The sequence below is a fragment of the Amborella trichopoda genome, chromosome 4 (assembly GCF_054954075.1).
Source record: "Amborella trichopoda isolate Santa Cruz 75 chromosome 4, AtrichopodaSantaCruz75HAP2 v2.0, whole genome shotgun sequence".
In the NCBI taxonomy this organism is placed as follows: domain Eukaryota; kingdom Viridiplantae; phylum Streptophyta; class Magnoliopsida; order Amborellales; family Amborellaceae; genus Amborella; species Amborella trichopoda.
In genome coordinates, this window is record NC_142339.1 from 2,328,242 (window position 1) to 2,400,330 (window position 72,089).

At 35.8% G+C, this 72,089-nt stretch overlaps 3 protein-coding genes across 13 annotated transcripts; 2 read left to right on the forward strand and 1 right to left on the reverse strand.

The window, feature by feature from the left end:
* Nucleotides 1-7,399: 7,399 nt before the first annotated feature.
* On the reverse strand, nt 7,400-22,135 carry LOC18439404 (E3 ubiquitin ligase PQT3-like). 10 transcript variants are annotated; one of them, XR_016053775.1, is made up of 17 exons: nt 21,630-22,135; nt 21,001-21,173; nt 20,752-20,839; nt 19,923-20,001; nt 15,607-15,743; nt 13,490-13,557; nt 13,097-13,196; nt 12,864-13,009; nt 12,601-12,771; nt 12,122-12,508; nt 11,407-11,454; nt 11,206-11,246; nt 11,022-11,112; nt 10,244-10,445; nt 9,990-10,121; nt 8,330-9,072; nt 7,400-7,902 (listed from the first exon to the last, which is right to left on the reverse strand). XR_016053775.1 is itself a non-coding variant. In XM_020670412.2 (16 exons), exons 2-16 carry the CDS (start codon nt 21,164-21,166, stop codon nt 9,036-9,038), a joined length of 1,893 nt encoding a protein of 630 aa, XP_020526071.2. In that variant the 5' UTR covers nt 21,167-21,173; nt 21,630-22,135; the 3' UTR covers nt 8,079-9,035. The 10 variants fall into 10 exon arrangements, 3 of the variants coding, with proteins under 3 accessions (XP_020526071.2, XP_011625302.2, XP_020526070.2); XR_016053774.1 differs by having other exon boundaries at nt 7,400-8,011; XR_966849.3 differs by having other exon boundaries at nt 8,330-9,148.
* Nucleotides 22,136-32,363: 10,228 nt separating this feature from the next.
* LOC18439403 (small ribosomal subunit protein uS3x) lies at nt 32,364-42,759 on the forward strand. Its single transcript, XM_006849568.4, has 6 exons — nt 32,364-32,491; nt 32,946-33,093; nt 34,939-35,110; nt 41,471-41,525; nt 41,634-41,765; nt 42,373-42,759. Exons 1-6 carry the CDS (start codon nt 32,462-32,464, stop codon nt 42,535-42,537), a joined length of 702 nt encoding a protein of 233 aa, XP_006849631.1. The 5' UTR covers nt 32,364-32,461; the 3' UTR covers nt 42,538-42,759.
* A 20,628-nt stretch (nt 42,760-63,387) lies between these two features.
* ACL5 (S-adenosyl-L-methionine-dependent methyltransferases superfamily protein) lies at nt 63,388-68,872 on the forward strand. Of its 2 annotated transcripts, XM_006849567.4 has the most exons (10): nt 63,388-63,642; nt 64,186-64,252; nt 64,787-64,881; nt 65,074-65,176; nt 65,374-65,462; nt 66,364-66,520; nt 67,365-67,440; nt 67,652-67,710; nt 68,298-68,434; nt 68,661-68,872. In XM_006849567.4, the coding sequence occupies exons 1-10, from the start codon at nt 63,491-63,493 to the stop codon at nt 68,737-68,739; spliced, it is 1,014 nt and encodes a 337-aa protein (XP_006849630.2). In that variant the 5' UTR covers nt 63,388-63,490; the 3' UTR covers nt 68,740-68,872. The 2 variants fall into 2 exon arrangements, with proteins under 2 accessions (XP_006849630.2, XP_088720429.1); XM_088864303.1 differs by lacking the exons at nt 63,388-63,642; nt 64,186-64,252; nt 64,787-64,881; nt 65,074-65,176 and adding an exon at nt 65,212-65,294.
* Nucleotides 68,873-72,089: the final 3,217 nt, after the last annotated feature.

Genomic DNA, 72,089 nt, shown 5'->3' on the forward strand with positions numbered 1-72,089 from the left:
CACAAATGGACATGTACTATTTCAAAGGTGGCTAATAATTTTATGTGATTATTGGGAATGAACTACTACTCTTTTATGCACTTCATTTGAGCGATGAGGAAGTCTTACCTTCTTATATACAAAGTGCCAACTCTAAACTCTGTAGAAGTATGGCGCACTTAAAAAATCCGCTAAAAAAGTTGTTTTGACTTGGAAAACCCTTCAATTAATTAATACCCACCCATAGACAAAAAAAAAAAAAGATTTTTTTAGTCTTAAAAGTGTAGTGACATCATTGGGACTATCTATTTTCAAAAATTTAAGCATTTTGATTGTTATCATTTTTTTAATATTTAAACTTTATTTTCCATTAATCATAATGCTTCTGGCACTAGAAATCTTCAGGCAAATCACGAGATTTCTTTGCTAGATCTTGATGTTTGTCGGATTCCATGGGGAACTATATTTTTATTTTACATTGCAATTTTCTAAAGCGTAATTCCCACACATAGTGAAAGGCTCCAAAGAATTATGTTGTAGCAAATATAATGATCTTAGGAGGCTTTTGGGTAAATTGGGCAGGATATTGTCGGTTATACTAAAGGAAAATGGTTCCCTTGGAACTTTATTGTATATTTAGTTTCTCAAGGGCAAATATCAAATAAGAACCAAGTGGTATTATTCGAATTTTGGTGTCATAACCTCTTAAATCTAGTGCCTTGTGAAAAAGATAAAATTTAAAGGGTGTGGTTTGTGTTAGGTTGAAGCATTAAACAATCAAATTAAGGTCCACTTTCAAATGATGTAAATAGATGTTTTCGTACTGAGCACTTTCAAATGATGTAAATAGATGTTTTCGTACTGAAAACCTTTATGATAGCTTTAAAACTTATTTTCATCTCTAATTATAAACTTTATAACTTAAAAATAGTGTAGATCAAATAGATTAATGAACGCTTGAAAATCTTGAAAATTGACGGTCCAAATAATGTGTTACAAGATGCATTATTTCCAAATCTTGAATTCCAATTTTTTTGCATCCATGTATCTCAAGGTTGACATGATCGGATTTAAGATTTTTTTGGCACTGAAACTTCTTGCATAAAAGAAGAAAAAAAGTCTAGATAATGTATTACAAGATGCACTATTTCCAAATCTTGAATTCTAGTTTTTCTAGATCCATGTATCTCAAGGTTGATATGATTGGATTTAAGATTTTTTTGGCATCGAAACTACTTGCATAAAAAAGAAAAAAAATATCTCAAATTTAAATTAGGATTGTCCAAGTTTTGAACGGTACGATTTAAATAAACTCAAAATCAAAACTGTTTATTTCAAAATGATCAATGTAAATCGTAGATAGATTCCACATTGAAAATAATCAATGATTCTTAGATGAGTAATGATCTTATGAGACCCTCCCACAATCATGTGCATAAAAACCCAAAAGATCACCATTAAATTTGACACATCTCTAAAAAAAAATTATTACATGGATATGAGACTTAGTTTTTCTATAAATTTGTGTCAAATTTAATAGTGATTTTTTTAAATCATGTATATATAAGTGTGCATCTAATAGGATCATTACTTTTCTTAGATCGATCCCATAATTCATAAAAAATTTGAAAGAAATCCACTTGATCTACACTTTTTCACGAGGGAGTATGTTTACCGTATTGCTCCTAAGAGGAGCCACTCGCCCGATAATGAATTAGGGTGCTTTTTGTCATGCATGGGGTTGACACTACACGGAGGAATGGACTTCAAAGGGCATAAAAGGTTCCAACATGGGGCATGTAAAAAGTTCAAGGATGTTTGATAGTGAGGATGACAATAATATATTAAAAACTTCTACAAACCTACATTAGTATAATGTTTATGTACTTGAGGGCAACGTTCTATGCTTCCCATACTGTATAAAACTAATATAATTCTCCTTATCCAATTGTCCATTCTGAATGGAGGTTAAGATTGCCCCAATCACAATGTCACGTCTCTACATAATTTTTTTTTTATTTTTTTTTATAAACTATTTTGACACCAAATTTTAAATGTCCAATCTTTCTATTAAACTCACTAGTGAAAAAAATTTTCAATAAAATAAAATGACCACAATACCCTGAAAAGTCTTAAAGGGGTATTTTGATCATTGTATTTTATAAAAAAAATATTTTTAATATTTTTTATAAGTGCGCCCCAATGAGATGGCACGTACCAAATTTCATATTCATACAATTTTATAAAAAACAATAAAAATATAATACTTCAAGGCATCAGATCTAATATCAAACAGTGAGTAGCTCTCTTGATCAAAATTAAACGGCTAGATGGTAAGAGAATGATATGAAATTTAGAACGTGTATATCTTAATGAAATGCACCTAATAAAAATATGAAAAAAATAATTCGTAATATATAAATTAACTAAAATGGCTTCATAAAGTTTTTAGAGCATTTTAATTAATTTATATTTTGTGAATTATGTTTTTTTATATTTTTATTAAATACACTTCACTAAGAAATACACATGCTCCAAATTTCAAGTAATTTTGATTTATAGAAAAAATAATAATTTGAAATACTATTGAACTACTATGATCGTGTGATGAAGAGAATGTGTGCAAAATTTGAGACCACATGAATGCCAAAAACATAACTTTCTAAAGGTGCAATTACATTATACTACTATACAACCGTTGAAAAAAATCATTCCCCATTATATATATATATATATCAAGGTTTTAAAAAATAGATTGTTAACCTAAATCGGCTACTTTGAAAATCGTATCGACTCAGTGGACTTTTATTATGGTTAAAAAGAAGTTTAAAACAGAGCAAACACGCTTGAGGTTGAGGCTTGAGGAAGGTGGCAAGCTCCCGTTGTCAATAAAGGGTTAAAGAGAGTTCTTTTTAACTAAACACATACAAGGCACATGCGAATGTTTGTTTCCACTTTAGTTAAATTTTTGGCTGATAAACATTGGGTAGGTAAATTTTGTGTCCAACCCAAGCATTAAAGAGAAGTTAGAATCCCCAATGTTATGGGGATCGATTGTCACATACAAGGAAAAAAAATAAAAGAACAAAAAATTTAAGAGCTTGAAAATACATGAGGGAACTAAGATGCAGCTTCAATAGGCAATAAGGTGAGTACGATTTAGTTCAAGGGAAATGCTCTAAAAAAAGCCAAAAGAAAGTTCAAAATAACATGTATAGAAATAATAAGAAATGATGATGATGAACCTTACATTCTCTCCGTGCTCAAAGAAAACATCCCAAGTGTGAACTCTATATGCTCAAAGAAAACATCCCAAGCGTGTAACGGAGTGTTCTTTTTTCAAATTTTGAAGGGCAAAATCATGTGTTAGGAAACTCAACATCGAATGTTTTTCTAAATCAATCATTCAACTTGTGCTGCTTTGTGGCCCAAGGGTGCTTCAGCAAGAATATGCTCTACATACTCAATAAAAATTATTATAATAAAGGTGCAGTTTGTATAGAGCCAAAGCTCTAAACAATCAAAGTATAGTGCACATTCAAATAGTGTTGAGAAATAGGGTTTCAATATTGGAAATCTTTTTTATAGTCTTAAAATATATTTTTATCTTTAATTATAAAATCTAAAACTTCAAAAAAAGTGTAGATTGAACAGATCTATGAAACTTTGATAAATTCTTGAAAAATGATAATCCAAAAATACACTATTTTCAAAACTTGAAATCCTTCTTTTTTCTTATGTCCATGCATCTTAAATTTTTTTGAGGTGGGCTCCAATTTGATTGCTTAGAGCCTCTGAATCTATATAAACTTCTCCCTTCTAATAATGACATTCTATTTACCATATACACTATTGTTTATAAAATATAGGAGAAAGACAAGTAAGGTGCAGAGAAATCCAAGATCCAATACATATAATAAATTAGAAAAATAAATCAAGAGTTTAAAACTTGCACTCAAAAATGCCAAATTTGAGAAAGAAAAGGAATGAAAACCGCCAATTCTTCCCAAAAAAAGAAAAAAAGGAAGTAGCATAAAAGAGAAACGTATTAGAGAGGGTGAGAGAGGAGCCAGCCATTAACGTAAAACTCTTCTAAACAAATGATAAATAATAAGCAAAATGTATTTTAGGAAATCACCAATATAATCGGAATAAGGAAGAAACATTTCAATTTCCTGGCTAGAATATCAGGAGAAAACTAATCAAGAACCATTATTTATGGGGAAATTTATCAATTTTTTTTTACCAATTTAACCCTATTGAAAGCATTCGAACTATTGGCCATGTGCTTTTTAATGGATATTTTGCAATTCAATAAAAAGTTGGTAACTTGTTTAGCATGTGTACCATAAACTTCCGTCACTTCTGTATAAGGACCACAACTGCCTCTTATTTGCAATTCAATGAGGCGAAAATTGCAGTCAAAATTTTTTTTGCTCGTGGTAAAACGTGAACTTCTCCAACTAAAAGCAATGCTTATATACCTTGGAAGGCCAATACACCTTTTTTGTAATTATGTTGAATTCCAGCTGCCAACACTAAGGGAGCTGGAAGCTATGGTATCATCTCTCTCTCTCTCTCTCTCATGTTGAATTTGAACCGCCGACATTAAGGGAGATGGAAGCTATCATGCTTCTCTCTCTCTCTCTCTCTCTCTCTCTACCCCCAATGTTGAATTTGAGCTGCCGACATTAAGGGAGATGGAAGCTATCATACTCCTCTCTCTCTCTCTCTCTCTCTCTCTGCCCCCCATGTTGAATTTGAGCTGCCAACATTAAGGGACATGGAAGCTATCATACTCCTCTCTCTCTCTCTCTCTCACTCTCTCTCTCTCTCTCTCTCTCTCTCTCTCTCTCTCAACAAGCATCCAAAAGCTGGGAGCTCCCCCTTTCTTTCATCCGGAAACACTCAGATCAAAATCAATCTCTCTCAGAAATAATTCCAAAGCAGGGAGCTCCCCCTTTCCTTTTATCTGAAAACAGTCAGGCTAATCTCTCTCTCTCTAAAATAATCCCAAAGTAGGGGAGTCCCCCCCTTTCATTTCATCTCAAAATGTAAGACCAAACTCTCTGTCACATGAATCGTAGGACTTAAGGCCCCGCCACCTTTCATAACTTCTCTAATTCTAAAACTGCTCCACCAATCCAAAAAATGCCTAAAAATGCCCCTCACCAAATGCAAGAAGTTCAATCTCACAGGGCAAGGGCAAAAAAAATGCAAGACGCTCAACCATGCCCATCACCCTCTCTCCCGCTCTGACTCTAAACATCATCCCAAACCAGTCCAATGTTGGCATGACTTCCACTCCGCCTCGAGAATCATCACAAACCAGTCAGGCCACCTCTCTCTCTCTCTCTCTCTCTCTCTCTCTCTCTCAATCATCACAAACTAGTCAGGGCCACCTCTCTCTCTCTCTCAATCATCACAAACCAGTCAGGCAACCTCTCTCTCCCTCCAATCATTGCGAACTGTCAGGCCTCTCTCTCTCTCTCTCTCTCTCCCATGGCCAATGACTTGTATACCTGCCCCTTTATTTCCAAAAAGAGTTCTCCAATCAGTAAATGACAACTGACTCCTCACCAAATGTAACCACCTCACAAATATTTGCAGTCTTGCGAAAACATCATCTCATACCCCAGGGACATAATTTTGTACCAAAAATGCCATTCCGTAATTCAGGGTGCAAGTCAGGTCACCTGGACCAGGCCAACTAGGAAATCCACTAGGTCCAACAGACCTTTACTCGACTGGGTCTGGGTCTGATCAGCTTGGACCCATCCAAGTCAGGTCCGACTCTAGCTTGACCGAACCCTAACCAGACACAATTGTATATAAATGTATATAGTGAAGCTGGAGGGCCTTCCCCATCTGTATCTGTGTCGGACGGGTCCAGGTCGACCCAACTTACAGATTGTTAGAGATGAAATTTTATACCAGCTTACCCTCGTTCATTAGTAATAATAAGCACATGCGAAGTTCGCAATGCCTATATGCACCATTTCACATCTAATATTATCCAAAAGATATTAAGGTTGACTAAAAATTCCCAAGTGCTAGTGTCAAGCAAAATTTTAAATCCAAACTGCTCGTGCCAAGCTAGTATCGAGCAGAACTTTATTTTATTTTTTGGGTGGGGGGTGGGGGGGTTAATTGAGTGCATTTATTTTACTGGTCAAAGGCCCCAACAGATGCTTATGTGACCAAAATTGACACTTGACGAATCTGACTACGTATACCATAATCTGGTAGATTGTGGCACATGGTGATCCATGCCTACACCACCATTCACGATGATAAATGGCTGGGAATTAACAGTATCTATGCAAATTCCCATGTGGGCCACACTCCAGTTTATCTCCAACCATCAATCAGTGGCAAGGGATGGTGGATGCAGCCTAGGAGTACCATATCTCATAGTCCATTACACTATGGTAATACTTTTCAATCTGACAATAGGTTATGAGCAGTTACTAGAAAGAAAAACTAGTTAAAGCATATAAGCCCCAACTCTTGGAGAGGGGGAGGAAAAATCTCCCAGAGTGGTAGGTCAGGGTGGTGGGTGCCACAACATAACATCATGGGTTCCATTCTCACCAGGTCCAAAGTTAAAATGGATATGTAACCAAGAAACATTTTAAAATCAATGAAAACTTCATATAAAAAAGTGTGATATGACCATGAGCATGTGAATGCTAACTTTCAGAATTGAATATGAACACGTACTCAGAAAATAAGTTACCAATGCTAAGTTAAAAGAACTGAACATAACAAATAATGAGAAAATAAGTTACCAATGCTAAGTTAAAAGAATTGAACATAACAAATACTCAGAAATAAGTTATCGCACAAACATGTTTCCAAAAACCAATAAATAATTTGTGGGTTGCTGTGCACCTATACACATGCTTGCCCATGTGGACGCGTGCATGAGAGAGAGAGGTAAGTATTCTCTATGGAGGGTGAACTAAGTTGACAGGAGAAAGCAGCAGACCCTCTCAAAGGGTGAAGTAAGTTCTCCCAAAGGAAAATAACCTTCGGACACAAATAGCTCCGACCTCGTATTGAAATCTACATCTGGCACGGGGCTACTTCACAATATTTACCAAGGGCAATAACAAAAATGGAACCACTATTAGGGCAAATTACAGAAATAAAGCTTCTAGGGCAGACATTCAACTGAGAAACAGGTAACATCTATTTATGCACCTCGTGCTATCTTATGAATGATATGTCAACCCTGGATGCTCTACTTCTGTCATTGTCCAATGCTCTATTTCCATCATTTACCTGGGCAAATGACAAAAACATCCAATGCTCTATTTCCATCATTTACCTGGGCAAATGACAAAAACACCCCTATCCAGGAAGGGATTTGCAATAAAGGGCAGGCACATTTCAGGTTAAAATGTATTCAGTAGTATGGAAACTGAGCAGCAATTCATGATCAGATTAATACCACATGGTACAAAAAAAATATGGGAGGTGTGTGTTTGTACTGAGTATATACAAAAAGTAGGATGTTTCTATCTTTTCCTAACAAATAAAAAAGAAAAAGAAGAAAAAAAAACTAGCTGGCTGAAGCATAGAGCCATATGCAGACAATTTCTTTAGAAAATGAGGAAATAAGGTTTCCAAAAAGTCTCGTAGGATTTTGCAATGTGGCCGTGTGTGTATAGGTAGCTATACATACTGTGGATATAGAAACAAGTATGAGATAAAAGTACAAACCATACCTTTGCCAGCTTTAATAAATGCTCTGCTAATGATTGAAGTTGGCCAGAGAAAGGAAAATCAAAAACCCTAATTTTTGCTTTGATTTTTGACTCCTTCACTTCTTAATTAAATCACGTTGTTGTTGATTAGAACCAGCATAGAGTAACCAAAATAACTGTGGATATCAAACTGCATGGACGACCTTCTCACCTGTATATGACTCTGTATCAGAAAAACCACAACTAAATCACATTAGCGCCAAGCCCCAACATATATGGGACCAATCTCATTCCCAGGTCTCTTGCTAGCCTTCTTCAAACTGCCACCAAATCTTACAGCCATCAATATTTAGAGTCACCAATCTTTCAACTTCTTGGGACAATTAATAACAAACAAAGAAGGCAAATTCTCATCAATTTCTCTAGCAGTTACCATTATGATAACACAAATAGATTACCCTTATTCTAAACCAATTCCACTAGAAATTATCACTAGGCTACTCAAGTTCTCTACAAACTATCTATACACTCTAATCAGATTCCTTTACAAATTACCACAAATTATCACTATAATAAGAGAAAACAATACCAGCAAGAAAGAATCGCTCAGTAGCATCAGTTCAATCCTGTACAATTACCTCAGTGATAATCTTCGTAGCAGCAAAATATTCAGTGTCCTGTGGCCCCCACCCACTTTGCCCAGCTGCAACCCTCTAGAAATGATAATGAGAACCAACCAATTAAGAATTATTAACTTGTCTTAGTGGCCCCGCTTCCTCTTATGGTAATAATAGCCCTGTCTCTCATCATCTGACCCATCAACCATCTCCCACCTGTCAAATCCAGAGGGGTTCTCTTCGTCTTTTACCTTGTGCTTGGAGTGCCTTGAACTTTGAAATGCTACTTCCTCGTTCAGAACTTCATATTCCACTCTCCGACGCCTTTTCCGGTCACCCAAAAAGCTGGGTTCAGCCTCTACCTTTGAAGAATGCCCCCCACTTTTGCGGTAATGCCTCTCAGAATCTGACACATCCCTTCTCCTATCATCTGATGTATCCCTTCGGTGATTGCTGCTCTTTAAGTAATCCTCTTTCTCTCTATGCTTCTTGGAAGAACCCTTCTTGTGGTGCTTATGTTTCTCTCTACTGCGCCTAGAGAGAGATTTTTCAGAGTTTGATTTCTCTGAATGGCTGCCACGATATGACCGGTGCTCTTTCCCATTGCCACGGGATTTTTCTGGCCTTTTGTATGGTGAGAAGATGCCATCATCATCTGATGAAAAATATTTCTCTCGATGGTTTTTACTTATTGGCCTTTGGATGTCACTTTCTTCGGAGTAGTTCCTCACTGAGTCCCTATCCACATCATGAGGCTTTCGGTCCTGAGATTTCCTTGGGGCATCAGAATAGCGCCTTTCAGACGATTCAACAGCATCATCTTGTGCATGTAATTCTCTACTGTAGTGATGGAAAATAAAAAAATATATATAAATTACCACTATTCCACTATGCAAAAATTATGACTCTTAGTAGAAGTCTTGAGCTTTTTCAGTTAAATGATTCCAGCTAAGAAAACCGATTACAAAGTATAGAGATGCTTCACTTAGGTAAACTGATGTCCAAGCATCCATAATTAAAATTCCTGAATAGATGGAAGAGGAAACTAATTTCAAATCTCCATGGAGCCTAGTGCTTGTTACAGTAATAAAGACAGACATCATGAATAAATCATTTAGTCATTATGCAATGAGCAAGAAAAAGGATTCCAATACCCCTATTGATAACCACATTAGGTATATTATCTTTCAGGCTAGTATCGCCAGCTTCTGAAAATCACAATGTACAATTGCGGGCAAATTCCCAAACTTAGATTTTGAGAAAGGGGAAGTACCAAACTCAACAAAAAATGTGAGTCAAAACACATTCACAGAAACTGACTTGCAAAACAACATACTTTACGGCACTTGTCTCCTAATATCTGAAGAGTGAATATATTAAAACAGATTTCATCCATTTACCAACAAATTTGAAGGCTTAATGATCCATAAACGCATTCTCAGCCATTATAATCGCAGTACGTTAAATTGTCATTATGAAAAATTGTCAAACATAATAGAATGAATCATTTAAAATATGAATTTGGAGGGATCTTGTGTAGTTCAATTTAGATTTACAAAATAAATTTGGATTTTCAAAAAACTCTACCAGCAAAAAAAAGAACTTATCAAAACACGTGTATGTGAACCCCAGCTTAACAGAAGCTGAGAAAATATATTGTAAACCTCAAATTAGAGAATACCTCTGCGGTTGCTCATTCCAAAGTTTACGCCTTCGTTCGCTTCCCTGAAGCTCCATAAATTCAACACGACTAAGGGGCCGATCTGCTCCAGCCACCATAGGTGGCATCAAACTGCCCATCCTCATGAATCCACTGGCATTGCTTTGGAGTCAGAAACCAGAGAGACACATCTATAGTAATTGATGACTCAAAAAACGATTGTGAATTTCTGGAAAGCTGACCAAATTAAATAGAGACAAGGGAAAAAGGCTCACCAAGGAACTGGCATGCCTGTATAAATTGAAGGCATGTAAGGAGGAATAGCATATGGTGAAACTGGAACCATGCTGGGATCAAAAGGCATTGCACCAGGTGCACCATAGAGGCTTGTGAAGGGCCTAACATGAGGTATTGCAGCACCAGGCCAGTAAGTTGAATGTCCATAGGCACTAAAACCATTTGGAAACATAGCATCTCCTGAATATATAAAAAAAATTGAGTTAATAAAGATTGTCTGAGTACATGTACAGAACAAAAGTTGCAAATAAGTATCTGAATAAATGTCAAATCAACAAAATCCTATTCTCCTTCAGACATTGAGTTCATAATAAGCAAAACAAAGGAGAGCAGTTCAGGAAAAATATAAAAGAAGAGAGAAGAACTAAAGAAAACAGAATTAGAGACATGCCCCAAAAAGGTCGAATGATGAGGTCGACATTTAAACCACAGACTTGAGAGCCAATGAGTGTACCCCCACAAGTTCTTTTTATTTCCCATATATGCATATCCATATACAAATGCATGTCTAAATGTGTATGTGTAGTCAACTCCCTGGCCAGTTTGAAGTTTTGATATTTGCATACAGATATGCCACATAAATACATCCATACACACATGGCAAGTGTGTGACATGCTTTCAAATTGGTTGAATGATGCATCCCCAAAACGTTAAGATCATCCCTGTGGATGATTGTCTATACAAGCACCTTTATTGAAAAGAAACAAAACTGATAAGCATAAAGGACAGGTACACCAGTAGAACTTCCTTCTTACCAGTTTGAAGCATAGGATATGGGGCAGAAGCAGCTGGGCAGTCTCTTACCAGATGATCTGGTGAACCGCACATGTAACAGTTACGGTCTCCCTATTTTGCAAGATTGGATTCATGTCATGCATAGAAGTTCGGAGAGCTTCTTCTCATATGTATTAAGCCAGAGGATGTATGTTCAGAACATACCTTTTTGCTTTTAGTTGAAGCCAAGAAACTTTTACCACCATCTGATGCAAAAATAAGCACCGTCACAGAAAATGAATTTCAAACATGATGCAGGTATGAGAAGCATCTTGAAACTCCAGAAACTTCATGCTGACTATGGTTAACAAGTTCAAGAGCAATTAAGATTATGTTCCATCTGAAAACAAATATGCTGGATCATACCTATAGCACCCAGCCATCCTTTCTTCTTTCTCTTGCCCGTAGAGGAGGCTACACCCCAGTTTAAACCCAAAATTAGGACTTATAATATAAGCACAGGGAAATCACAACAAAAAGATAAATGGGGATAGATGAAATAAGATATTTGGCAACATGAGGATGAGGTAAAAGAGAAAGGAGAAGCTGACTTAGCAAATCAAAGTTCAAAGTTACAAACTTCCTCAAGGGTTTTAATCTCTAGTGTGCGTCTGAATCTGTGCATGCATACATGGTTAATGCATTCACTTATAACCCGCAAGGCCCAATATGCCAAAAAAGGGACACAAACAGAAAAGAGACACAAAATAATTCCAAAACTCAAAAGTGGGCTCAAACCATAACTGAACTGGAAGTTGCTAGTTGTTGCAGCCATAAGGCTGAGTTCGAGCCCATCTTACAAACCAGAATCCATGGGGTGTGCCAAAAAAGGGACATAAACTGAATTTAAACTTTTCGTGATCTAGTTCAATGTGTGTGTCAAGTTTGACACATTTTTCTACAAAAGAACTTTATTTATGAAAAAGCTAAGTATAACTATTCCTTGACTAACTTTGCTAGCCGTAAGTTCTGACTTACGACTACATATAACATCGTGCATGTGTAAGGCGGCAAAAAAGGAGATTTCAGATTTACAAATATATGAAGACAACCCAAGTTATTAGCATAATACAAGCTATACCTTCTTCTTTATGTGAGGGTGATTGAGGCAACTTGGAGGGCTTACTAGAATCTTCATAATCAACAGCAGAATTCCGGCCTTCTGATGTACTTTTGACATGTGGAGGACAAGCAGCACCATTTCTATCTTCATTTTCCTTCAGTTTTGTCACCAGTTTTGTCACCATTTGCGAAGAAGATGGGGCGGAATGGCCAACATCCACATGCACATGGGGAGCGAAACCAGCACCAACTCCAGTGTTTCTAACTTTGATAGCGCTTGCAAACTCTGTAGTAATTTGATTGGATCCTTTCCCTGTTGCCGAAGAAGAATGAGGTACATGTTGCTCCCTTCGAAGTGTGGAGACAACATGTGACACCTCCTTAGCTTGAATTCCAGATTCTCCATCTAAAAAAGAAATGCAAGTAAATCAACTAATCAGTGACATACCTAAGTTTGCTAATCTACTATTAAAAGAATAAATTGATATATATTATAACCTGGTGCATATTTAGGAAGAGCAGTGTCAGAACCACTGATCAGTCCTTGAGACTCAAGAAAATGTTCAATTGCTTGTCTGAGAGAAAGATTTGGAAGCAAATCATCAACCTTGCATTTGGTAGCAGAACACTGGGGACACTTAGCCTTCTCAATGAGTACAGAACGAATACCTATAAGCAAATACCACAATAGAAGAATTATATACAAAATATAATATATTGTTGGAAAAACCAAGTTTCCAGACTTGCATGAAGCAGCTTACATTTGTCACAAAAGCTATGTTGACAACACGGTATCATCACAGCGCCTTTAAAAATTGCATTGCAAAGTGTGCATCTAAGTTCTGATGGCAACTCTGCATTTGGCATTGTAGGCAAACTAGACCCTGCATCCTTCAAGACTTCCACCCTGATATAATACCGATTTTGAACACAATAAGCATGTGCATTTTCAGAGAACAAGAGGAAACAATGGTGACAGGAAAAAAAAAACAACTTGTCAGTTTTCAAGGGTTCTTTCGAATGAGCTTTCTGACTGCTAGCCGGTGCCTCCCCTCCAAACCCACAAGCTGGTTCACCGTGCCTTTCAAGGAGCCCTGGTATCAAAGACATAACCAATAGTCATGATGGTCTCAAAGACCCATGGAGCGATTTTTTTCCCACAGTTCCTTAGGGAGGCCAATGAAGTGGCTGCATCCCTTGCACAAGAGAGAGTTGGCAGAAATGCCCTCACTAAAAAAAATAATTCCCCATTGCACTTATACCGGTATCCATTCTACTATGGTCAAAGTCCAAGGCAACTTAATTTACAACCCCTTTAAGTAATAAGCTAAAACAGAAAAATCTTTCAAGGACTAGAGTCACTAGACTAAAGCATATAAATAATTACCTTTTGAAACAGTTTCAGCAGGATCATTTGATTCAATGTTCTCATGTTTTGAAACAGATCCCGATAATCTGAAGGTAAAATGCACAGTCATTAATCATGTAGTACAACGTTATATAAAGTGATATGGGAACTGAATAAGCAGGGAATAGGAGGCCAGACATATCTACAAGCATTACTCAGGTTTTACAAAACTAAAGTTTCTACATAATGCCTTCAAGTGATTCTAAAAGATAGATACAGCAAGTTGCATGAAGATAAATTAAATTTTATAACCCAGCAATGTAGAAAAACTGTGAAGCATCATAGCAAGCTGTTATTATAATGATTTTAAAAGGCAACTAAAATTGGGCACCTAGGCAGGACCCCAAGGCAGCCCATGGCTCGAGGGCAGAAAATGCCCCCAGGCCATGGGCAAAATGCTCGTACCCTACCATTTAAAAAGAAAAGGAGGAGAGGAGAAAAGAAGAGGGGGTGGGAGATGTTTGAGGGAAAGAAAGAGAAAAATAGGAGGTTACTCTACCAACCACCCCCCCTCCCCTGCCAAAAAGAAAAAAAAGCTCCCTAAGCATTGGTCATGCGAGAGAAAATGCAAAAAGTGATTTTTTGAAAAATTTTAATATTCAAAAAAATAAAAGTTTGAGAAATCATTTGCATTCCAATTTTTTTAGATTTGATTCCTTGTGAACTATCAAGAGGGGTTACAAGAGGAACATTCATCCAGAACACAAAGGATCGGAGATCGGACAACAAGAGTCAGTCATCCTTAGTTGCTTGTTTCCGTATTTGAGATCTTTCACTAGGTCTTCTTCGGGTTCTTGTAAAAGTGGGGGGATCTGGGTCCGTAAAATGGGTATTGCGCTGATGAACATGATCAAAACAAACTTAGGTGCAATTGTTGTGAACGACATAGATGATGGCAGTGAGGAGGAAATCAAATCTGAAGAGAATGGGGAGGAGGGCCATTATATTGACGGTGGTGGAGACTCTGCTGACAATGGCTTGCAATTTGATGGAAGTGCTGGGGTCGAAGCCGATGAAGAAGATGAAGGAAGGCTTAACATGATGCACTAGACTTCATTTTGTTTACAGTTCTGTTGTGCCATTTTCTCTATCTGGTGTACTTGTGATTCAGCATTTGAACATTTTGGTGGACCCATGAAATTCAGCAATATGGCACTAGAATTAAAAATCCTATTATATTTGACTCATTGTGGCTCTTACATCTTACATTACCCATATGGAATGCAATTCAACATTAACCTAGTTAATTTTAAGACTTTGGAAATTGCCTTTTCAAATTTTCTCTGTTTAATTGATTATAGGGATTGTATACAATGAGGCCATCTATTTTTTGTACATAGAGGTCACAATCACTTTTAGCCATTGGATGTGAAATCTAATAGATGAAAGCGTGTCACAACATTCGAGAAATTTTATTTTGGACTATGTACTCAAACAATGACACATCCGCAACCAACAGATTTGAAATCTAAGGGTCAATATGATTGTGACCTTCTTGTATCAAAAGTAAATTATCTCATTGTATATTGTTCAAACAAAAAAAAAAATTATCTCATTGTATACATTTCCTTGATTATAAATATACTCAATATGAAATATATAATTTGATTTTTTATTATACTTTATGTGTGCACGCTGGTATAATATATGCCTATATGTATGCATGTATGCAGTTATGTATGCTTGGGACTCATACATATGCATATATGAGTCTTTGAGGCACCTCAAAACTGAGGCACCAACCTAGGCAGCTGCATCACGTAGCACACTTAGGTAGGTGGCTAGCCCCCCTGTGGATGCCCAGGCACCACCCTAGTACCTTTCAAAACATTGGTTATTATTACTTTTTCTAAAATAGTGCATGACTAAAACCAACGATGCTAATAACGTGATGTGGGAAATTCATTCTAGGAAATAAATAAAGTGAAATGCAGGAAAAGCAAACTACAATAAAAAATGAATTAGCTAGTTTGATGAATGACAAAAAATGTTTGTAGAGTGCTTTCAATTGATTCTAGAAGATATAACAGTAAGAAGCTAGAAGTCAAAACAAACTTCCAAATGACAAAGAACCCAGTTTCACTGAAAATAGCCACCTTTGAACTTCATTGGCTGCATTCCTCTTGGTTGTACTGTTCCGCTCAACTTCATCTGAGTCAGTTTCCAACAGGGATGGTACTGGAGCAGAATACAAATCCACACCAAAGTCGTCAAAGTTATCCGCATCCATGTTCTGGAATTTATAAACATTTGTCAAACAATAAAGCAAATAGTCATACCAAAAAAGACCAATAGCTTTGAACTCGATGTACTCATTTATCTAATTGCCATTGACACTATCGAAGAAAAAATGTTTATAGTGTTTAGCCCATGTATATCTTACACAAAGAAAAACTTAACAAGGACATAACATGTAGCAAAGATTCTCCATTTCTTTTGGTATGGCGTTTGCATTCATTTGATGTGCTACCCCATGTAAGCATGTTACTTAGCATATTGGAAGAGTGTCTCATAAGTTCTAAAATCTTTTGCCATGCCAACACATTAAGAGTTTAAGACACATAATTAAGTTATTAACAATACACATACAGAGAGATATAGACACGTTATTGGGACAGTTTTAGATGGTAAAAAAAAAAAAAGGAAATTCTATAACAGACATTATCCTGCAATTGCAAGTGTCAAACGTGCCAGTAAGAAGTGCCAAAGACATAGAGATGACCATACATCTACTCTAGAGTCCAGAGACATGTATCTTATTGTACTTTTGGAGCCTTTTTGTGTTATCTTCACTCGTTCTCATGTAAGGTATTGAGATCCATATATATGTTCCAGTCATCCCTTACCACAACCTCACACCACATTGGCTTTCTTACAATCCACAATCTCCATTTCAAAAATGTAATGACCCCAAAAAAAATGGTTTTATTCAGTCAGAAAGTATTGAAGTTGAGAAACAGGATATTGCAACTGGTCACGCCTCATAGGAGATGAAGGACGATATCATTCAATTGGGACCTAAGTGTTTAATGTTCCCATCATGTTTCCTCACCACTGCCATTTGAATATTCAATAATTCAGCATTTCAAGTACCCTGGCGAAAGGGACAGCATGCCTTAGATCCTAATACGACTAATGAAAAGATATCCTCGAAGGAAGAAAAGCACGAGTTCGAGTTAATGGGCTCAGCTCTAGGTCTAGGACTTCCCACACTATAGAGAGCATTCTTGACAACTTTGTAGAGGCCATCAGGGTTGCCAGCAGGCAAGGCTTGGCTTGGGGCTTCGGCTAAATTTTTTTCAACCCATGCTCGGCCCGAATGCCCCTATTGAGGCCTGAGCCCAACCCAGCCCGGCCCAAATTGGCACTTCTAGTTTCCTACAAATAACAGATGAAAACCTTTGAATTTAAGCAAACACTTAAGATTTGAGGGAAGTTGCTTTTTCTACGGCACTTATATTTTGAAGACAACTGTGAGACCAGCTTTACTTTATGGGGTAGAATGTTGGGCGGTCAAGAAACATCCCCATAGGATGAGTGTAGCTAAGATGAGGATGTTGAGATGGATGATTGGTAAGACAAGAAGTAATAGAATTTGAAATTAATACATTTGGGAGAACTTAGTATGCCTCCAATAGGTTATAAAAGGAGAGAATGTAGACTTAGATGGGCTGGGTATGAGCAACACAGACCCAGTACAATACCTGTTAGGAGGTGCGAGTTGGTCAAGTAGAAGGCTAAAAAAGGACAAAGGGTAAGCCATAGGCCCAAAATGACATGGTGACATGGTTGGAAATAGTGAGAAAAGATAAGACAACCATGGCCTCAACGTGGGTATGGCCCTTGATAGAGCAAAATGGCAAACCATGATTCGTGTAGCCAACCCCAAATTGTTGGGAAAAGGCTCTGATGATGATGATAATGCTTTTTCTACTACATGTAGTGCCCTATCTTTATCTCTCTATCCTTATCAAACTATACGACCTCATTAATTGGTCATACCATCTCTCTTATATTTTCCAGGGTCATTTAATGGCACACTCTTCAAAATTTGGTTTCTTCTATCAAAAATAATTTTCAATGGCCACAAATCTTCAAAAGATCGGTTTTCACACCCATCAGTTTAACACAAAAGGTGTCATTACTGTACACATAGAGAGAGAGAGAGAGAGTAGAAAAAGGAGAGGTGTTATTATTATAGAGAGAAAGATTACAAAAAGGAGGTAAGGTAAATGGAAGTGGGAAAAAGAAGAAAGAGTGTGACTTCTCCTAAGTTCTTATTAAATGCTAGAGAGAGAAAAGAAGAGAGAAAGGATCTTTCTAAACCATTATTGCATGTTCAATGCAGTACTTACAATTATCCTCACCGCTTGTCTCGAAATCCTCCATTAACCTCACCGCTTCCCCATATGTGATTAAATAATTTTGGGCCAAGCTAGGACAGGAACAAAGATAGCCCAGGCCCAGCTGATGAAGTACCATATTTGACTCTTGAAGCGGAACTATAGAGACTCCATTACGGTTGGTCCAGGCTAGAAGCAGACCTACATCAAGGTAACCTTTTGAAACACTTTGGTATTGCTCCCAGATCAGAAGAAAAATAAGAAACTGGAGCATATGGAACCATATCGCTATCTTTCAGTAAAAAAAATGATGGTGGACTAACAGATCTTTCCACCAGTTTTTTTTTTTAAGAGGTTAACAGCTAATCTTGCCACTAGAAGATGAAATAGCCCAATGCAAAAGCAAAAAAATTGCATGTTGGGAAACTATAATGGGCCTATATTGTCCAGCTTGCGAGCCTCAGATTCTAGCCCGAATACAGGTCCTCATTTGGCAGCCCAACCATACTACCTCTAACAAGAAAGAGAGCAAGCACATCACTAGAATCTGTGGAAGCAGAACCAGGATTCTCTTGATCTAATGATGGTGTGGCATCCAGTAACAGATTGCCATCAGGAGAAAGCTATAAAGTGAAGAGGCTCTAGAGCAAAGTACAAGCACTAGATAGCCTCACTTGAAAGAAACAATTAAAAGATACCAAGATCAAGAGGCACAGCAGAGCAGCACATGAAGGTGGCAAGAGGATGGTTAGAGAGGAAAACAATGGGGAGCCGAAAGAGGGAAAATGGGCAGTACAGACTATAGAGGACATAAAAAGATGTAGACACATGTGAAATTATCTTTGGAAGTTCAAGTGTAGAAGCAAAGGACAAAACAAAGGAGTAACAGCATCAGAGGGTTTGTAGATAGAAAAAACCAATATCAGAGGTTCCGTTGTTGCATCTCATTGGGATGAGGGGCATTGGCCCTTTACAAGGACATGTGCTTTACTAAAAGATTCGACAAGAACGGCTTTAGAGGATGAATATTGCCAGGGAGGTCATGGTAGAGATGGTTGACAATCATGAAGCAAGGGTGTTGTAAGGGATAGATCAGTGAAAGCGGAGGTGATGTGGCAAGGGAAACGCTGGAGAATTAAAGTAACTTGAGGCATATCCATTATAACAATGAAAGAAGATGGAGGAGGTGACACATGGACAAGTTGACAAGTTCAATGCTTGATGAACCCTTTGTGGGTATTTGTAAGATGGAACACCAGTTGATACGAGCTTCAACCCATTACAGGTAACTTTACGAATAAATGCGGGACAGACTAAGTCAATGCTCGATGCCAAATCATGAATTTTGATTATCACTTGTATTGATCAGAAGAATGTTGCTTCCATTGAACCTTGACAATAAGAATTATAAGATAGACCATGGTTGCTCTCTTTCCTCGTTAACATGTTGCACCAGCAGGACTATAATAATTTCTCATTTAAAGATAGTCTTGTGTACTTTTTTTCTTTTTAAACATTTTGTAAGCCTAAACGGCTTCCCAAATTCTTGAAAACGGGAAAACTCCTACGGCTGTAGCCTAATTCCCAAAGAAACCGATGAATGCCATCTTAAAATCCTAAAACAAAAAACGTGTAGTATCACCACTACCCTGAAATTCTTAAATCAAGCGTATCCTGAGGATTAAGATTAGTTTTTTCGCATAAGCAGATTACAACCAAAGCTATTTCATGTCAGGCTAGCACAAATCCACCAATGAAACCACCAGTCTACTTCCGGGTTTATCTTCCTCTTTCATTACAGGTTTTAGGGTTTACATGACTTGCTCAGAAATTTTGTAAGACCTACCAGTTATCAGCATAAGGCTATCAACATGATTCCAAAACAAAAACAATAAAGTATAGTTCCCTCTAGTGAAATCAACATATTCATTGAACTAAATCTAACTTCTTGTTCTACAAAACACAGCGCATGAGAAACATAAGCATGAGCTCATCATTAATGTGGCACCAATTCAGTTATCACATAATATGTCAAATAACACCTCAAACAAGTAAGAACAATCACTTACAGCAAAAGATGGAGATCCAGGACTAGCATCAAAATTAAAACGTTCAATCACTTGATTCTCGACAGTGTCAATACAGGGCCTGCACCAAGTATAACTTTGTGTAAATAAGTTGCAACAAGATTCAAACATCCAGAATTACAGACAAAATTGGTATTCCTATATCAGTGGACATAAAATAAGACTGAAAGAGTGAATATAATACCATCTGACTTTTCAGAGACGGGCAAGCATGAGACATAAAACAGAATACTCCTACAGAAGAACTCAAGTTATTTCATCCAAAAGTAAATGAAAAGTTTCGGACAATTGCACATTTAAATGACAGTTCAAACACCTGATAGCAAAGCATAATCAGATCATCTGAGAAAAGCATTTTCCCTTTGCCCTACCTCCCTCTCTCATAATCACATAAATGTAATCCAATAGGAACTCATGTATGCATGTGTGTATGCCCGTTCAAAACACAATCAGGCCACTGAACGAATTATAACAAGACAAGAATAAAAACATTGTGCATGTTCCAGAAATTCACAATAATCTGGAGATATTTATCTTCTTTTGCTATTGGTATCCATTAACGACCATCATTTGATTGCAACTATGGCCCTAATGCAATATGCCCCTTTGTGGAGATATCCATCATGAACCATCATATCAGTGAGGAGCGTTGGCCCCATTGCCTTCCACGGTGCATTAGATTATAGCATATTTCCTCTAAAACTACTGAATTACGAGTATTTGAAGTTTTAAATCATCTCTCATAAACCAATCAAGTACTAAGAATACATTAAAAAAAAAACGAAGGAATAAAATGCAAAAAGAAACTCACAGAACGACAGGATTTGATTTTCCAGTAGGCACTCTCTTTATTATCACACTTGAACCCTCCAGAACCGGAGTATCATCATCCTCATAAGCTGCATCGAAACCAGAATGAAATAAACTATTAAACATGGAATTACCTACAAACTGAGACATTACATGAATAAACAAAATCACATATATAAAACAAAAAGAAAAATAGAAACCCAAGGAACTGGTACAATAAAGTAATTGTAAAACCTAGGAAGCAATGTACCTTTGCCCGTTATTGCATCAGAAATTTCCAGTTCAAAATCCTGGCAAAGTTTAAGGTTCTTCTGTTCAATGATATTGACCCTAAGATCACGAACAGTGATACAGGGACCATCAATTTGAACAGAGTCGTAACTGAGAGAGCTCCTGAATTTGAATCGAACAGCCATCACTGCTCTGAAAGGGACCAAACAACAGATGAGAAAATTATGGGGTAAAAATACGAGAAAAAATATAAATCAGTGAAAACAGTGTAAGATGAGCAAGATAACCAGAGAGAAGCAATTAAAACTAACCCAAATAATAATGATTACAGAAAACTTCTCAGATATATGAATACATCATTAATTCCTTAGAAGCGAATTCAGCCGGGAAAAGTAAAATTGCATTAAATGCATCGATAGAGAGAGAGAAAGATGGATGTTTCTTTTATAAGGAGAAAGGGGATCAATTATGGATCCTTGAGAAGAAGACAAAAAATAGCCTGAAAGATATGCAATAAAATACCTAGGGAGAGAGTCTGATTAGCACATAACCATGAATCCTTTAAATTAGCTATTTGAACGTAATAACGTTATTGAATAAGAAATAGTGAGGGGAAGTGCATGATCTATTGATGGCGATGGTGCATACCAGTTACAGTGTAAAAAGAAACTGGCTTCTCCTAGGTTCCTCCAAACCCTAATTTGCAGAAAGCTTCCTCCAAACCCTAAATGCTACAAAACCCTAAATTTTAGGATAATTCTCCAAATCTTTGCTTTGAGATCATTCCCTCTCGCGCGTATCGTTCTGAAACTGTGCTTCAAGATCAACCCTTCAAGTGAGGTGCTCTGGTTTGCTTACGAGTTACAAACCGCCCTTGCAAAGTGACTTAGGCGCCTTTCGTGCTCGATGATGCATACTGGCTATTGCTTGTTCGCGCCAGTTCGGTAAATGTTATGGACTCTCGATTAATATTTATTATGGTTTCAGAATGTCCTGCCCTAGCTCTCGCAAGACCGGCAGTGGGGACGAAAACAAGTTGGTCCGCCGTACTCGGCAAAGGCGAGGACGGGCTGGGTCCATCTCGACCCAGGTCTAGAAATTAAAATTAAAAATATATAAAATATGGGTGCCGTTTGTATAGAGCTGAGGCTCTAAACAAACAAATTAGGGCCAACCTTCAAATATTGTCCGGAAATATGGTTTCGATACTAAAAAATTTTGTGATAGCCTTAAAATATATTTTCATCTTTAATTACAAACTTTCTAGCTTCAAAAATAATGTAGAGCGAGCATATTTATAAAAACTTGTAAATCTTGAAAATTGACTGTCAAAAAATGCATTACAAGACTCACTATTTCCAAAACTTAAAATCCATTTTTTTTCTTATGTCCATGCATCTTGATGTCAATATGATCAATTTGATGATATTTGAGTATCAAAACAACCTCTTCTAGAAAAAAAAAATAGGTGAGCTCTAATTTGATTGTTTAGAGCATATGCTTTATATAAACTTTCCCCATAAAGTGTCCAGACTCAACCCTGGAGCCGACTTGCCAAGTCCAAAACATGGACGCAGTCCTGGTCCCTAAATTAGTTCGGGTCCCAATAAGTCGACCGACTCAATTGCCACCCCTGCTGCACGGTCTTAGCATGCGCATCTAAGAGTCGTAAATTGGGCTTTTGGGCAAGCCGTGACTGGTTAGAGTCGTAAATTGGGCTCCTTATACAAATAGAGCATATGAGGACCATAACCTGCTGTTGATTCTACCTAAGTAGGGTCCCGGGAGCGGTGAGTTGGATACGGTCTTAACTTTTGGCTTTTTATGTACAAAGTGGACGCTTTCAAGACTCAAACTCGTGCTTTTATGCTGGCTACCCAAGCCTTTTACAGTCACACCACGTGATGCCCTTATCTATTTGCATATGTATTGCAAATATACTGGGGGAGAGAGAGAATGAGTGGATAAATATAGGGAAGAGAGAGACAGATGGATAATTAATATATTTGTATATATATGGGGAGAAGAGAGAGGGGAACAATTAATGTATTTGTATGCATAAGTTGGGGAGAGTGAGGGAAAAAATGTATGAAAGATAGAGAAAGGAATAGTAAATTAATAAAGAGAGAGAGAGTTGAGGTGCTGTTGTTTGGCATCTCATAGCTTGCATTTCAAATGCAAGAGATAAGAGATTTTCACTACAAGAAAGTTATGCGGGGTGTGAGAATAGAGAGAGAGAGACAAAAGGAATCAAATGTTAAAGGATTATGTTGAATAGAGAAGCCAATAGTGACAGTGGAAGAGGAGTTAACGACTTAATCTACAGTCACAACAAATATGTGAATGATATGGCAACTACAACAGATATGGCAACTTGATATTGAGATCTGTCAATGTCTAATTGTATGTTGTCTCTATACATAAATTGTATCCTACAGTTTTAGTAAGGATTGGTTGTACACTCTTTATAAATACACAATTGTATTGTAATCCTATGATTATTATTAAATACAGAGAAAAAATTTATCTCGCATATTGTCAAAGCCTGCAATATTGTTTGGGCCTTCTCTAGTCAATGCTTGTATTTTATGCAATCTTGTTTGGGTCTTCTCGCTTATCTGATCTGTATTACGATGCTTCTCTCGGTTTCTGCTCTCTCTCTCTGATCTGTTACGGTACTTCTATCATGTTTCTATCTATCTCTCTCATGTTATTATCTCTCATATCTCTGATCTCTGTTGTAGCTGCTATTCTCTCTCAAATCTCCTCTCTCTCTACTGATCTCTCCCTCATCTCTCGATCTCTATTTTTTCATCTCCCTCGTCTCTACTTTTCTCTCCCTCATCCCTCAGATCTTTCGGATTTTCATATCCCTCAAACCACTCTCTTTCTAATAAGAGCAAAGTCTCTATCTACTAAGAAATCTATTTATCTTTCTCTCTCTTTTTTTCTCTCTCTCTCATCTATGTCTAATAATCTCTATATTTATGGCTGAGTAAGGATCTCTTTCCCTTTCTCTGCAATTTGTCTCTCTCTAAGCAATTGACTTATATGATCAGTGTCCTTTTTATGTTATCTAAGATCCCACATTTTCTTGTCTTCTTCTCTCTGTAACTGAAATCACCACCATGATCTCTCATCACATAAATCTCTTTCTCTCTCCGTCTCGTGTATTGGGTTTTGTTAACAAAAATTGCAAAACCTCAATAATACTCTCTCTCTTTCACTTATTACCCTTCCAATGGAAAAATCAAAGTTTTTTCAGCTTGTACTCATTAAATTCAATGGCACAAACTACACCTTTTGGGCCTCATTTATGCAAAATGTCATTCATGGAAAAAGCCTCCTCGAATACATAGATGAGACCCAGAAGAAACCTATTGAGCCAGGAAAAATAGAATAATAGAGCATAAATAATGCTCAAATTGTAACATAGTTGATGAACTCATCTAAAAGTAATATTGGGATAAATCTAAGCACTTTAAAAACTGCTCGAGAAGTAAGGAAATTTCTTGAAGAATTTTATAATCAGACTAATTGGGCACGAAAGTACCAGTTAGTATAGGAATTTTGCTCCCTCAAGGAGAGTAGTCAATTCAAGATTTTTACTTTTTCATGAAAACACATTTGGATGCTCTGCTACGTATGGAACCTGCACTCGAAGATGGTCATAGTGCATAAATAATTGCAAAATCTCGAGAGAAATTTCAAGTTATTGAATTCTTAATGGCACTCCGTCAAGAGTTTGAGAGTGTTAGAAATAGTCTGGTCCACAAAAGCTCTCTCCCCACTCTGAATCAAACTCTTTACGAGCTAATTGTAAAATAAACCAATGTCAAATCTCTTAATTCAAGTTCTAAACGAGAAACGGGTTTTACGGTATCCTGACCTCATATATCAAATGTGCTTAAACATAATCAACGCAATTTGTACTATGCCCCTCCCAAGAACGTGGCATCTACTAGATGTAACTATTGTAATAAACTGGGATACATCAAGTATACCTGCTCAAACAAGAAAAACAAATCTTTGTTGTTGTTGTTGATACAAGTCAAATACCCACCAACTCAAATTGGAGATCCCAATCCTATTCCTGCTTCACCACCTGAAACTTTATATACTGGTATAAGTGCAGTCAATGCGTTTTTAGGCACACCTGGCCTTTGAACCCACTCCCTCTTTTCCAGGTAACTCTATTTCTACTGTTGACTGGTCGACTCATAAGTTTCTCACCATATGACATCAAACGAGTCAATTCTAGTTGATTGTAAGCATTTTCAGATACTATCTATATTGCTGGTGGAGCCCCTGTGAAAATGTCACAAATGAGCTTCATATCTCTTACCTCTGACCCTTATGGTAAATTAAGGGTTTATAATGTTTGTTTACCGTGTTCATTCCCTTGCCATGAATCTATTGTCTGTCTGACAGATTACTCATTCAAATTGTAATGTTGTTTTTGCTTCATCTTCTTACTACATACAGGTTCGACAGTCAGGGCAAGTGATTGAGACTGGGTGTAAAGTTGGAAATTTGTACTACTTGGACTATTTGCATATGCCAACCTCTTCTGTATCTGTTGGTTCTACTGTTGACGACACATGATCGCATATCTGCTTATCGTTTACAGTCTTTATATTCCCGCAATGTGCTTGGTATTGTTAGAAGTAAAATTTTTTACTGATGCCAAATGTTATGCAACTTACAAATTCGCTAAATCTCATGCTTTATCTTTTTCTCAAAGTACTTATGTTTCACCTTTTATGTTCGTTCTCATTCATATTGAAGTGTGGGTCTTGCACCTATTCCATCTAAAGGAGGGTCACGCTATTTTGTAACATTTATTGATGATCATACTCGTTATGCATGGGTTTTTTTATGCATAATTGTATTTTATTTTTTTAAATATTCACTCAGTTTTATTCATATGTAGAAACCCAATTTTCCACTGAAATCAAAGCCTTACAATCTGATTTTGGAGGAAAATACATCAATGGGTTGCTTCAACAATTTTTAGCTAATCACAACATTCACCACCACAAAACATGTCCTTATACACCATAGCAAAATGTTGTTGTTGAACGAAAAAATCGCCGTATCTTAGAAACTACAAGATTCGTTATTTTTTCTACATCTGTCCCAAATGACTTTTGGGCAGAAGCTGCTCGTACATCAGTCTTTTTCATCAACATCATACCATCCTCCATTTTATATGGTGAAACACATTTCAAAAAATTGTTTATATAATCACCTGATTATTCCCTCCTACGTGTTTTTTGTTGCACTTGCTTTGTGTTGTTACCCTCAACTGAGAGAGATAAGTTATCTTCAAAAGCGATCAAATATTGCTTTATCGGTTTCCCTGATCATAAAAAATAATACAGGTGTTATGACCATTTGACCAAAAGACTTTATGTATCCCCACATGTGGTGTTTTTTGAGCACATTCCATTATTTGATAATACAAAAAATCCTTCATCCTCTCACCTTTCTTTCTTAGTCCACTTTTATGATTATGTTCCTAATTCATCTGGTCATTCCGCATGTGTCCCTCCTTTTGAAGTTCAGGACAAAACTTCACTGCATGCTGACAGTCATAATTAAAATATTGTACCTGCTGATTCTATACAGCTCCCTGCTCTTAAACGAAGCACCCGGGTATAGGTTTCACCTCCCCGACTTGTTGACTATGAAACATTTTTACCTCGTCACCAAGCATTCCTTGCGTCTGTTTTTTTTTATTTGAACCTCAAACTTACAAATAACCTGCAAGTCAACCTGAGTGGCAACAACCAATGGCTTACGAGTTGAATGCTTTCGAGTTTATGCATGCTTGGGACCTAACACCTCTCCCAAAAGGAAAAAACTGTCGTAGGTTGTCTGATGAGTATGTTAAATTAAAACAAATTTAGATAGTAGTCTAGAACGATATAAAGCCCACCTAGTGGCAAAAGGTTACAATCAACAATATGGAATTGACTTTGTAGAAACTTTTGCTCCGGTTGCTCATATGACTACAGTTCGTACACTAATCTCTGTAACTTCTGTTCATCAATGGCCTCTCTATCAATTAAATGTCAAAAATGATTTTCTCAATGGTGATCTTGATATTGAAGTATATATGAAGTTACCTCTTGGTATTGGGAATTATAATAAACGCGCGTGTAAACTTCGACGAGCCTTATATTAACTCAAATAAGCACTTTGTGCTTGGTTTGAGAAATTTTGTAATGAAATTCTTTCGGTTGGATTTCGCTAAAGTTATCATGAACTACCACTCTTTTTGTCTGAAACTTCTGAATGATGGGTTATCTTGTTACTATTCGTGGACGACATGACTATCTCTGGTAATGATATGGGTACAATTCATAAAATCAAACAGAAACTCAATAGCACATTTGAAATGAAAGATCTGGGTTTCTTGTGATATTTACTTAGACTAAAAGTTGCATATTCTCCTCGTGGTTATATGTTATCACAACTGAAATATATTTCAAAAATTGTTTCTCAAGCTCGACTCTAGAATGATACAAAAAAAGTTTACATCCCTCTTGAGGTCAATGTCAAATTTCGGGCTACCGATGAAGAAGCTCTTATTGACCCAGCTTTTTATGGGCAACTGGTTGGGAAACTGATATATCTAATAATTTCACGCCCCGATATTGCTTATGCCGTACATATCGTTAGTCAGTTTTGTAGTGCCCTGCGTTCTGTACATCTCGCTGCCGTTTTGCGCATCATTTGTTATATTAAAGATATCCATCACCATGCCATATTCTTCTCATCTTCTACCTCACTCAAACTCTAGGCATATACAGACTCTGATTTTGCAGGAAATTCGAGTGATTGCAGATCTACCACACGATTCTGTATTTTTCTCGGTGATTCTCTCATCTATTGGAAAAGCAATAAACATAAACGAATTGCTCAATTAACCGTGGAAGCTGAATACCGGGCTATGACACAAACCACCAACGAAATTGTCTGGCTACGTTGGCTGCTCGCATACATGGGTGTCACTATCTTTGCTCCTACTACACTTTATTATGACAACAAGAGTGTCATTTGTATTTCTAAAACTCCGAAATTCCATGAGCGCACAAAACATATTGAAGTTGATTGCCACTATGTTCGATAATAATATATCGTATGCACAATCTCCTTACCATATGTACTCACCGTAGCACAACTCACTAATTTATTCACTAAGTCTCATCCGCTGCGTCCTTTCTCACAGTTTTTTTTAAAACTCACAATGATTCTTCTCAAGTCATCTCAAGTTTGAGGGGTAGTGTGAACAGACATGACAACTAAAACAGATATGGCAACTGGATATTGAGATCTGTCAGTGTCCAATTGTATGCGATTTCTATATAGAAACTGTATCCTATAGTTTTAGTAAGTATTAGTTGTACACTCTTTATAAATACACAATTATATTGTAGTCCTATGATTATTATTGAATACAGAGAAATATTTTCTCTCACAAATTCAACAAAAGAAGTCTACTATAAGGCAATAAAATATTTATTTCTCTCGACCCAGGCTGTGTGATTTTTTATAATACATTTTGCTTCTATAATACACACGCAATGCATGTGCATTTTGCTACTATGTGACTTGAGTGACTCCCTATTGGATCAATGAATTTTTAAACGCTGTATCAAATGAGACAACTTAAAGTTGTTTTCTCTCTTATAACATATATCTTTATAATTTTTTATTCTTTGGCTAATCAATAGTGAAAGAGTCATCTCCCCGTGGTAGAAATGAAACTCAATATGACATTACTTAGCTTTTAATCCATTATTTTCACTATTTTTTATTTGAATCCAATCATTTTGTCATTATACTTTGTCAAGTAAAAAGCTAATAGCAAACCAATATTTCCCCTCTAGTCTTTTAACATGTTGGAGAGGTTGACATTTGTTGGTTCTCCACACAACCTTGTTTTTCATATATTTTATACCTTATCCCCTTAAAAAATAAAGAGGATTGTATGAGAATTTTTTGTTGGTTGAAATCCATCTTGATAGTTTGGCAATACAAAAAGGATAGCATGGTAGTAGAATTGTATTTGGGCATGAGTGGTAAGTGGTACACGATTATAACATATACATCGTAAGTTAATTTCCTTGAGCTACTAAAAAACAAAAACAATGTCATAATAGATGTTGGTTTATCAACCTTCAAAACATCCTAATTGTGTGAGGTTTTCTTTGTGTTTTTTGAGCAATGATTTCTATAAATAAAAGTATACAATGAGACCATTTAATTTTGGTACAAGGTGGTCACAATAAAAGTATACAATGAGACTATTATATATGAAATTTGATGGTTGCATTTATTCTATTGATCATGCACAAAGTTCACATGAGTTTTTTTTTAACTTTGTGATACACCCAAGCTATTACATTTCACATCTGATGGAAATAATAGTGACGTCCTTGTATCGAAAATAAATGGTCCCACTGTATTTTATCTTTTAGAAATAGAGAAATGTATCAGAAAGTTGTTACACATTAGCACAATGAGGTCACAATCACCATCTACTACTGAATGTAAAATAGGGCAGCAATGATTTTAAGAAATATGTATATAAGAAAGTTATTCAGCTTTGACACAAAGAAGTCACAATCACCCTCTATTATTGAATGTAAAATATGGTATCTGAAAGCACACATTGATCCGTTTGAATTTCAAATATATATATAGCCCAAGCAACTAGACTTCACATATGAGGATGAATGATTGTAACCTCCTCATACTAAAAATAAGTGGGCTTAGGGCTTTTCAAGATGTACCCGTGCCACATTGTGCACCCAAAACAATTAGACTTCATATATGAGGAGGAATGACAATGACCTCCTCATATTAAAGATAAATGGTCTTTGGGCTTTTCTGGATGTACTCGGGCCATTGATATTTCATTGCTTCAATAAAATTAATGTTATTAATGGATTATTTGTTGTTTGGCAGTGTCCATCATGGAACTATACGTGAAATATTTGCTACTCCAATTTGAGTGTATTGTCCATTTACTCCCTTAGGGTAAAACTCATATCAATGTATATTTTTTTACCCCATGGTTTGGGGATGTATCTCCTAAAACCTAATAGCAAACTTCAAAAAAAAGAGAAAAAAAGGGAAAATATAAAGGAGGACTATCCATGTGTTTAAAAAAAACTAATGCCCAATATTGAAAAAGAACCATCCAAATTTTGAAGGGCAAGATCTGAGTGTTTATGAACTTTAAATATGTTTCTTTTTATGAAAATAGTTATTTGATGATACTTATATGGAATATAAATTTGGATAAAAGAAATTCTCCCAAGTTACACTTTTGTATGAATGAGTTGTGTTGTATGTTCCTATACACTCTTTACATATAAGTTTGTTTTGTTAAAGGATAAGTAGTTTGGGCGGGACACTCTTTTACAATAGGGTCCTATATGCATGTAACATCTATTATGGACATGGATATTAGAAATGGTAGCCCCAAAAACTTTAAAATCGACGTTGTTAAAAATCTATCAAACTTTGTTAGTTTTTTATTTTTAAAATTTACTTGTTTCCAAGTTCCTACTTATCGTCTTTGAGTTTTTCCTTCTCTAAGATTTTGAATAAAAAAAACATCTCTAAAATAGATTTGGGAGAGAGGAATAATTTAAATAGGCGAGTTGGCCGACTCTAGAAACATTGTCCTTTCTTAAAAGCTATTTTTTATTTATTCAAAGTAATTTACTAAAAATAACATATCCTTTGCCTAAAATAACTAAAAATACTTGAGAATTGTCAAAAAGTTGAATAATTAAAACAATATTATATACAATACAATATTTCTACCAAACAATTAACAAGATAATATTATTTCAAGGACAAGGTTTCTCTGAGTCTATGTAGAAATGAGTCAACTCTCAAAAATCTATTTTTGAGATGCACCAATTTTTAAGGACATGTAATCTCTAACATGGAGATCATGAATATAAAAATAAAAATAAAAATTTAAGAAATAAAATAATGATTTCATGAAGAAAACATTTGGACTGTTAGTTTCAATTGTTTTTAGATGCACCACCTATTTGTATATATAGTTAAGATGAATGCTTTATACCTTGGGACTGCATATTGTAGAAATGTGATCTAGCACACATGAAACAATTTTCCTCATTCAAAACATATTCATTTTGGATTAAATAGTAAAATTAATTGTCATCCAAATAACCTTGGCATAAAACATTTTTTCTTTGTTCTAAATGAAAAGTCAAATTAGATTTATGAAAAGGAAACATTAGTGATAATTTAAGTAAATTTCCAAGTCCTCGGTCTTCCTTAGAAGGAAAAAGTGAGGGTTATTGGGCATTTAGCAAATAAAAAGTCTAACAGTAAGCTTTATACTATGGAAATAAGGCGCATCTCCACTTGAGAAGGTTATTCAATGTCCAAAGACCTTACATTTAATCATCTCGGCTTCATCATGTAAAGATGCAAGAAAAAAAAAAAAAAAAGATTTCAGGTCCTAAAGTAATATATATTATACACATTGTCTAAACTCTCCATTTTCAAATTTTCGAAGCATTTATACTTTATAAATTGGTATGATCTACATCACTTTTGAAGTTCCAATACTCAATTAGAGGTTTGAATACATTTTTAAGTTATCACAAGGGCTTTCAATGATGAAATTGCATATCTTAAAAAGATCTAGCGGTGCCCTTTACTTAATTATTTAAGGTGGACACCTTATACAAACCACATATATTAGTAAAAGGATATGGTTTCTATGCAGCCAGCCCGCATATTGTAAAAATGCGGGTTTGGCCATAAATATAATTTCACCATAATTTTTAGAGAATGCATAATCTTTAACAAAGAGATCATGATTATGAAAAAATGAAAATTAAAAATAATAATTATATTAAATCCACATTAGGACCGTTAGTTACACTTGATTTTAGGTGGACCACAATACCTCCGGTAAAAACGCGGTTCATCCCGCATAAACAAATTTTCTTCATAAAAAGTAAGTTAATTGCACGGATATCCCTTACTTTATCATCTCTATGCCACACAGATCCCAACAATACTATCTTGAGTGGGCGATCAACGCCCATCATTGAATCAAACGGTTAGTAATGGTGTGAGAAGAAAAACTGATTTTTTATTTTGTTTTTTGGGCTTAATGGGAACGTAACTTCCATCCATCACCATTCAAAAGTAGCAATACGTACCGTCCATCCATCACCGTTCAAAAGAAGTAAGGTTAACGGTGATTTTACATGTGACCAAACTATTAACAAAGTCACATGGATCATAGTCTTCTAGCTCTTCATGTAGTCGCCAGACTCGCCTATAAAGGGCTTGTTTTATGCTCGCCTTCTTGCTAGGGTTTTTCAAAGAGTTGTGAACGCTGCGATTTATTTTACCTCTGGAGCTAAGAGCAGGAGCCGCTTAACCCTCGCTCGGTTCTTCAAGTAATCATGGTGACTCAAATCAGTAAGAAGAGGAAGGTGAGTGTTTTTCAATTTAAATGATTCGTTTTCCTTAGGTGATTCAAGGTCTGATTTATCATTTTCGACATCTATTTAGTCTTTCATCATGGATTAGTTCTAGGATTTCCCCTCTCGCTGTTTCCCGGCATGGATTAGGCTTTTTCATTCATTTCATGAGTTGGCATCTTATACTGATCCGTTTTCTGGATAAGATTAGGGTTAGACTTTTTGCACCAGTCTGTTGCTTTCAACAAGCGAGGTTTACAGTTTAGGGTTAGTTTTATTATTATTACTGGTTAATAAGAAACCAATCAGGGTTAATTTATTGTTCTATGTTCTTATTATGGGGAAAATTTGGGTCAGGGTTATTGATCTGTTTTGTGACTGAACTAATCCGGATGGGTTGCCTGTCCCCATTTTTCCAAGGAATAATCCATGAATGAAGTTCTGATTCATTTTTTCTGGTTTCCAGTTCGTAGCAGATGGTGTTTTTTTCGCTGAACTCAATGAAGTGTTGACAAGAGAACTAGCAGAGGATGGATACTCTGGCGTGGAAGTTAGGGTAACACCAATGCGAACTGAAATTATTATCAGGGCAACCAGAACCCAGAATGTGCTTGGTAAAATTTATATCTTCTCTATATTTTTATGGTTTTTCTATGTGCGTCATTTTTTTTTGCCTCAATTTTTTTGGTTTCTTATATTATTTTTTGAGAGTAAATATGAGTTCCTGGTGTTATTGGCACAATAAAAGGTTTTGGAGTATAGTCACTTATTTTTTTCTCTTGATTTATCATTCAGACTAAAATGTGGAGATGGAATTGAGGTTAAGGGCATGTTTAAGGAAACAAGATTTGAAAATTTTCAAAATTTTTATAATTTGTATAAGGGATTTATTGGGTTTCCATACCTTTAGATTACATATTATATCAGTATCTGTTTTCTTGTGTGTCTGTCTACTTACATTTCATAATTCTTAGGGATTTGACTGTTTGACTAAGAATAAGAATTTATATGAAATGAAGTTTTTCTTTGAGGATGTCGAGCATTTTGTGAGCTATAACAATCTTAGGAGAGCATGGATACTAACAATCATGGCAGTCCTTGAAATCTGTATTGTCATAGGCATTCTATTGAATACCTTGCAAGCTGCCCTACATATTGTTCAAAATATATAAAATTAATTCACAAATATATTTCCTATTATTAATTTTCTTCTAAAATAAGCAGGATGAAAAGTAGAGGTTAGGATTTATTGGAAGGAAAAAAAAAACCAAGTACCAAATATCAAAACCAAGCCTATTTTTTGTGACCAATTATTTGCATAAGTTTTTTTTGTCTATACCTAACGATTTCTCTCTTTAATATAACTAAGAGGTAAACTCCTTGCTCTTTTTCTCCTTCTCCTTTTGATGCTTTGGATTAGATGTGAGGGTGACTGGTGAGAAAGGTTTTGGTTACTTGACCCCAAAACAATGCAAGCACAGGGATGAAACTTATCCATGTTTATCAACCACATACTGCCTAACCAATTCAAATTATCACAAGAAAAATGATGCCAAGTGAGGGTTTTTGATGGGTTTAATGCAGGGGAAATAAAAGTAATGACATAATCTTTAGAGAGAGATTAATGTATGAATCAAGGAATTGTGTCTTTGGGGAGAAACCCACAAGAAATTGATTGGCGTACATATTTGAAGATAATTGGAAAGAATTGTTTTTATGTTTCTTCTATATCTAGACGATCGATATATACCAAGAATATCAAACACCATTGAAGCAATTTAGCATCTTAGAAATAGAAACACATAGTTCATGGATTTTGATTCTCCTCAGATTATATTGATTGCAAGTCAAATGGGTTATGAAGTGTTTTCTTCCTGCATCATTCTTGCAAACGGTTTATGAAGTATTGGCTTCCTACATCATTGATAGTGGTAATCGTGATCTGTCATTTTTTAACATGTGATTTTTGCTGCTCCCTGTCTGCAATTGGGAACCAGATGTGAATTTGTGTGCAAAAAAGGAATTTTGAAGGGGTGAATGTTAGGATGGAGAATGGTGAAAATTTTTATATTCTAAAAACCAAAATGCAATTATAGTTTCTTGAAAACATTGTTTCATGAGGAAATTTCTCTAAATAATGAAACAAACTATTGAAATTGTCACGAATGCATTCCAAAAGCACTGGATCAATTGGAGGATGTGATAACAGATATGATCTATTTATTTGCATAGATGCTTTTCTTTTTTTTTTGTTGATTTATTTTCTGTGCAGCCAAAAAGGATTTTTTGTTGGTGATTGGAACAATTGTCTTTTAGAAATGTGTAAATTTGGGGGTCTATGTAATTAATTAGAATATTGTAAATTTGAAGATTTCAGACTAAGATATGGAATTTCTTATTGTTGTTTTAGGAACTTTATGCACAAATGCTTTCTAAGCATGTGATTTTTGGCTTTGCAGGGGAAAAGGGCCGGAGAATCAGAGAATTAACATCTGTGGTCCAGAAAAGGTTCAATTTTCCTGAGAACAGCGTTGAGTTGTATGCTGAGAAGGTGAACAACAGGGGTCTTTGTGCCATTGCCCAAGCGGAGTCCCTCCGATACAAACTGCTTGGAGGACTTGCTGTCAGGAGGTATCATGGAGAGATTTTTTTCATTCTCCTTGAAATTATGATGAAATTCATGTTGAAGTATTATTATAAAAAGATGTCAAAGAATCATGTTCGCATATCTATAGCTTTTTTTTGCTTGGGAAGTTACATTGAATAGTAGCATTGAATAGCGCGTGTTTGTTATCATGCAATCGCTCACACAATCTCTCTCTCTCTCTCTCTCTTTATATGTATATGTATATACATACATAGATATTTGGAGGAAATACATACAATATACATATAAATGTGTGTTCCTTTGAACAATGTATTTATTTCCATGGAATGCAGCCACTAAAATTCTTTTAGAATATGCATAGTGTAGAATTTGACATCTGAACATAGACATTCCATGGAAATTAGCCTTAGTCAGTGCAAGACTAGTCAGGCAGTAAATGGGACACCCCTTCCTTCGAGCCTTATTAAGTTTCTAATATTCTTGTAGTCGTTTTCTACATGAGGAGTTGGACTCACCAGTCACCAGTCATCATTATCGTAAATGGTGTTTCATCCAGTGTTTCTTACTCAATTATCTTCTAGGTGCATGGTGTACTTGCTTGAAAGTACTGCCCTCTGTCTCAAGGTGACCTTTTCAATTGCCTTTCCATGTTGATTTGATGTTTGTGGATGACTAAATTCAATAGTCAGTATTGCTCTTTCAAGCTATTTTTTAATTCCGTTTTTCAAGAAATGCTTGATTTTTCTCTCATTGCACAAGCTTGGAGGGCAAGATATTGTCACAATTCTTTGGTCATCTGTCACAAGGAAATGTAGGAACCCTTAAAATAAAAAAATGTGTCATATATAAAACATATACATTGGGAGTTGTTTCATCTATGGTTTTATAGTCATATAATGAAACAATCCTCAAAAACCTTGCTAGGACCATTTGTTTGACTCCAAATTTTCCACATGCTTTTTTCATTTTGATGGGCAATCATAAAAAAATAAAATTTGAAAATGCACCCGGAAAAGTGTTTTTCGACCTACTTCGCATAGGCCGTCTGTTTAGTGAGATACTTAGATCTAGGCCTTTGAGGGATTTTTTATCCTTTTCGAAATTTTTTAAATGGTTTTGTTATCATTAGATGAACAATTTAAAAAAAAAGAAAAAATGATTTTGAGTTTCTTAAGGCCTAGATCTATTGAAGAGGGTTCATTTTGAAGGGGGGTTCATTTTGACCATATCTATGGTGCAAAGTATTATTATTATTATTTTGAAATAGATATTTGGGATGAAGAGAGTGCCCATGCAAAATGTGGGTCATACAAAGGCCACAAATATGATTATCTAGAAGTCTGGTTTCATTATATTACAATGACAGTGGCATGAAATTATTTCCCTATATATATGCTATTGATGTTTTTCCCAATGTTTCGCAATGACTTTTATGGCTTAATCATCCTCTTGCGTTTGATTTCTGCTAAATATCACAATTTTTGCTGGTGTCCAGTGATTTCATATATTCTCATAGGATATTCTTGTAATGTTTATCAAGCTTCTGTTACATGCAAATCCTTCAAACTGTGTTATTGTGGTTCTTAACCTGTCCGCCAGGCTGCGCCTCTGGCAGTGAACTTACCCCCTGCCCGAGGACTCGACTGTGTCCAGCACAGGGCCTAAAAAAATTAAAAAATTAGAAACTTTATAAAATAAAAAAAATATTAGAAGTAAATTCAAATCTAGAACAACTTTAAAAAGTTAAAACAATGTTAAAAGCAGCGTTTTAAAAAACGCCGAGTCGAACCGGACTCGCCCGGTTCGACTCGGAAATAGTGAAAAAGGAACCGGATCGCCCGAAAATCGGAAATCGTCCGGTTTTAGAGAGAACCGGACGATTCTGTATAGTGAATCGCCGATTCACTGTACGGAATCGGCGAGTCCGAACAGTGAATCGGCGATTCCGTACGGATTTTTTTTATTTTTTTTAATTTTTTTTTTATTTTTTTTTTATTTTTTATTTTTTTTTTTGGTAATCCATGATAGATTTTTTTTGTAATCCATGATCGAATTTTTTGGTTTTTTGTAACCCATAATAGAATTTTTTGTAATCCATGATCGAAATGTTTGTTTTCTTTTCTTGTAATCCATGATCGATTTTTTTGTTTTTTTTTTTTTTTTTTGTAACCCATGATAGAATTTTTTGTAATCCATGATCGAATGTTTTGTAATATATGATCGAAATGTTTGTTTTTTTTTTGTAATCCATGATTGAAATGTTTGTTTGTTTTTTTTAAATCCATGATTGAATTTTTTGTTTTTTGCTTTTTTTGTAACCCATGATAGAGTTTTTTGTAATCCATGATTGAATTTTTTGTATTCCATGATCGAACTATTTTTTTCTTTTTTTGTAATCCACGATTGAATTTTTTGTTTTTTTTGTTTGTTTTTTTTTGTAATCCATGATCGAATTTTATGTAATCCATGATTGAATTTTTTGAAAATTTGTGATTTTTTTTGTTTAATCCATGATCGAATTTTTTTTTGTAATCCATGATAGAATTTTTGGAAAATTTGTGATTTTTTTTTTAATCCATGATAGATTTTTTTGAAAATTTGTTTTTTTTTTTTTTAATCCATATTATTCAAAGAGAAAACGAGAGAGATGATGATTCTGAGGCCACCCTATCCCAGCCATATTATTCACATATCGAGTCCCAACAGCAACAGTGTAGGGATGAGCACGAAATACTGTAAATTAAATGCTGAATGGCGGTTCATGCAGGGAAAGAACATATCAATATTCGCATATTCATTCAAAAACATGAAAATTCTTAATGTAGTACCCTCATTTTTTATTGAATTCCTAAAAACCAATATTTATAATGAATTTTAATAATTTTTTCGGATTTTTTTGAAGCTTTATTCTGACCGATTCACCCGATTCCGATCCGGATCGCCGATTCGCCGATCCGGATCGCCGATTCGCCGATCCGGATCGGTTTTTTAAAAGCCCGATCCGGGTCACCGATCCGGTTTTTAAACCATTGGTTAAAAGGGTAGAGAACAATGGATTTAAAAAAAACCCAATTTACAAATTGGGATTTTTAAAAAAATCCAAAAAAGGAAATATAAATATTTGATTATGGCAAAAAAACACTCATCAATCTTTGCCAAATACATGTAAATATATAAGAAAAATTTGTATAAGATATTTTATTTTTTTTACAATTTCTTGTCTTTTTTTTGTTTTTTTAAAATGCCCCGAGTTGTAAACACAACTCAGGGGTGCTTGGCCACGCCCATGGGGCGCAGGTGGGGCCGAGTCCCACTACACTGTTCCTTACTTCAAGGCACCCAACTAGTAGTATGTTACATAGTTTATTTTATTTGGTGCCTTGCTCGTGATGGACATGTATTGACCACACATTCTGACTTAGATTCTTTCCCGTTTTTTTTTTCTTTCTTCACTAACCATTGACTACACCATTATAGGGACTTGAGTTTCTTTTTAGACCTGTATGAATTTGATAAATATGTATTAGTTGTGCCCATTATGACATTGTTGATTTTTTGGCTACTCAGAATGAGAATGAATATATGTATATATTGTGGAATATTTTTGTCCCGTTACAATATATCATTTTTTTGCTTTTATTCATTGCATGAAGAATTCAACACCTGATAGCCGTGTCTGGCTTAGGCACAGTTACCTGTGTCCATGCAATATGGGATTGGTTTTTCCTGGATGTAGGATGCATGATTGTGTTCTTTTATTTACTCCATTTGCATTTGTTTCATTTTTTCCTTGTTTTATTTCTGGTCATCTATAAAGCAAATCGGTCATTATTTCTACCGATGTTGTGTCGGAAGATGACGAAATTGAATATTGCTGCTTTGAGCTGGGTCTCCATGAACTTGCATAAATTTATTTTGGTGGAAGCTCGGAGTGGCTAAAAGATTGACTCTCCATGTCTCTTATTAAATTAAAATTGAAGTATCCTTGTTTCTCTCTTTTTGGAAGCCTCCCATCTTTCAAAATCTTGAGAAAATGATCAGTTATCTTAAGTCTTTTATCTGGGCAACCAAAAATATGCGGAAGAATGAAATCCTGGGTCCTCGTTGCAATCTTTGACGATTTAATTTCACCTCTTCAGAACCTCAAAGATTCTGCCTCCCAACCCATCCTTCACTCCTAAACAGGCACACAAAGTAATGCTGAAGGTATTTATGGATAAGCTTCTTTTTTCTTAGCTTGTATTTCCCTTGTTGGCGGATTATGAACCGCCCGCCTCATTCAACATTAATATGTTTGTTCATGCCTTTTGTCATTGTTCACAAGGCAAATCGAGTTTCCCTATAATTTGTGTGAACAAATACTCGTCATGTATTTCTGTTGCTTACATGTCTTTGTGTACTTGCTTTAGGGTTCCACCCTTATCTTATGGTCATCTTTACAGCAAATCGGAGTTTTATTTGCCGACTTTGTGTCTGAGGATGACTAAATTCAATACTGCTCTTCCAAGCTAGAGTTCCAAGGATGGCTTGATTTTGCCATCTTGTCATGAGCTTGGAGTGCAACATGGTTTTATTTTAATGGGACTCTGATCTGATGTGGCTAAATTCAATATTACTCCTTCAGGCTAGAATTTCCATTGGCATGAGATTGGAGTGCAAAATGGCTTATTTTCAAGGGACTCTGGTTGTCTGTTTTATAGAAGTTGGTTTTGTAAAAATTGGAGTGCACACACAATATTAAGAACACAACTAATTTTTCATTTTTTTGCTTTCATTTCCTTCCATTGATTTCTCTTCCACCTACTATCATGTCCATGAAACATCACATAGATGTAAGGACTAGTTGCTCCATATTTCCTTATTGTGAGTAAATCATAGTGTCTATCAGCATTCTGCATTTCTTGCAACTCTTTGAGGCTGCATTGTTCCATTTGCATATCTAGGGCATGTGACTGGGGTCACTCAAAGTTACCCAGCTGATTTTCCTTTTTCATGCTTTTGATCTGTTTTTTTGTGCTTATTTTAGTCATCTATAAAGCAAATCAGTCATTATCATTCTGCTATTGTGTCGGAAGATGACGAGATCTAGTTTTGCCGCTCTGAGCTGGAATGCCCATAATAATTTCTTTGGTGAAGCTTGGAGCGGTTAAATGATTTAGTACCCTATATCAATGGTTACAATTGATTTGAATAAGATTTGGTTAACTTGGAAAAAAAAAGGAAAAAATCTATTTGAGATTTTCTTCATTCCCTAGCTTCATTCTTTGGTACATATTTACTTTGGCAGTTAGATTATTTCCTATATCATGTGCGCATGTCGTTCTGTGATAAAGATTCTGATGTCTGGATTTGAATTTGGCATTTTGGCTTTCTTTATGCATGTGTGTTAGTTTGATACTTTGGGTTATACTTCTTATAAGCCATTGTAATAAATATGGTGAGAATAAATATTTCCCTCCTAATTTCGTATCTTTTGATTTAGGTGCAGTCATATTTACAATATCATTGAACTCTTCCTCTTGACACACTAATCCACAAGATGTTTATCTCTTTCTATTGGGTTCATTATTTCTTTCTTGCTTTCTTGTTTTGCTAGGTTGTGAAGGGAGGCCTTCTTCTCACCCAAAATTTGAATTTACCTTTCTAACCTTTCTCCTTTCTTTAAGCCATTTGAGTTTCTTTTGTCCTGTTGATTGTGCTCCCCTCCTACGGCTGAACCCTAGGAAAAGTAAAAGGAAATAAGAAAAGAACATGCACTTAAGTCTCCTCCCCTAGACCTGGGTGACGATAAAAGCAATCTTAGATTATTAGATGATGCTAAATCCCTATCTTATGCATGCTCACGTTCATACTATCTCCTTTTGTCCCCTTGGTTGTTCTCTTCCAATTGCTGGATCAGTTATTTTTTCTCTTGGTATCTTTCTAAGAATAGTTCTAGAACCCTCCCCAATCTCTTCCTGCTCCTTGTGATCATTTATTCCACCACCCCCCCCACCCCCCACCCCCCCCCAACACACACACACAAAGATGCCTCTAGGATTTCCTCTTCATTTGGAAAATCTGACTACTATTGCTACCTTTAGCTTGTAAATAAGTCCCCTTATCTGTTCCATTGCCCTGTATAGATTGCTCAACTGATTCCTGAAAGAATAATTGTTTTTTTCGGTTAGAACCTTTGTTCAGCATCTTTTATTGCCCAGATTGTCTATGGTGGTATTCATTTTACATTTTTTTTGTTTTGCATTTGATTTAAAAAAATTGAAGGAATCTTTGCGTAAAAAAAAAACAAAAAACTACGTGGGTCTTTTGCCTCCTCGTCTATATGTAGTGTTCAGAGGCATCTGAGAAGGGTATATGATGCATTTGATCTTTTGTTGCTTCAGGGCTTGTTATGGTGTGTTACGGTTCATCATGGAAAGTGGGGCCAAGGGATGTGAGGTATGTTGTTCATCGTGGAACATACTCCTGTATGAAATTCCATGGTGCCAAAAGGAAATGAGAATTTAGATTTTTCATTGTATCTATATTTTTATTTATCACTTATAGGTGATTGTGAGTGGGAAACTGCGTGCCCAACGTGCAAAGTCCATGAAGTTTAAGGATGGGTACATGATCTCTTCCGGCCAGCCTGTGAATGAATACATCGATTCAGCTGTGAGGCATGTCTTGCTCAGACAGGTGATACTGAAATTCTAATTCACCTTTGATGCTTGCAAAAGAATTTCTCTCTTTTTGTTGGGGAGAAGGGGGGGGGGGGGGGGGGGGGGGGGGGGGGGGGGGGGGGGGGGGGGGGGTTTGCGGGGGGGGTGCGGGTTTGCAGTGGATTCCATCAGCCCCTCTTTCTCTGTGTATATAAGGGGGTTGCAGTGGATGGTCTGCTTCTCCCCTCCCCATCTCTATCTCTCTCTCTCTGGTAGAAAGGATGAACTTGGGATGTCCAATATCTACAAATAGTGCAAATTACTTATCCTTAAGCTTTCCATCCTCCATAAAACTCTTGTAAAAAGATGTCATTTACCTTTTCCCTTTTCTCCCCTCATACCAGTATTGTAGTATCTTATTTTTATTATCCTTCTGGTAAAACCCTTCTAAAGGCTTTTTCTTATTACAGGTCATCCTTGTAAAAACTTGCAACTGCCTTTCTCTATACTCTGAAGCCACATTCTCTTTACTGTTCATCCCTTTAAAAAATTTTAACTGCTGCCATTCTTTCTACTCTAAACCACGTTCTCTTTGTCTTTGTTTTCTGCATTCTTGTGAAGTTCTTAATTCTTCTGAATATCAGGGCGTCCTTGGCATCAAAGTCAAAATCATGCTCGATTGGGATCCAAAGGGAAAGCAGGGTCCGACCACGCCTCTCCCTGATCTTGTCACAATTCACACCCCAAAGGAGGAGGATGAATATGCCAGGCCGCCCCCTGTTGTCACCGAAATCGAGGCTTTGACCTGAAGCTCTTGTATGGCCATATCCTCATCTTTTTGTTCTAATTTTTGAAGTCTAGTAGGGACTGAGACTAGTATATGTGGGAGTGCTGGCTTTTTTTATTATAGAGATTCCTGATCTTGGCTATAAGTGGATAGTTAAATGACTGATTAAACCGAGTTCAAGCGAAACTGAATTATTTTTTGTATTTGTTAATTTTTTGGTTATGTATGCCCCACTTGGTTGCCAGGATTGGGTTCCATGCAGCATCACTTGGCTAATTGGTTGTTTTGGCTTAAAATGCAAGATTGAGAGAGCTTAGAAAGAGGGTTAAAAAATTGGTGTTGACTTGTGATCGCCCAAGTTGAGCCGGATCCAGCAGTCGTCGTTTGATTTTTGTTTTTTCCCTTACGCCAACTTGGAACATGTTCTAGCTCGCGTGTAAATCATATTAAAAAAGGATTTTCATGGGAATTATATACTGTTGAGACAATTTATCCTTGTTGTAAGGAGGTCATTATCAAGTTAGTTTGGGATGTTACGAAGTTTGAAATGAAATCTGGCATAGGGTTTGTGACGTCCTTGTATCCAAAGAAAATGGTCTGTTTATATAGAGGATGAGACATTTAAAGTCTGTATGAGGTTGTAACCTAACTTGTATCAGGTTGTGATGTTTTGCACTTTTTATTTTATTTGGATGTAAATTTGACGTATTTTGAACTCTCATAGAATGGCACTAGACAGTGTTAAATTTATACTAACCAAAATAAAATGGATGTAAAATGGATGGTGTGGATTAGTGACATGATTTGTTTTTTTCCTCTTGAACTTTTTGTAATTGGGAAAAGTTTATATAGAGCTGAGGCTCTAAACAATCAAATTTGATCTTACCTCAAAAGTTTCATTAGTAGAGGCTGTTTTGATGTCCAAAGATCCTCAAATTGATCATCTCGAAATTGAGATGCATTGAGAAAAAAAATAGATTTTAAGTGTTGAAAATAGTGTATTTTGTAACGTATTGTTTGACCAGTCAATTTTCAAGTTTTCATAAATCTCTGGATTTACATTATTTTTGAAGTTCTAAATTTCATAAATAGAGATGAAAATATATTTTAAGGCTATGAAAAAGATTTTCGCTATTGAAACTTTATAAATAAGGATGAAAATATATTTTAAGGCTATCAAAGAGATTTTTGGTATTGAATTCATATTTATCGATATTATTTGAAGGTCGACTCTTTTTTTGGGGTCTAGGCTCTATACAAATAGTACAGGTTGTATTGATCTACACTGTCTATTTTATTTGACGAGGATGGTGTGTTTGCATTATCTTAAAAGTTTGTGTCAATTGTTTACAGAATCTTAAGATACATGTAAATTACATTTAAATTTATACTGTCCAATTAGTATGGGCGGTGTAGAATATCATAATAGCCTTTGACAAGTAAGGTTACCGGCTTATATAAATTGCACATTTTAGAATGTCTATGCTTTTTTGAAATTTTGCTTAGTTGGCTGAGTTGAGTCACCTACTCAATCGGTTTGATTAGGAATGGTTGGCTGGTTCGAACCATCAGTCTGATTTTTTGAACATTTCTCACAAGAATTTTTTGAACATTTCTCACCAGTGTGTGGGTGTGGTGGTCAGGCTGTTTGCGTCCATGTGGTAGAACCATCTCTCTTTCTCTCTCTCGAGACAGACACAAGCCGACTGTCACCTCGCACACTTGGTCGTTAGTTTTAACACGTGTTCATATGCCGGAAGGCTGTAGAAGTTAGAGTTGGGTACTCGGGCCCAAAGTCCCATTTTCCATACCTATGGATGTATGGGGGAGATGAGTTGCTCTTCTTGAAGCCTATCCTCTTTTGAAAAATTTGAATCATAGGGCAGGACCTTTTAATACCATGGTTTATTTGTTAAATGATTTTTGTGCTTTTTAAGAAAAAAACGTACTGTATTATTTCTAGAAGTTTATAAAAGGTGTCAACCTTGTAGTAAGGTGCGCCTAAAAAACTACTAAAGAAGGTTGTTTTTATGATGAAAAGCTCTTAAATCGGTCATCTTGACCTTGAGATAGACATGGAAAAAAGGAGATTTCTAATATTAAAAATAATTCATCTTTTAACATATTATCTAGATCTCTATTTTCAAGATTTTTTTAAATGTTTATAGATAATCTTGTTCGTAATCGTTTCTAAAACTTCAAATTTCATAATTGAGGGAAATAATAGATTTTTTATATCATTGTAAGGTGAGATTTTCATGTCATTGCAAGGTGAGATTTTCATATCGTTGCAAGGCTCTGCGGCACCGAAATTGCATTTTTGGCATGGTTTTAAGGTACAGATTTTCATATCCTTACAAAGCTTTGTGATAAGGAAACCGCATTTTTGACATAGTTTTGAGGTACACCTTACTTTTATAGTATAAGGTGTCAACCTTATACGATCCTCACCCTTTCTTTAATACTTTGGCCCAGTGCAAGTTTTAATTTTAGGAAATTAGCCTTCCCTCTACAAAGCATATTGAGAGGCCGAATAGACCATTTTACCCCTTTTTGAACAAAGAATCAAAGCCCCGTTTCCTATCCCTTGCTCTTTTATCGGTAAAGTCAAGAGTACTCATTAGACCCTACATTCACAACCCCACAGAAAACATCCTCTTCCCCGCCACCATTCCCCACCATTGCCACTGCCCCCACCATTCCCCCTACCTCCCAACAATTGCCTCAAAAGATTCTGCACCATCTGGTCTGCCATACCCCCCATACACGCCTGCACAATAGTCTCCATCAACCATTGAAGGTAGGGCGTTCTAACCGTTAACTGTTCGGTTAGATTGGAATCGACTACTGGCCTATTCCGTTTCGGCTGGTTTTGGTGATTGGCTGGATATTTTTTTAATTTTTTTTTTAAATATATAAAATCTCAAAATTGGATTCGGCTACTGGCGTGTTCCGTTTTGGCTGGTTTCGGTGACTGGCAGGGTATTTTTTTTTAAATTTTTTTAAAAAGTTATATAAAATCCCAAAACATAAGGGATTTTGTTTGTAATGTATTTTTAATGTTTTTCATCATTATGACAAATATTGGAAATTGATTTGGCAATTAATACTTATTTTAACATTTTCTCATCTTTTTTTAAATTTTTTTTAAAAACCCATGGCACAATTAGATTTTTTAAAATCCATTGTTTCATCAATTTCCAACTTCATTAGGATGTGCTTTGTTTAATCATTCTTTAAATATAATTTTCATATTTTATTAGGTTTTTTTTGTAATTTTTTTATTTTTTCTAACATTTTTTTGATTGTCCGAGACTGGCCCGATTAGAACGGTTGAACTGACTGGTTTACTAGTTAGACCGGTTGAACGGCTTCCAAGCCTATATATAATTAACCGTTCCGGTTCGATTTTTCGTACACTGCCATCAACACGTTATTCCCTTGTCCACCACCGCTCCAGGCTGCTGGGCAGCATAGCCTTGTGGTGCGCCAATAGATCCCGGCCCAGAGCCCTGCGGTGCCCACCGCTCTGGGTGCCCCTCCCCCGTAACTCTGCACACAATGCCTGGCGCTCCTACGCCGCAGACTTGTCCAGGTACTAGTCTTCCCACATGGCCCGAACCCATAGTTTGCCCTGACCCACCTAGTTGGCCATGCATGCTTAAGAATCCTACCATTGGTTGGGCTTGGGGTGGCGTGCATCAATAGGCCTGGGTGGTATAGGTGAAAGCCGCAAGAGCACGGGCTTGGTGGGTAGTGAATGGTGCCACCGTGGCAGCGAGGTTAGTGAGCTAGAGCTGGTGAAGGTGTCTGAACTGTGTGATAATGGCCTCCACATTTAGCTTCCCCATTGACAGTGATATGACCTTAAGGGACTTGAGATGGCTTTTGAGGTTGGTTCCCTCGGGTTGGGATAGAGAGGAAAGCTAGGGGTGGCAATGGACCCGGATCTGAACTGGGACCCTGACGATCGGATTCGACATGGGTCTTGGTATGGGTTCAAGAATTGAAACCGGAGGATCGGGTTTGAGTGTAAATATTGTTTATGTGGACCTGACCTCGACTCAAATAGTGTTATTATGTAAATAATATTTAATATATAATATTTTAATAATATTTAAATAAATATAATCATATATTTTTAATCATAATATTATTAAAGATACACCCCAAAAATCTATGGGAAAATGTTGGTTTAGTATTGAAAAACAAAAAGATTTTAAGTTCAAGAAATAGTGCATCTTGCAATACATTATCTAGACCATCTATTTTCAAGATTTTCATGTATTTATAGATCTATCTGGTTTTAACCATTTTTAGAGTAACATTTTATAATGATATATGAAAATAGATTTTTAAATAATCATAACAATTTTTTATTCCAAAATTACATGTTATGATAATATTTGTAGGTGCGCCGTAATTGGATTGTTTAATGTTGCAATCTTATAGAAACCACAACGTGTATATAATACATGAATATATTTAATGGTGTGGTTTCTATACGGTGGCAACTTTAAACAATCCAATTGCATCTCCAAAATTTATCATAACATATAGTTTTGGTGCAAAACATTCTTAGGATCATCCCAAAATCTATTTTCATATCTAATTAAAAAACTTGAAACTCCAAAAATGGTTAAAATAAAGTAGATCTATAAACATATGAAAATATTGAAAATGGACGGTCTAGATAATGTGTAGCAAGATGCACTATTGTTGGGATTCAATATATATATATTTCATATTCATACGTCTTGATGTCGAGATGATCAATTAGAGGGTTTTTCAACATTAAAACAACTTTTTTTGATGGATTTTTGAGGTGCATCTTTATTTATACATTTTAAGGTTGTAAGGTTATATAAACTTTTTCATATCTAAGGTTTTAAATTTCAGATCATTCTGATTTATAAAAAAAAATGAAAATTAAAACACTACTAGACAACTGTGACCGTGCGATAAACTTTGGAAGGTGATAAGCAGAGACGAAATCACTCTTCATTTTACCTATAGGCGTTATATAGTGTTTTCTATACATATAAATAATTTTGTTCTTTTTGTTTTTGGTTCAGGGTCGATCGGGTACGGTTAGGCCGGGGTCCAGCCGCCGGACCCGAGTTGCCACCCTTAACGAAAGCTGAGCAGTAGGCGGAGTGGTTAAAAAAAACAGACTATAGAGAGGGAGAGATTTATGTGGAGGGAAGCTTAGTGGGTTTTAAAGACAGAGAGAGGAGGGAGGAAAGGAAGAGTCTTTACTATCCTTTTCAGCACAATCAGGGGCAAAATGGTCAAACTGCCTTTCTTATTACGCTTTATGTGGAGGTGGCAAGGCCATCTTCCAAAATTGAAACCGACGCGGGCTAAAGTCTTAAAAGAAAAAAAGGCCATGTAGGTTGTTTTCTTAACAGGCCATGATTTTTATCTTCTGTTCAAACTTATATATAAATGGAGAAATTTTTTTATGAAAGGTTTGACACCTTAAAATGTATAGTTAAGGGGTACCTCTAAAATCTTTTGAATAAGGTTGTTTTGGTGTTGAAAAAATATTTAATTGATCGTCTCGACATTGATATATATATATATATATATAAATGGAGAAAAATAAGAGATTTCAAGTCATAAAATTAGTGCATTTTGCAACACAGTATCTAGACTGTCTATTTTCAAGATTTTCATGCATTTATAGACTGCTTGATTTGCATTATCATTGGAGCTTAAAGTTTTCTAATTAAAAAAATAAATAAATTCTTGCACCATCTTAATAATTCTTAACATCAAAATTGCTTCTCATAACAAAGTTTGGAGATGTACCTTAATTTGATCGTTTAAGGTTGCAACCTTATGCAAATCACACCCTTTATAAACTGTTTTAGTTGCCTTGATGGGGCATTTGCAATGGCTTGTGGAGAATAAACAAAATGTAGAAACAAGGGAACAAGGAGTATTATGAATTGGAGGGACTACGAACCTTTCTTTTGCTTTTTATTCGTTGACCCTTTGTCCAACGATCTTTTGTATTTTTAATTATATGTTCACGTTAGATTACCGATTTTTATTTGCTTTTCAAATATGGGTGCGGTTTGTATAGAGTCGAGCCTCTTAACAATAAAAGGTACAACGCACATTCAAATAGTATTGAGAAATGTGGTTTTATGTCGAAAATCTTTGTGATAGCCTTAAATTATATTTTCATCTTTAATTATAAAATTTAAAGCTTCAAATATAGTGTAGATCGAGCAAATCTATGAAATTTTGGAAATCTTGAAATTTGACGGTCAAAAAATGCATTACAAGATTCACTATTTTCAAAACTTGAAATCCATTTTTTTCTCATGTTCATGAATCTTGATGTTGAAGTGTTGAATTTAAGGGTATTTGAGCATCAAAACAACCACTTCTGATGAAATTTTGGAGGTGCGCTCTAATTTGATTGTTTAGAACCTCAGCTGTATATAAACTTTTTCCTTCAAATATTAGTGTGGGCTTTTGGTCGATTTCATTATTAAATGCACGAAGTGTATGGAGCAAAAAGTTCTTAGAAATATATTAAACTCAAAACCTATTGACTACTAAAATGTTCAAATACATAAGATTTAAAAGGAAAAATATGAAAAAGACTATATTTTAAAAAAAATAAATACAAAAGACTATGTACTTTTAGACCATGGATGCCACACTCACTCTTATCCATCATATTTTGAATTGGGTGGTTGTGAGTGTGTCATTGACTAGACTTAAATTAAAAGACAAAATTTTTAAACCTCATGACACAACCCAAGCTATATAATCTGACATCTAACAATTATGACTAATTGTGACCTCCTAGTAACAAAGATAAGTGATTTCAAATTCAGGTGCTATTGATTGCTAATAATATTGTGAAAAGATTTTATACTCCCTACGGAGATGGTCCCTTCATTCCTTGATAAAATTGAGGAGTAATTTAAGGACCCCAAAATTTGGAAATGTAGACCGTTCAACCGATAAAGTAGCCTTAGTAAAAAAAAGTTCCGAATTGACCTCTCTATGTGCTAAAAAAACAATAGTAATGTTTCAAGATTGAATATAGATTGTCTAATTTCTGAAAGGTGAGTTCTTAGTACTAAAAAATTCAAAATTTAATTCTTTGTTTTGGAAATAACGATCTAGATTATTATTAGGTGGTTCCCAAAATTTCGGAGTGAAAAAATAATCTCAAGTAGTTCTTTTAACTGAGGAAATAAATATGCACTGTCCTCCTGCATAAGCATAGTATATGCACGCAATAATGTTTTCCCATCTTCTGGTATGTATAGATGCAGCAATTCCATATAGCTTCCTTGACGCTAGTTTCATCCAAAACTAAGATCAAATGCCAAGGCACCTTCTGCTCATCTCTATGCTATCTAATAATGTGGAATTGTATACAAATAGACCATTTATCTTTTGTACATAGAGTTCACAATCATTCCACTCGTTAGATGTCAAATTGGATAGCTTGGGGTGAGTCAAGAAATCCGAGAACTTTTTTGGAACTATGTGTCTATTCAATGACACCCTTACAATCATCCACTTTGAAATATAATGGACAAAAATGATCGTGAAGTCTATGTACAAAAGATAAATGATCTCTTTGTACACAATCCCTGACTATATTAACTGAATCTCCTTCTATTATGACCTTTTTAAAATCGTTCACTTTTTTTCAAGCCTTGAAGGAAGACCCTAGTCTTTGCCTCATTGACAAAGTAGCTATAATATATGGGACCTTGTATGGTTACTCTGAGTTGCCCCGGGATGTAGCCTTGCTATTATTATATGATGAGTTGTCATCAAAGTTCAATTTGATAATTTGGGGTAGCAATTGATTTAGCCTCTACCTTTTTGTCACCTAAGGCAGGTTACATCTCAAAAGTAAGAAATTATTTATCTCAAGGTTAATTATGTTATCTCATAATGTTCCACAAATTCCTTCAAGGAGGTAGCCCACACAGAAGGGTTGAGAATGGGTCAGATTGGGTTTGGATCTATTGGGATCAGGATTTAGATATGAAAAATATTCATAGAATTAGGATCCAGATCCGATTGGATCCAAAGTATTCATTTATGGAATTGGATCCGAAAAATATACATGATATTTGGATCCAGATCCACCAAAGGACTCAAATAAGCCTACAGGCCAATACACTTTTTCTCCTGTACTGCAACAGCAAAGGTTGACTCAAATAAGCCCACATAGTATAAAATTACAGCTAAACTTGGCCTTGACTAAACCCACTTGGCTAGAGTCCATGACTTAAGGTGCCAACTCAAAGCCCAAAAGTTAATCTAGATTTTTGATATTGTTGCCAAGTCAATCACATTACTTACGTACAAGCCTAGAATACTTGCACTCTGTAAGTAAAGGTGCTTGATGTGACAAGGTCCATTGAGAGAGGCCATTTCTGTGAAGGTTGCGTGCTGCTCCAACCTTGGCCCGCAAGGCAATTGTAGAAATGAAGATGTTGACGGTTCATTTACGCCATAGAAAGAGAGAGGCCGTTTTCTGCAAAGGTTGCATGCTCATGCAACTCTTGCCCATGAGGTGATTGCAGAAGAGGAGATGTTTATGGAGTGTCTACATGACAAGTTTGGGTTTGGGCAGTAGAGGTTTTGTGATGATACGTATTATGTGTTTTAGTTGAGGTCTTAAGTAGTTATTAGTGTAGGATCTTCGGGGTTGGGTTTATGTTGTGTTTGGAAGTCAAGGTGGATCGTCTCTAAAAATGGGGAGTGTTGCTTGTATTCTTTTATTTCTTGGTCTCTTTGTTTATTGTTGTACTTATAGAGCTTTGCTCCGTTATTAATAGGATTGTACACTTTGAGACTATTTATCAGGTCACGACGATTCTTAGCCATTGGATGTTAAATTCGATTGTTTAGTGTTTTTCATGAAGTTTAAAAAAATATTTTTTTGAACTTTGAGTTCGGTGGATAGCACATTTATAACCATCCGATTTAAAATTTAACCAACAAGAGTGATTCGGACCTCATTGTCCTAAAACTAAACGATTTATTTGCATATTTTTCCTTCTCGGATAATATTAATAGTTAATATTTAAGAAAAAGAAAAGAAAGAAATCTAGAGATTATAATTGTGAGACAGAACATAGAGAGATTATAATAAAAGAGACGTATGAGAGAGATGGATGGGTGGTGAGTGAGCCATTACAGCGGTTGCGCATGCTTGCAAGTAGTGCAGAGGATGTAGAATTGGAATGAATGCTGTCATTTTAGCAAACGTGAGACATGTTTTAAATCTTGATTGATGCCAATGCTCTCTCTCTATCTTCATAATACCATTCTTGAGAACTAATCTTGTTTTTTAATCAAAGGCGCATGGACGTTATCATAGCGCCGAAATGGAGTTCTACTGTTTGTTTGGAGTGTCACAAGACTTGGGGAAATATCATTTTGAACTTTTTTTAATCATTAGAATACTTCTACTCATCCGAATTGAAATTTAATGGACAATAATAATTGTAACCTCATTATTCCAAGGGTCGAGGCTCTAGCCAATCTCCAAGGGTCGAGGCTCTAGCCAATCAAATTTGAGCCCACTTTCAAATAGTGTCGAGAAATATGGTTTTAATATTGGAATTTTTTGTAATAGCCTTAAAATATATTTTCATCTTTAATTATAAAATTTAAAATTTTAAATATAATGTAGATCGAGTAGATTTATGAAAGGTAGAAAATCTTGAAAATTGACGGTAAAAAAATGCGATACAAGATGTACTATTTCCAAAACTTGACATCTTTTTTTTTTATCATGTCCATGCATCTTGATGTCGAGATGATTAATTTGATGTTATTTGGGTATCAAAACAACTTCATCTAATGAAAATTTTGAGATAGGCTCTAATTTGATTGTTTAAAGCCTAGGCTCTATATAAACCTTTCCATTATTCCAAAGATAAATGGCCTCCTATTATAATATTAGATGCTCTCTCTCTCTGTGCAAATATCTGAGAGCCATTGTTAGGCGTGCAAAGGGATGAGTCAGGGTTGGGGTTCGGCTCAACCTCGACATAGACCTGAAATCCGGGTTGGAAGTACATAAATTTTTTTTGTACATGTCATTACTCATAAAAGTTGTGTGAGCCCTATAATCTATATTATTTATTGTATTGCTTGTACTAAATAATCTGACAAATGAGGTTTTTAGGTGTGATATGAATTGACAAAATTATTTGTAAGACATTAATAATGCACCAAACACTTATTCATGTATATAAGGATTTCCTGTTCCCCAGGAGGACGTGCTATCTCTCTTGCTCTTTATAAGGACAATATGAGTTTAAAGAAAAAAAGATATTTCATTCGGGTTACTCTTCTTTTGAGTCTACTTATTATTTTGAGATATACGTTTGTTTGGATATCTTATATCGGGAATATATTGCCTGTACTTTTTTGTACAAATTTTTTAGGGAACTTAGTGGTAAAATTTTTAATGAATTGTTTTGTTAAATCAAGATTCTTAAATTACTCGCATTGTTAGTGCGCTTATCTTTAAACCAATGTTGTTAGATTCGCTTCAGAGTCTTTTTCGGTATGTTGAGAAAAAAGAAGCAATTCGATGCTTCAGCCGATTTGGGAGAAGATTTTGGACTTTTTTTAAAATTTAATATAAATAAATTAAATATTTGTGTAAAATATAAAAAATAATGAAAAATTTAAAATAAAAATTTAGAAATTGTAAAAAAATAAAAAAATACTATTATATAGATATTTCTTTCCTTTGGCTAAATCACCCTGAAACAGAGACCTGAAGCAGACCGAATCTGATCAAAGTGACAACACCAGGCTTTGTTTCGCTTCAGTATAGGTCGAAAATCCAAAGGCTTCAGCTTCTTTAGTCGAAGCGAAGCGAATTTGACAACAATGATTTTGAACCAAATTCAATGATATTAAGTTTATAAAGAAATAAAGTTATAGGGAAATTGTTTTTTTGAAATGCTTTTTTGAAAAAAAGATTTATATTGGTTCCATTAAAAAAATATGAGTTTATGAAAATCTTTTAAAAAATCCGGAATTCTTAAACGATTTTCAGATATATTTTTTTTAAAAATCATGTTTTGCTAACCATAAATAATCTCGAATATTTCACCATTTAAAGCCATCCTCCACTCATGCACACTTTCACCTTAGCCTCCATCTCCAACTTTTAGACACCACTAAGGTGTCGGCATTGCTATCAATTGCGTCATCGTCCCATCAGCATCAACCCTCCGCGCGACCACATTGCACTCCTGTGTGGCCCCAGGCGGCGTGTCGGGATTACAGAGACCACCCAGACACATTTGGCCACCCGTGTCCATTTCCACTCTCTCTTAAAAAAATCCTCTCTCTAGATATCATGAGCACCAACTTACATAATACATCCCCACCAACTTTCTCTCTATAGAAAGCACCATCAACCGTGCGCCCCTCCTCATCATAACTTGGGACCGAGTTCATTGCGTAGCCCTATTTTCTTATGGGTGAGGTTTGTATAAGGTGTCAAGCTTATACTATTGAAGTACGGTGTACCTCAAAACTATGCCGAAAATGTAGTTTCGGTTCCATAAAACCTTGCAATGATATGAAAATCTATTGTTTTCCCTCAATTATGAAATATAAAGTTCCAAAAATGGTAACAATCTATCAATGCTTGAAAATCTTTAAAATGGACGGTCCAGATAATGCGATAGAAGATGAACTATTTTTAATACTAAAAATCACCTTTTTTTTTTCATGTCAATGAATCTCGAGGTCGGTATGGTCAATTTGAGTGTTTTCCAGCATAGGAAAAACCTTCTCTAGTAGGTTTTTTAGAAGTACCTTACTTGTCCAGTTTAAGGTTGATGCCTTATATGAACTTTTTCCTTATCTCATTCATCGGTGGCCCAATCCAAGCAAACAAACTCATGAATCTTAGGGTATCAAGTGCTCTTTGATGCAACTCTTCCATTTTTTTTAAAGATTTTATGATTCATGCATGGGCCAACACATGACAAAAACCATATATATGAAAAATCTATGGGAATTAAGTGCATTTTTTGTTGACTTAGCGCACAAAAAGAAGGTTGTAGAAAAGGTTTTGACTCCAAGAAGTGGATGCCTACACATATTATTAAAGCTTTTGACTCAAGCACAAGAGATAGAGGGCATTTCTCTTTGTTTGAAAGATGAAAATGACCACATTTTCTTTTTGGTAAGTGGTTGAGTCACCACATTAACCATATCTTCTTATGGACATGCCAATGGAACACTTCAGAGATATTTGTGAAATGACAAAAAGGCTCCACATCTCAGTTCACAACTTAGGAGGTTAAGAGCTCAATTTATGGTCCTGTTGAATTTGGGCTTAGTTGATTTCTTTGAAATAATAGGGGGAAGAAAGTAAACTATGTGAGGGAGTTAAAAAGCCAGATGTTGTCATCCAATATTTTATAGAGTTTGTCATGTAGTTTGAAAAGCCAAATAAAACAAAAAAAAAGAAGAGAAAGAAAAAAAAGGAGAGGAAAATGGCCTCTAACTCCCTGAAATTTCCATTCCTATTAACCTCATGTGTTAACCAAAATCCTTGCACCCCTTCAAGTTTTAAACTTTGGGGTCATTAGCTCCCTAATTATATATATTTTTTTCTTTTTACAAATTTGACTTCTTTGTTTTACAAAATGCCAAACCCATACATTAGTCATCCATATTTTTTTTGTGACTTGATATATAAATTTTATTGATGATAATAATTTATAATTAATAATAATAATAATGATACTAATACTAATAATAATAACAATAATAACAACAATAATATATTAATTGTTAAATATTTTATTTTGAAATAATAACCATTATCAATACTAACAAATATCTTGATTAATCATTTTTCAAGTTCAAACGATATTGATATAATTATAAAATAGGTCATAATGTTATAGAAGAATTCATTTTTTCTTTCATGCATAAATTTATAGAGTGGGATCCACGGAGGTAAGATTGGTTTTAGAGAGCGGAAGTGAAAGGGAAGGGAAAATTTTGTAAAATAAAAAGATCAAATTTGTAAAAAACCAAAGAAAAACACAAATAAGGGGCAAACAATCGCAAAATTTTAAATTTCAAGGGTACATTGGATTTTAGTGAACCCACGAAGGTAATAGAGATGGAAGTTTCGTGGAGGGGAGGGGGGGGGGGGGAGGGGGGGTAACGGTCATTTTATGTGCTCCCTTTCAAGTACTGTTAAGAGGTTTAATTTGGGGTTGTAACCACCTAAACCTAGTCATAAAAGAAAAATAAATAAATTTTAAAAGTCACACACAATGCCAACAAAGAGATATTTATGTAGGGATTTAAAAAAAGAGATAGTTTTACCTAAGGGTCTATATTTTTGGCTATATTACATGGATATCTTATTTTTTTAAAATTTTATTCCTATTTAACCCCGAGTTTGAATGTCTGACATTTGAACTGCCCCTTAACAAAAAATTGATATATTTGTGCTTTCAAAAGTCTAACTTTCGAACCTCCTGAAATACAAAAAAGATCAAATACATCATTTTTTTTTTCTATTTTCGACGGTTTGAAAATTATGACTTTTGAACTTCTCAAATATTTTTTTTTTCTTTTTTACATTTCGAATAATTTGAAAGTTACACTTTCAAACCAAGGCTAAGTGAGAATAAAACTCAAAAAAGCACAATCTCAATGAATATGTCCTCAAAGATAGACCATAGAGTAATACCTCATCTTTTAGACGTTTCTCAAATATTAGTTCTTCAGGCTGAACAGAGATTATACAGCTTTTGGATTGCAAGATCTAAGTGTTTAGAGACATAAAATCTATTTGAGTACTCATCTAATAACTCTAAAGTGGATCCCAAAATCTTAGATAAAAAAGATACATCAAAATAACTATGATAACTAACGGGTCTTGTCAAAAAAAAAAAAACAAGGTATGTTATCTGAGGGAACAAGGATACAGCGTGCCCCGCCCAGAGCATGCTATATGCTTGAAAGTGAAGATTCTCCATCACTATTTAAAAAATCATTTTGTTGAGGACCGTGGTTTGCCTACATAATGATAAAGAAGAAGGGGCACAATTGATTAGTTTTGTCTCAAATCTTCTGAAATAATCTTTTAGAGGGCCCTATTTATCACTATTATTGAGGAATATGCCACATATTGCAAGCTTTCTTCTACTTAAACAGCCTACTATCCAATCAAACCTCTCAGTTAACTATCCAATAAAATCTTTCTATTTCCTTTTTTTTTTTTTTTTTAAAGATAATTCAATGGGGAAGCCTACTATCCAATCAAACCTCTCAGTCAACTATCCAATAAAATCTCTCTCTCTTCTTTCTTTTTTTTGTTTTTTTTTTTTTAAAGATAATTCAATGGGGAAGACAAACCCCTACCCATTTTTTCATATAGATTAGGGAGTTAGCCTTTTTTCTGAAATTGTTAGTGGATGAAATCAACAGGATTAAAAACCGCAATGTGATAACTAAATACGGGGTGCCACCACCACGACCCAGCTTCTTTCCTAAAAATTGGCCATCAATATAATCACATGCCTTTCTAATGCTTTTTTAGATTGTTCTTTGGTTCATAATCGTGTTGTCATTTCAATCAATTCTGGGCCATCTAGGGAGACTTGTCTTAGACATAAGTCAAAATTAAGGAGAAATCTAAGGTAAGAAAAGGGAAGAAAAAGGGGGGGGGGGGAGAGGAAAAAGAGCTAAAGTGAAAAATCGTAATATAAAAGCAAAGGGAACTTTTGTTAAATGTATATATTTTTTGATGTATTAAAACTTTTTTCTTATATTATAGTACATTTTGTGCTCATGTTCTATTGTTTTTATTTTAAAAGAATTTCTAAAATACCCCTAGTTTGGAACTCGAAGTTCCGGTTTTTCTTTTTCCTTTTTAGACTAGTTTCTTTTTGTCAAAACATATTTTTTGAAAAACCCACACCCCTTATTCACAAGAAAAATACAATTCAAATGGTTCGAAATTTGAACTTCTGAACTATTAATTTTTTTTTATAAATTTCAATTATTGGGCCATAAAAAGAAAACACCCTCGAATGGAACTTGGGGTTCCTATCCGAGAGTATTTTAGCTGAAAAACAAAAAAAACACAAACAATAGGGATATGAGTGTAAAATACAAAATATAAACACTTTCGCTTACAACTTGCAGCAAGACCCATAATTATTGTTAGTGCCATCATTAAAGAGCTAGTATGCATTTCTTTGTCTTCTCTGCGTATTCACACTTTTAATTAAGAAAAACAGAAGTTTTGGACATGTTAAAGTTATCATTGTTAGAGAGCGATTCTAGGGTGAAGAGACTCGTGAAAATGGGGTACTCTTAAACACCAAACACCAGTGGGGGACCAAACTACCAATTGAGCTGGTAGCACTCAAGCATTACTAGAAGTGGTTCAAGGAAACAAGCCCAAGTAAAAGGAAAAAGTTTATATAAGGTTGCAATGGTTCAAGGAAACGAGCTCAAGTAAAAGGAAAAAGTTTATATAAGGTTGCAATGTTAGATTATAGAAGTAAGACACATCTCAAAATCTTGTAGAAAAAAGGGTGTTCAAAGTTGGAAAACTTTCTAATTGATCACGTAAATCTCAACTTCGAGATGTATGAATATTAAGAAAAATAGAATATTAAGTCTTATAGATGCTAAATCTTGTAACAACTTATATGGACTGTTAGTTTTCAAGTGTTTATAGATATGCTTGATCTACATTGTTTTTAAAATTTCAAAATTGAAAACTATCATTGAACATGGATTTTCAAGCTATAGTAAGGTTTCAGACACTGGAACTATATATTTCGGCAAAATTTAGAGGTGCGTGTTACTTGTATAGTATAAGGTGAGCAACTTATACAAACCTCACCACCTTTGCATAGAGCTCTGTCTATGGCTCTCTCCGTCTCTCTCGTTCTCACAACATTTTAACGAGGTAGGAATAGAACTCTTGACGTTACAGTATGGCTCAGCCGCCTTGACCACCCAAGCACAAGCTCATCTATCTCTCTCTCCGGCCTACCAAACTTGCAACTAAATACAAATAAAACATTATTCCAATTGGACGGTTGTGATTCTGGGAGGCAAATGTGCCTCTCCAATCTCAAACCGTCATACTATGCAATAAATTCAAGTCATCAATTTAATTCATGGTCATTATCATCTTAGCCTTACAATGATAGTAATTCGTTGTCAACTTTCTATGCATATCAATCGGGAACTAAAGAAAAACAACAGTCTAAGCACATGGCAACAGAAATTACGGGTTACAAACATACATTTGGACGGTTGAGAGTTTGGGAGGCAAATTGTGCTTATTCAATCTCAAATCGTTAATACAATGCAGTAAATTTATATCGTCAATTTAATTCATCGTCATCATCATCCAAGCCTAGTAATTCGCTTGGTCAACTTACTATACATACCAATCACGAACTAAAGAAAAACAACAGTCTAAGCACATGGCAAGTTGGCAACAGAAATTACGGGTTGCAAACATGCATTCCCTTCCCCCCCCCCCTCCCCCCCTCCCCCCAAGTCCTTTATGGCTTAAATATCTTTCTTGGGTAGGCAAATAGGATTTGGAAATCATCCATGCAAAAAAATTCCCTTGAATCTCTCCCACAATTTTCACATTCTAATAATATAAATGCATGTTGAAATTACAATTCGCCGCATGACTTTTGGAATTGGAATCGGTGAGGACCAAACCACTTTTGGAATGTTATGAGTCCTGGCCCTATTTTTTTTTTAGATTCCTCAATATTTTTTCTTTTTTAAAATTTATTTAAGGCTTTTTAGGTCCCTTGTATATTTTCTTATGTTCCCTTTAAATTCCGGCTCCATAAGCGCCTATTTTAACTCTTCTTTTATTTCAATTATTTTTAACGTTTTTTGGATCATTGATTTGGATTGATCCCTTGATATAAATCACCGATCTGACAGGGATTTGTGGGAGAAAGATCTGCCCACCGATCCAAGTTTTAAAACATTGCTTTTATCTATGAAATTGTCAAAATCCAAACTTGTGCTTACCTTTATGTATAATCTTAAGTGGTCATAATCATATCAAATAAATACCTTAATGACATCAGGTTCACAAGCATTTAATGACATCGGTCCTAAAAACAATATTTGAATCAAGAATCGTCAATCCGGATAAGGATTTAAGGTTATCAAAGATCATTCTCTCTAGGAATTGGACAATGCCCAATCCTCTCAAAGCATAGGGAAAAAACCCATGTTTCCTATGTTGTTGATGAGTTTTAAGTCTAAATCGTCGAACAAACGCCAACATATGCATATTGCCCATTTTCATCATTCTTTTTATCTTTTTTTTTTAAAAAAAAAGACTTTTGTAGATAGATACCCGTTTCAGGATACAGCTGAGCCGATGAGGCTGATCCAGTTTGTTACAATGGATGGCCAATCTACATGAACGATTCATGATTTAAAACACTCCTTGGATATGAGTGGAGTTGTGAAAAGCACTTTCCATGGGGTGGCAACGGGAGGTCCCGATTTGATGACATGGACGCAACAGGTTGGTTCCAAGTAATTTGGACACTGACCTAATCTGGATTAGGGTCCAAAAATTTAAAAAAAATAAAAAGTTTGACTTTTATATATATATATATATATATATATTTATTTATAAATATTTTTTATTTTATTAAGCAAATCTACTCAAAAGAAATTACATCAGAAGAAATAGCTAGAGCGGACAAAGATGCCCCTCATTCAGCAAGAGAGTCAACCAATGAATTCACCACACGATAAACATGGCAGAACGAAACAACGAGTGGAGCAACTAGATCCATAATCTGTAACCAACTAGACCTCAGATTCCAAGGAGTACGCAGCTCCTTCGTACACCATCTAATAGCATACAAAGAGTCTCCTTCAATGATATAGCTATTCCCAAGGTTTCTAGAGATAAAAATTTTTATACCTTGGAGGAATGGCAATAACTCCGATTGGTTAACCGTGGCTAAACCAATAGGACTAGTATATGAGAAGATGATCTTTCCAAAACAATCACGCAATACACCCCCAATGCCTGCCAAAACTAGATTACTCAAAGAGCTCCCATCAAAATTTGACTTAAACCCCCTTGACTTAACCCCCCCCTTTGGTGCCACCCAAATACTCATCGGTCTCATATTTACAGTACCCATCAACAACATATTTGGCAAATTTAACATAACATCTAGTTGAGAAATGCCCCAACCCTCCTTCGTAACCAAGAATTATGACCAAATAGACAAGACTTTACTGAGCAATCTATATAACGATAAACTCTCTCCCTCAAAAGTCCGCATATTTCTTTCCTTCCAAATTTCCCATAATCTAGCCCCTCTCACTATTTGTCAAACCAAAATACCCACAAAAGGTAAATGATTAAAGGCTACTTGTGACACTATACCCATCAGGGAATGGGGTAGTGTAGCATGTATCTTAAGTAAACCAAATAACCAATACCAAATTTTAGATGCAATGTGGCAGTAGATAAATAGATGATCTCCAATTTTCTCATCCGCTTTGCACATCAAACAAATGTTGGATAAAACTTTACCCCTCTTAATCAAATTATCCACTGTTAACATTTTATATTGAATAACCAACCATAAAATACCTACACCTTATGGGGAATAAGTCATTTCCACACTTTAATTGTAGCACGTAAAGACCACCTCCATCTATCATGGAAGAAGAGCCTATAGCAAGACTTCACCAAAAGGTTCCCATCACATTCAAGTTCTCAAATCACTTCATCCGTAGCCCATTTGGAAATATAAACCGAATCCAAGATACCCATTAAATCTTTCCATTGAAAATAAGTATCTTCACTCAACTTATCATACGGGAGATTAATACTCCAAGCAACACGAAAACCACACACTTCAACCATATCAAAAACCTTAGCATTAGGTTGCGAAACATGTTCTGGATAAGTAAGCTTCAGAAAGGCATCACCTATCTACTTATGATGCTAAAATGAAATGTTATTACTACAACCAACATTCCATCTAAAGTAACTCGCAATCATTAGTCTACATCTGTAAATACGCTTACACAGAGAAGACATATCGCTAATAAAACCACCTCCTAATTACAGTCCATGCCTATCCCGGCCGTATTTCTATGATAAAACCTGAAACCAAAGCTGATATATATACTAAAGACTTCTCCACCACCATTTACAAAGCAATGCCTCATTCATATATTTGAACTTTATAATGCTGATTGCTTTCATACTTAGAGGTACAAGCATTATCCCACCTAAGTAAATGATACTTCCGTTATTCCCCAAAAATCCCCCACAAAAAATTACACATCATCCTTTTATTGATCTTATATCTTGTATGTTATATATTCTACACCGGATCAGGTTGGCTTGACCCTGACCCAAAACCAACCGGACCCGATAGTGTCCAAGCCGTGCTGAGATTCGAGCCCACCCCAAGTTATTTGGACCCAGACCTGTGCTGTTAGTCCAATACATAGACCTGGATCTGGACCCAAACCCATACTCCATAGGTCGACCCAACCCCATTGCGAGTCTTAGCTCTCTCGATCAAGGAGAAAAAGAAAAAACAAATTTTTTTTCACTATTGAACGAAGTAAAGATCCCCAAACTTGGTGCATCCCTCAGATAAGATCAAATCACCCCTACTTCCATTAATGAAGAAGCACGGGGGCAATTGAGTAGCACGCGCATTCTGGTTTTTGTCTAAACATAGTTCCCAGGGGTAATTTCGTCATCTTCGTATCCACGCAATTTTCCATATTACACCTGCATTTATTCTTAATTTAGAAATATTTATCCGTAGATGAAGAGTTAATAAAAAGGCATGATGGGCCCCTTAGGTGGACTCTCCACGAAATCCCGGGTAGTGGATTCTCCATGCTTGGCGAAGGTGGCGCAAGTAGGCCCCACCCGCTAATTCCGGCTGAGCCTACTCCCCCACGGCCAAATTTAGCGGAGCTCCGCCCACCTTTCAGCCTAATTAGGCGGACCTTTACGCTGACGCCAGCGTGACGACTTGGCGCCGCTCCTCTGCGCCAGGCACGAGCCGATCCCTCCGCCCCATACACTTGTCCAAGGGCTCGGCTGGGCTCGAGCTGATATAAAATTAGCCCAAAAAACGTTTAGAACAAATGGGTATGTTATGGTTATGCGGGAGCATGGTGCGTATCTACTCCATTGGTCAAAAAACCTACTTTGCGGTGTATTTTTTAATTTGAAAGTTTGAGAACTACTACGAATTATTAGATGAATATTTTATAGAATATTTTAGATGAATATATTATTAGTTAATATATGGGTTGAAGTTACATTCCCAAATTTTGCTGTCTTACGCGGGGTTTTATCCAAGGGAGTAAATGAACAGTACATTCCTACAAGAGCATAAATAAATAGCAATATTTTGTCGGCACGCCGCTGCGTACGACCTGCACCGCGTGCTGACATGGCAAGTTCCATAAGACCTCCACTTGCCACGTAGGAGTGCCGGAGTGGCCCACCGAGCGGCCCCCGTATCACGCCTGCGGGTCCACCGTTTACTATATTTTGGGTTCTCATGCAGTGCCCACTTCCCCCGCGTGCATTTTTTATCCCCACTTTTGTGATGCATTTATTTTTCCTTCACGCCAACGTCCTACAATTAATGGGTGCGAAAGTCCCCAAAATGCCCTTGCATGCCTGAGAGACCCACCTTCTTTTCTCTCTCTATCCACTCACCATTACTGCGTGTGAAACTATAAGTACCCAACTTCACTAGAGGGAAAGAACCATGTCCACTTAGAGAGAGAGAAAACCCATTTCTTTGCTTTCTCTCTCTTCTTCTTCTTCTCTTGTTTTCTCTGTTTCTCGTGATTCTAAAACGATTTCTAGAGAGAGGTTTTTGTTGTTTCGGTATTGAGAAATGGGGGAGGCGGCGAATGTGTTCGATTTGAGTGACAAGAAATATGATTGCAATGGGAATGGGTGTGGGGTTGTTGTTGAGAGCCGTAGGCCTTGTTGTTGGTATGAGGAGGAGATCTATGATGACCTTAGGTGGTCTTTTGCCCTAAACAGGTGCTCTCTTTCTTTCCTTTAGAGCGCGTTTGTGTTTGTTTTGCGGTGAAGTTCTTCTTTGTTGGAAAGTGAAATGTTATCTTTTCGAAAGATTTGAAGTCGGATGTGAGAGAAAAAAAGGTTTCCTTGAGGCTTTTACTTACTGCTTCACCTTCAGAAGATTTGTCTTCCATAAGAAACCATGGAAGAGAAACCTTCCCCGGTTAAACGAGTATCGGAAAGATATGAGGAACATTTATGTTCCTCTTATTGTAGCACTCCACGCACATCAAAAGCGGGAGTTGCTAAAGTGCTCCGAGAGTTCTTCTTATGGAGAAGAATCTTCCCCCAAATAAACACGCTCCTAGAGAAATTTGTGCACAATAGTAATGACTAAGAAGGTGGAATAACCCATCAAAAAACAGTACATGAATGCCCATGCTGCACCTATGGAGTATGGCCTATGGACTATGCCTCTCTCTCTCCAATGCATTGTGGTTTTCATGCTTGTTTGGCTTTTAACTTCTCTCTCTCTCTCATGCTTATTTATGTTTGTTTTTTCAGTATTTTGCATACCGGGACAAGCGAGTTTCAAGACATAGCGCTTCTGGATACCAAACATTTTGGGAAGGTATGTTCCAAAAAGCCATTTATTTAAATTTTTTTTTTTTTTTAAAATCCATCTAAATGTTCTATGAGATGAACTGCAATAATTTATCTATATATTATGATTTTAAAATCCCATCAAAATAAAATATACATTATCATGGGTTGGAATTAGCAGCGGTATGGGGCTGGGTCGGAGCCGGGCCCTATAAGCGGGAGGGCCCGGCCTTGCCAAATACAACAAAAAGTAAACAAAGGGACAAATAAGGAAAATAAAAGGCTGGGCCTGTCACAGCCCTAGCCTAGGCCCAGCCTGGTCCTGTCCTTGGGCCATGGTGGCCGGGCTTGGCCCAGACTTCAGGCAGCATTTTGCGGCTCAAACCTTAGTTTTTCAGGAACAATCAGGCCATGCTGGGCTGTGGCGCATTACCAACCTTAGTTGGAATGGTTGAAAATTGGTTAAACTTCCTAGTTGATAAGTTAAGTGTATTGTTATAATTTCCCTTGTTTTTTTTTTTTTTTTGAAGTATTTAATACTGATTATTTGATTATTTCACAGGCTTTGATAATCGATGGGAAGATGCAAAGTGCAGAAATGGACGAATTCATATACCATGAATGCTTGGTTCATCCTGCCTTGCTATATCATTCTAAGTAAGTTCATTTTTCTAACCTCTAAAAGATTTAATTTCCTAAATTGCAATGGATATGATTCTGGATTTCTATATTATTATTTGATAAGCATTTTTATTTGATATTATGGTTTATAATTGAAAAAAATAAACATTTTACTTTTTTTTTTTGTTTATTCTTTTGATTATTAAAACTGTTTACTTTGTTTTGAAGCCCCAAAACTGTGTTTATAATGGGAGGAGGTGAGGGCTCCACCGCAAGAGAAATACTGAAGCATAGAACAATAGAGAAAGTCGTCATGTGCGATATTGATGAGGTATAAATAATAGCGAGAATAGAACAATAGAGAAAGTCGTCATGTGCGATATTGATGAGGTATAAATAATAGCGAGAATAGAACAATAGAGAAAGTCGTCATGTGCGATATTGATGAGGTATAAATAATAGCGAGAGAGAGAGAGAGAGAGAGAGAGAGAGTATATAACCACATTTTTTTTGCATTTTGATGTGCAGGAAGTGGTGGATTTTTGCAGAAGATATTTGGTAGCAAACAGAGAAGCTTTCAATAACAGGAAGCTTCATCTGGTGATTAACGATGCAAGGTGCTTTCGCATTAGAATTAGTCTTAGTTAATCTCATACTCATTTATTTGTTTAAATAAATAGTTATTTCTTGGGCACAATGAGCGGTCCAGATTGAACCTGCCTAAGCAATTCTCAGGCATCTGGACCGTCCGCATACCCCATTAGCTATAATCTAGAAGCATATGATAATATGGTCAATTGGTGGTAACATTATGAAATGGAAATGAATCATTAGCAATGATAAATGGGAGACGAAATGAATAACTGTCCTGAATTTCCGTTCACATGATCCTCGACGCCCACCATCTCTCCCTCCCTCCCTCTCTATTTACATATACGTCTTAAATTCGGTGTATATAAGGGTGCAGTTTGCATATGGATGCATTTGTAGGTATAGAGGTAAGGTGCACCTTCAAATTTTATCATGGTATATAATTTTGATGTAAAATGTTTTTAAGATTATCTCAAAATCTATTTTTATATCTAATTATAAAATTTTAAATTTCAAAAATGGTTCAAATCAATTATACCTATAAACATATGAAAATTTTGAAAATGGATGGTGTAGATAATATGTTATAAAATGTACTATTTTTTAGACTTAAAATCTTTTTATTTTTCATAGTCATACATCTTGCTTGATGTCGAGATGATCAATCAAAGAGTTTTTCAACATTAAAACTGTCTTTTCTGATGGATTTTTTAAAGGCATCCGTAGTTCAACATTATAAAGTAGCATCCTTATATAAATTTTTTTCCTTAATATAAACAAAGTTTACTAACATGTTGTACAACCTACATGCCCAAATCTCGCAGGCCCCGATTTATTTGGCCGAGTTTCACAACAATAGTATGAAATTCTCTCTCTAAATGTAATCAATCTCTCCCTCTCAAAGTGTAATGCAAGTGTGGTTTGTAGGGCTGAGCTGGAGAAGACACAGGAAAAGTTTGACGTGATTGTAGGGGACTTGGCTGATCCGGTTGAGGGAGGGCCTTGCTACCTTCTCTACACCCAATGCTTCTACCAAAATATTCTCAAGCCCAAGCTTAACCACAAGGGTATTTTCGTCACTCAAGTAAGCACTTCACATTTTATGGACTTTATAGTAAATGCATTGTTAAAACACACAAACTCTGGTTTTTCTTTTTGCCTTTTTTTTTTTTTTTTTGCATTTTATTTTCTTTCTTTTTATATTATTTTATTCTTACAATAACTAAACAAATATGAGGTATTTTACTTGATTTCGTTAGTTTTTCTTGTTTTTATAATACATTTCATTCACATAATGATCTTCATTCCTAAATCTTTGAAAATGTTGTGTGTTTGATTTTTTGTTTTGTTCTTTGAAATAACCTTGTTAGAAATATTTTGACATAGCCCCTATTACCAAAAAATAAAAAAGTTGTATTTTCTTATTATCTTTAAATTTAGTTCAATCTAACTTCGATGTTATTGCGTAAAGTGGTTTACGCACAGACCCTAAAATTTTAGCTAAAATTCAAAATGCTTTGCTTATAGGAGTAAACTATAGAGAAGGTTGATCAACTGGTATTTTTTTATTTTTTCCTAAATTCGTCCTCGGTCCTCCGATATATATATATATTTATTTTTATTTTTATTTTTATTTTTTTGCATTTTTGTTAGTACGGCAGTGCCCCAAACTTTAAGGTACTCTCCTACTAATGAAAAAACTCTAAGAAAAAAAAAATCAAAATTTGGGTTGACCTAAAGGCAATTTTTTAAAAAAATAAAAAAGGCCGATGGACCGACCTTCTTTGTAATTTTTACATATAATTGAAGCCATTCATATTTTCCCTAAAATTTTAAGGTCTGTACATAAATTGCTCTATTTCTTACAAATCGACATTTTTTTGTTCCATCTCATTCTATTTGCTTACATTCATTGTACTTTTTTTAAGGCTGGACCCGCAGGTGTTCTCACCCACAAGGAGGTCTTTTCTTCCATATACAACACCCTTAAGAATGTGTTTAAATGTGAGCATCTCTCGTGTTTGATGTTTATGTGCAACTTATTCTTATTATTTATAAAGTTTCTTCCTTAGTTGTTGAAGCAAGATTATAGTAATAGATATTGTTCATTTAATTAGATGATATAGATTTGATACTATCTTCAACGATTTAATACTTGTAAAAAATACAACCAGTCATTAACGGAGCTTTGACGTTGTGATTCTCACGTGTGCAGATGTCAAGGCATACACTGCGCATGTGCCGTCTTTCGCAGATACATGGGGTTGGGTTATGGTAAGATATATTGGAAGCCGTGTTATTTTCGAGAAAATGTAGGGTTGGCCAAAGCTAGATTGGCCCGGCCCCGGGCCCTACCCTTGCCTGTTTAAGTTCAAAGGAACCCGGGCCCTAGCCCAGATTGGTCTAGGGCAAATAGACTCAAGTAAGAAAATGCAATGAAAAGAAAAGGCAAACCCTGGCAGGCCAGGCTGTACCAGCCTTGTGGGCTTGGCCCATGTCAAGCCTAGTCTTGCCCTGGCCAGCTCTCGGGCCACATTATATAGTCTGCATTAGAGACACATTTTGTGGCTCAGGGCTTGGTTTTTTGGACTGGGCCAGCCCGTCGTCCCATTGCAAGCCCTAAAAACAATGTGTGCCATATACATCTGTAGTGTATGGTGATAGAAGAACTTAGATTTTTATCCACGTCCATTCTTGAAGATGGATGCTGATTTATCTAAATGACTACTTTTCTTGAAGAGCCCAGTTTAATCTCTACCATCCATCATAGAATGCCAAAAGCATGAGAAATGTATGGAGTCAGGGGTAAAAGAGATATATGAGGAAGGAAATAATGTTCAGTTTTTTTCACTTGTGGGTAGGCTTCGGACGAGCCATTTGAGCTTGATGCAGAGAAAATGGACATAGGGATTGGAGAGAGAATAAAGGGGGAGTTGCTTTACTTGGATGGGGAGTCCTTCATCTCGTCAACCACCATGAACAAAAGCGTCTATCAATCGTACATCTCCCTCTCCCTCTCTCTTTTTTTTTTTTTAACGCGTTTTTGACTGGCCAAGATTTGTCCGGTTAGGCAGATTGAATCGACCGGTTTACTGGTTACTTGGAACCGGGCGGTTCTATTGTCCGAACACTGCTTTCTCTCTCTCTCCCTCTCTAAGCTATAAAGTGCCATAGAATCCTAGATTATGTGCTAATTTTTGTGAGGTACTCTCTTTGAATGGCAGGTTATTGAAAGAGACCCATGTTTATACTGAGGAGAACGCGAGGTTTATTTATGGGCACGGGAGGGCCTGCCTACCTTAAATGACGACGCTTAAATGCATGTTGTGTGCATACCATTATTACTATTATTACGGTGCACTGATTTTAATCCTATTGACAAACAACGCTTTGTATCTCATATTTGTGGCATCTATGCGGTTCTCATTCACCCATCTATCTCTCTCTCTCTTTCTCCCACCCACTCATGTTTGGTACTGCTCACATTCAGCTCTGCTAGATATATATATATATATATATATATATATATATATATATATCTCTTAAAAAGTGTGGCAAAGGACCCAGGACCCAGGACCCGAGGGGTAGAGTCTGGGTATGAGTCCAAAAATTGGACCCATTGGGTTGGGTTCAGATCTAGTAATATTTTTTCGAGTCTCAATATATGAATATATTTTAATTTAATTAAATATGTAACTATTTTAATTTTTAGGTTAGGTCCGGTCGGGTCCAAGTCCAGGACCGGCCTAGACCCCGACCAGGTGCCACCCCCTCCTTTATCTCTTATGCTTTTGACATTTTGCATCACTCTTTTGAACTTTAACAAAATTTCATTGAGAAAATGAAATAGATTTACAGGTGGATAAAGGAAAAGAAAGAGAGCATATATAGAAACAATCCGGTCTCTGCAAGGTACTCTCAAAAGAATAGAGATGGCCCTTTTTCCACTCTCTTTTCTCTAAATTTTTTTTGGGTGAGCCAATGGAGATGGCCCTTTTTCCACTCTCTTTTCTCTAAATTTTTTTTGGGTGAGCCAATCGAGAGAAGGCCCTTATCCTTAAGGGGTAGGAATTGAGTCTAAGATTTAACGTTGCTAATCGTCAAGCGCTAACCAATTAAGCCCGGTGCTCTTTTCGTCTAGATTTTAAAATAGATATCTCCATATCTACGTATTGGGATGGCTTGACCATTATGGAAAACCACAAGTTCGATTTTAACACGCTTGCAAGTTGGTAAAAGGAATCTCCCTTTTTAAATCTTCTTGGTGAAATGTCAAAAGACATAAGTGATGCATTACAAGGTCTCAAACATTTACATCAAGGCATAGTGATCCAATTCATGCTTAGCTATTTGACATGTCCTCCCCGCCAGATATAAGTCAATCATCCAGTCAAAACGATTTTCAAAATGTTAAAAATAATAGCGATAATAGTTAAAAAAGGTGATGTATTGAAAAATTCTTAATTTTTTCTAACTTGTATGGCTAGCTAAATCGGTCAAATGTTAGTTTTGATCCGTTTTCGATAAAACCGTCTTTTTTTTTAACTTTAGATTTGACTGTTCAAGGCATCGGTTGGCGGTTTGACTAAGTAGTTGGTCCGGTCTTGAAAAAAATGGATGCAAAATTCTTAACCTAGAAATCAACGTTAAAAAAAGAAAAGAAAAAAAAAAAGGAATAAATAAATACATTCTGTGTGTTGCGATCGAAAGGACACCACCCAATTTTTTATGGTCAGATCTAAGAGTTCAAAAACTCAAATCCTTTTTTTGTCATTTCATCTTGTGATTTTACTTTTGACCCCAAATTTTAAATCAGAAAATACTTTCAAGTTGATATTTTACCTGATGGAGCAACAATCCAGTATTCTTCGCTTGATGTTGTTTCTAAGTCTAAACTAAAAAAGATTGTCTACAAAGAGACCATTTATCTTTTTTACATAAAAGTGACAATCATTTCCACTTTTTAGACCTAGACCTGGCCCATTAAGCTAATGTACTTTACATGAAGGCTTGGCCCTGCCCGAAGGTCCCCATGACGGGCCGGACCTCGAGGACCTAATGGGCCAGCCACTTGTCTCCTAATAGAAGTCACTAATTTTAACTTTGAAATCCCTTATGCACACGAGGGGAGGGGGGGAAGAAAACAATTTTGTAAGGAAAAGGAGAATCTACAACAAAAGGGATCGTTTGTAATGTGTGACGCCTATTCAAGTTTGACACAAAAAACAAGCCCGATTATGGTATTTTGTGGCATCCTCAGTGGACTTATCGTTAAAAAGTGGTGGATATTTTATTGCATGCACATTATTATACCTTCGCTATTTGCAATCCTTATAGCATTTCACTATCAACAAATAGAATGGACGAGGGAAAAACATACTTTTTATTTGAAACCTATTGATTTGGCCGACCTTATTATAGTTAGGTGACACATGCCTGGTTCAAGCGTTTTTGAGGGCTCCATAAAGGTCGGATTGCATTGGTTGAAACTCTAAATTATTCTATGTGGCGAATTTTGGCACTCACTTATTTTATGCATAGTTTATGATGTGAGTTTTCAACCGAAAAAGTATACAAGAAGATTATTTACCTTTAGTGCAAAAAATACCACAATCATTTTTAGCTGTACGATGCGAAATTGGGTAAAAAAAAATGTTAAAATTTTAAAAAAAAAATACAAAAAAATAGGAAATAGATGTTTAAAGTAAGGTTAAGCAAAACATATCTACATGAGAATAAAAAGTATTAAAAAAGAAAAAAGAAAAAAAGTAGATTTTGAAAATTCATTTGTTACTTGAGATGTTTTTGAAATAAACTAAAAAAGATGAAAAAATATAAAAATATGTATTTATGGGCAAAACACATTCCAATCTTTGTCAAAATGATAAAAGACTTAAAAAATATACCACAAATAAATTCTTTATTTTTTGGGATTTTTTAATGCTTTTAATATCCTTGAGTGGAACACCCAACTCGAAAAAACTGGGTAGGTTGACTTAGTAGGGTTGGGGGTACTGAGTGCTGCATGGGCTAAAGTCCAATCATACTAGAAGTCTCTAACAGGTGGTATCAGAGCTTCAACCTCAGACGTGTCCCTTGTGGTGGCGCCGTAGGAAAGAGGCACTAGTGAGAAGCTGCACACCGAAGACTAGGTGGCAAACCTAGTGGAGCGAGTGGATGATTTAGAAACCTCCCTCGAAGTAGTGGAGGAACTTATTTTTACAACCAGTTGTCCTTTGAGAAGGCTCGACAACACTAACTAGGGTTGTGTCATTGAATGCGTTCAAGTTTGAAAATATTTTTTGAACTTCATGACACACTCTTAAAAAAATAGTATTTCACATCGCCGGCTAAAGATAATTATGACATTGGGAAATAAAAGTGCGTTGCGGAATCACCAAAACTGGTGCCTCGCCCATCGGGAAAATCATATTTCTGGTGCAGGCACCCCAAACAATTTTTAGATACCCTTAGAACGTGTTGATCTTGAGTTTGATTCAATTTGGAGCTCCAACAAATGTTCAAATACAAGTGATTTCATGCCCATGGAAATGGATTGTCCAGGCTGGAATTTTTTTTTTCTTTTAATGTTTATATTTAAGGCATTTCTTGTTATCCAAATCCACATTTTTTTGTGAATTCTATTTTCGGGG

Excerpts from the sequence above, each read along its gene's own strand:
- LOC18439404 (XM_011627000.3), bottom strand. The coding sequence starts at position 21,166 with ATGGCTGTTCGATTCAAATTCAGGAGCTCTCTCAGTTACGACTCTGTT. Across the intron at positions 13,010-13,096 it reads GAACCCTTGAAAACTGACAA|GGTGGAAGTCTTGAAGGATG; the intron begins GTTGTTTTTTTT and ends GTATTATATCAG. Across the intron at positions 10,446-11,021 it reads ATATCCTATGCTTCAAACTG|GAGATGCTATGTTTCCAAAT; the intron begins GTAAGAAGGAAG and ends TTATATATTCAG.
- LOC18439403 (XM_006849568.4), top strand. The coding sequence starts at position 32,462 with ATGGTGACTCAAATCAGTAAGAAGAGGAAG. Across the intron at positions 33,094-34,938 it reads CAGAACCCAGAATGTGCTTG|GGGAAAAGGGCCGGAGAATC; the intron begins GTAAAATTTATA and ends TTGGCTTTGCAG. Across the intron at positions 35,111-41,470 it reads GGAGGACTTGCTGTCAGGAG|GGCTTGTTATGGTGTGTTAC; the intron begins GTATCATGGAGA and ends TTGTTGCTTCAG.
- ACL5 (XM_006849567.4), top strand. The coding sequence starts at position 63,491 with ATGGGGGAGGCGGCGAATGTGTTCGATTTGAGTGACAAGAAATATGAT. Across the intron at positions 65,463-66,363 it reads CTGGTGATTAACGATGCAAG|GGCTGAGCTGGAGAAGACAC; the intron begins GTGCTTTCGCAT and ends TGTGGTTTGTAG. Across the intron at positions 67,441-67,651 it reads CCTTAAGAATGTGTTTAAAT|ATGTCAAGGCATACACTGCG; the intron begins GTGAGCATCTCT and ends TCACGTGTGCAG.